Below are 72,089 nucleotides of genomic sequence, written 5' to 3' on the forward strand. Positions count from 1 at the left end.
GGCCATCTCCTTGTCTTTGCTTCTTACCTGTCAAAGTCTGATAGAAGCAAGATAGAAGCAGAGACTGGGCAGGCAGCAGGAGCAGCTAGGGGATGCAACTGGGTGGATGGACAGCCGTTGTCACAAGCAGAAAACTAACTACTTTTAATGACAGCTCTTTTCAACATAAACATTTGAAGTACGCTCCTTGTACTTACATATAGCATCCCTTACCAGCAGACATCGCTATGTTTGCACACTTAGGTAATACAAGAAGGGAACACTACCACATTCCAGATGATGAGGATGATAAATGCAAAACATACCGGCATTTGCAAAGTATATTTCTAAGTAATGATAATAAAACTGGGTATTTCTGAATGGTTGACTTTTTCCCCCTGAGATACCAATTAATTTCTTCAGATATATAAGCTCTATGAATCAATGTCCTAATCTGAAAGAAATGGGTATAGCATGTATAACACTTGGAAATTGTGTGTGTGTGTGTATTCAAAAAAGGTTGTTTTCTGAGAATTATTTATTTATAAACTTGGATAAAGAAGGATTGGTTGATTACATCAATTTATTGAGTCTTTCCTCAAGGGCAGAGTTTGCCTGAGGGCTGCTGTAGGAGGGCACCAGTCAGTTTTTGGGAGAAAGGGTAAGATAACCACTATACCATTTCACTGGGCTCTGTCAATATTAGTTAGGTTTTCCAGAACTACAGTACTGATTATTAACAGCTCGGTTGCACAAAATGTTAATTAACATTTTCTACAGGAGTACTGTGCTGGCGTCCATAACCCACTTTTAATATGAAAGATAAGTTCATAAAAGAAGAACATTCATTTGCCTATTTTAGGAATTTGGAAACTACAGTGAATTATTTTATTTACTCAATAACTAGACCCATACAAGCAAATGGCCTTTAGGACTTGACAGGATCAAAGAGCTTCCTCTTCACTCCCTAACCTTACCCCTTATTCCTTCTTACCTACAAACTCTGGTCCCTTGGGGCACCTGAGTGGCTCAGGTCATGATCCCGGGTTCCTGGGAGCCAGCCCAAGACAAGTGATAGAAAGATGGAGCCTTTGCCAAGGGCAGAAGATTGGGCTCCCCCTCAGTCCCACTGAGTCAGAACTTGCATTGTAACAAACCCTCAAGGAATTCCTGCACAGGTTTAAAGCTCAGGAAGTACTGCCCTAGGACACAGGGCGGTATCTTCAAAGAAGAAACCCTGGTCTTTGTGCATGTGCTTGGAGCCCTGACTTCGAGGTGTTGTAAATCCTGGAAGTGAGAGAAAGGTCAGGTGAATGGGACAGGCAAGCCCAAGTGACAGAAGTTACCAAGAGGGTAACAGTGCCGATGATGGTGATTGCTAGCTTTAATTACACTCTGACAGTGGCATGCACTACGGTAAGCCTTCTCATGCATTGTTTCTCATCTTCATAATAACCCCGCAATGGAAGATAGCATGAGACAGGAGTTCAGGGAGTTTAGGTAACTAACCTCAGCTTCTATAGCCAGCAATTGATGAAATCTGGATCGACTCCTGAGCTTTGGAATTAGAATTCAAATCCTCTGTCTCATACTAGATGCATAAATTTGTCAGGGAAGTTCCTTTTCTGTGCTTCTTTTCCTCCTCTGGAAACCCAGACCCCACACCCAGAGATTCTGGATCTAAGTCCAAAACCTACTCAGATGGGTGCCAGCGCCTTACTGTTGTCAGTGCGGCTTTGTTTCCAGAACCCCAGGTGATGCCAGTGCTGGCACAGAGCACACTGTGAGACACTCTGCTTGAAGGTCTCTTCCAATTTAGCCGCCCACCATCCAGTATCCTGCGTGTCCTGTCCTCAGGACCTGGGAGCCTGGGCTCAGCCACCTGCTGGTACTCTTGTCACAAAAAGCTCACGAATATCTATGGGGATTTCTTTTGTTACTTATTTCCTTTCAGAAGACTGTGAGGATTAATAAACCAGCATGGGCACAGCATTTAGTAGCTCTTGAAAATAATGTACTGTTAGTATGGTAGATCTTTCTGGAAGGCTTTTAGATTGTATATGGTTGAGCTCTAACTTACTATGTTACTTACTTAAGACTTCTGAGTGGTAAATTGGTATATGCATTGTTACAATGTACTATTTTCTCAGGTAATGTTATGAAAGGGTTTTTGTTTGTTTGTTTGTTTGTTTGTTTCTTAACATCTAATGCAGCTAAGCATTTACAATTTTCTGAGAGCTAAAATCATAAACTATCTTGAGTGTGTTTGCCTTTCATCTTTGGTTATATTTTTAAATTGGTGCTTTTAATATAGCTATTCAGGTCATTTAAGTGTGTATTAACAACATAAAACATCAGTATTAGCCCCAGATAAGCTTATATTTGTGCCCTAGTACAACAAGTTTATTCATGTCTTTCTTTGTTTCTGTAAGAAACTAACAATGACTTTCAGGAGAGTTACACAAGTAGAAACAAGACTTAAATTGACAAAGAGATTAAGGAAACTCAGGTTTTGTACACCAAGAACTGGTTTTTTTTTTTAATGATCAAAGAAAAGAGTAGAAAATTAATATCCCCCTCTGTTAGCAGACATACACACACACACACACACACACAATCGGTACTCTAATTAGCAGAAAAATAAGCTGATGGTGATAACTTGACTGATGGTTAAAAGTTACTAAAGCTTATTATTTTTCAAAGTGGAATTTGGGCTTTCTTTTATAGTCTGATTAGCACTTTATTTTATGGCTAAAACACCAGAGTACTTGGAAAGCCAAAATAATAGAAAAGTAAACAAGCTCTTCATCTCCTGGGGAAGACAAAATTTTCTTAGTGTAAGGTACATAGGAAATAAACAGATAATCTAGGTTAGAATCTGTGTTATTTGACCATCTTCCATCCTCTATGATGGATGATTTCAACCAACTTCTTGATGCCTTCGAGTAACCACTCCCATGCCCCAGATCTCAGGGGTATCTGGATCTGAACATCACAAAACTCCAGCAGTGAACACATAAATTCCTTCAAAAAGAGCTCTCACTTCACCAGAATGCCTCTATCTCAAAACGTTCCTTCCGAATAAAACCAATCTTCCATTTATCTGGAATTCTCCTTCTCACCTGCCTCACACTGACCTTATCCTCTTATACCTCTATGTGCATAGGATCTGTGGGTAAAAGAAAGAAAGCTTTTATAACCCATCTTCCCTTTTTCTCCTTATTGAAAAAGAGTCCTTGAGTCAGCTGAGAGAATTGTCCTTTGGTTCAAAAACATTCAACAATTTATCTAAGAGCTTCCTTCTATCTTTTAAAGTAAATTTTGCATCCAAATACAACAAAGACAAAAAAGGGTACCTGTTAACCACACCATACCAAGAAATAGAACATAACCACCATGCTAGAATCATCCCTTGTGTCCACTTTAGTCACTAACAGAAAGAAAACCACTCTCATCACTTCTAACAATATATATTAGCTTTGCTTCTTTTTGAAATTTATATAAATGATTTCCTGTACTGTGTTCTCTTCTTTGTCTTCTTAAATTCAACATTATGTTTGTGAGATTCATTTATGTTGCTTGTGTGGCAATAGTTTGTTCATCTGCATAGTTCAGTTGGCATATTTCATGACATTTTATAAATGCACCACAATATATTTATCCAGTCTACTCCTGATGAGCATTTTGGCTTATTTCTAACTTGGAATTATTATGAATTGTGAACAATGAACAATCTTGTACATAGCTTTTGGTGAACACGCATAAACCAGGAGTGAAATTGCTACACCAGATTTAGTAGATACTGCCAAGTGACTTTCCACAATAGTTGCACCAAGTTACACTGTTACCACCAGTTACTCCAAAATTCAATTTGAATGTATAGTATATATCATTATGGTTTTAATTTGTGTTTCCCTGAAGTTCAATAAAGTTGAGCACCTTTCCGTGTATTTATGGCAATTCAAGTATTGGCCTTTAAGAAGTGCCTGTACAAGTCTTTTGTCCATTTTCTATCAGGCTACCTGCATTTTTCTTAAGAAGTTTTACATTCTGGGTATTAATTCTACTTGGTATTGTTGAACTACCATTTGCATATTACTAGATTTGGCTCTATTTTGTTTAGGACTTTTGCTTCTAAATCTATGAAAGAGATTGGCTTATGATTTTTCTATTCATGTAAACTATGTCTATTCATACAAACTATTTCTATTCATATAAACAAGTTTATAGTGGCTTCATGAAACAAGTTGGGATATGTTCCTTTTTTCCTGCATTCTGAGAAAATTTATATAAAGTTGGTATTATTTCTTCTGAAATGTTTACAATAATTCATCAATGACATATCCTTAGTTTGCTTTGTGGAAAGCTTTTAATAACAGGTTTGATCTTTCAATAAAATTAAAAGATCCTCAATAACAGAAATAAGTTTTTAAATTTAAAATTAATTTTATTTTATTAAATATAATTAAATAAATTTAAATATTTAAGAATTTGTTGATTTCCTCTAAATCATCAAATTTATTGACTTAAAGCGGTATGTAAAGCTATCCTAGCTTTATCCTACTTATATTAATAAAAACTAGCCTTGTTTTATAAGTTAGTGTCTGCATGATCTGTAGTGATGCCTGCTTTTCATTCCTAATATTTGCAATTTGTATCTTCTCTTTTTCATGAAGAGTCTTGCAAGGATTTATCAATGTTATCAATCTTTTCAAATAACAAAACTTTAGCTTCGTTGAAATTGTTTTCTACTGTAAGTTTGTTTTCTATTCCATTGATCATTTGTTTTATCTTTCTTATTTTCTTTCTTCCATTTTGTTTGTGATTTCTGTTCTTTTTCTAGTTTCTTGGAATAAGAGCTTAGGTCATGCCTTTTCTGCCTTGTATCCAAATGTGTGTCTTCAAATACCTTTGGTATATCACACAGGTTTTGATAAATTGTTTTGATCTCCTTATCATTCAGTATACAATATTTTCTAATTTCTATGTATGACAATGTAGAAATGCAATATTTAATTTTTTTAAAGGTAGGAGTTTTCTAGTTAATTGATTTCTAGCTTAATTTTACCATGGGCAAAGAACATATTCTAAATGACTGAATCTTTAAAATTTATTAAGCCTTGTTTTATGTTGCAGCACATAAAAAATTTGACAAGTATTCCATTTGCACTTGAAAAAAATTGTTCTATAAATATGAATTAGCTCATGTTCATTAACTTTATTGTTAGGAACTTCTGTAACCTTACTATTTTATCTATCCAATTGCCTATTAAGAAAGGTGAGTGAAATTTCACTACTATGATTGTGGATTTGTCTGTTTCTTCATTTACTTATATCAGTTTTTGCTTTATACTCAGTGGCTACAAATTTAGAATTGTGATATTCTCCTCATGCATTTACCCCATTTTCATTATAAAGTATCTCTTTCAACATGTTTTAACACTTATTACCCTCAACTTAGTTTTTCTGAATTTGTACCTTTCTTTTGGTTAGTATTATGTGGCATATCTCTTTCCATCCTTTTAGTTATAACCTTTCTGTGTCCTTATAGTTAAGGTATGCTTTTTAGTTAGAATACTGTTGAATTGTGCTTTTACATCAAGTCTGAAATTCTCAAATATTTTGTGATAGTATTTAATCCATTTTTATTTAGTGTAATTATAATAAATTTGGGTTTATGGTTATCATTTTTATTTGTTTTCTTTTTATCCAAACTATTTTATCTTTCTTTTTCTCTCCTTTATTTTTTTCTCTCTTTTTTTTTTAATATTTTATTTATTTATTTGAGAGGGAAAGAGAGAACATATTGGGAGGAGGGGGAAAAGGAGAGGGAGAAGTAGATGCCCTGCTGAGCAGGGAGCCCAATACAGAGTCCAATCCTATGACCCCAAGATCAGGACCCAAGCTGAAGGCAGACACCATATTGTCTTCCTTTTAATTAAACAAATCTATTAGTTGCTCCTTCAATTTTCTCTATGGCATCTTGTATTTATACATTTATAGTCTCTCAGTGGTTATCCTAAAGATTATATCATGCATCACTGACTTACCACAATGAAATCAAATATTTTCTCTTATGACTTCCTTGAAAAATGCTTGACCTTAGAAAAATTTAACTCCATATAGTTCTCCCACCTTTTGAATTGTTGTTGTCATGCATTTTGTTTCTCTATATATTATAAACCCAGCAAATATTAATGGTTTTCCAGTCAAGATTTATTTATATTTTTATTTTCTGATATTCTTCATTTTTCCTTGTATTTCTGATTTTTAATCTATACTGATTTTTCTTCTGAATAAAGTTTAGTTAAAATTTCACTTATAAAATCTCCCTTTGATTTCTTTCTTTCTTTCTTTTTTTCTTTTTTAAGTGGAGATCTGCTACCAAAAATTTCTCTTCATTTTTGTTTCTTGAAAAATATGGTCATGATAACTTAGTTTTGAGGAATATTTTTTATGAGCATAGACTCTTAGGTTGAGAGATATATTTTTTCATTACTTTAAAGATATCATTCTGTTTTCTTCTGGCCTCCATCACTTCTGTGAAAAGTCAGGAGAAATTCTTTTTTGTTATTTCTTTAAATAAAATGGACCTATTTTTGGTATTTTAAATTTTTTCTTATCATCTTTGGTTTTCAGCATTTTTATTGTGACCTACTTTGTTTGTTTGTTTATTTGTTTGTTTCTCTTATTTATTCTGTTTGAGTTTTAGGCATTTCTTAAATCTATAGGTTTATCAGTTTAGGAAAATTTTTGACCAATTTATCTTCAAATATTGCTAATGCTCTCATCTTTCTTTATGTATTCAATTGACATATATGATAAATTTTTTTTTTACTCTCTTCCATGTGTTCCTTATGCTCTTTTTTTGTACTTTCCATTTTTATTTCCCTCTGTGCTGCAATTTAGATAGTTTCCTGTTGACATATCTTGCATATCTTGCAGTGCATTAATCATGTCTTCTGCTGAATCTATTCTGCTATGAAAACCATATCAAGTTCATTACTTCTCAATTCTGGAATTTCCATGTACCTCTCTTTGAAAAATAGATTCAAACTCTTTGGTAAAATTTTTCATCTTGTTTTCTATTTTCTTTACCTTTTTTCTATTTTCTTCAGCATCCTAATCATAGTTAAGATCCTTGTTTGCTAACATCAATATCTGCCTCATCTTTAGGTCTGTTTCTCTTATCTTTTTTTTTTTCCTCTTATCTATGGTCATATGATTCCATCTCTAGCACACCCAGTATTTTTTTTTTTACGGAATACAAGAATAGATAGATAGATGATACAGTAGTAGAAGCTCCATATAATGCTCACTACATCCAGAGAGTTCTACTTTACTCTGCTAAGTAGATAGGGTGAGAATTCATCAACTTAAGTCAATCAAGGTGTGATCTGACTCAGGTTGGTAGTAGTTTTGCTATGGCTCAGTCGACCCCTGGTTTATTTCATTTTTTAAAAGATAGCGCTTTTCTGGATGAATCCTGAACTCTAATCCTTATGTCTCAGCAAGGCAGGACTGCTAAGAACATTTCTCCACTCTTTGAAGACTTTCTGCTTAGTTTCTTAGTTTTCTGAGTCACAACTTTATATTTTTAGCAAATGTATTGAGGAGATATTCGGCCTTAATCTCGGTTTTCCACCCCATTCTTTTCTTAGCCATTCCACCCTCCTCTTGAAAAAGATCCCTGCTGGCTTTTCTATCCCCCAACAGCACCCTTCCCTATAGGAGACAAATTCCAAATTCTCATCTGATTCTCATCCTCTTGACCCATGCCCATAACCAACAAATGCCCTCAGGTAAGAAACTGATGCAGACTATTGATTGAAATCTCTGAGATTTCCCCCTTTTTGGAGTATTTCCCTCCCTCCCCAGCCCTGGTTGTTTTAACAGCTCTCCTATGCCTTGAAACTAATGGTTTTGTTTTCTTTTATCCTGTACTTCTAGTTGATTTTGACTAGAGAATGACCAGTTGTAAACCACTTCATCATAACCAGAAGCTAAGATCCATATCATTTTTTAAATGGGCTCTGAGATGCCCTTGGTATGGCATAAAGGAAGAACTACTGGAAGATATCTCCCTTGGGGGTTCCCATGGTGGTGTTTTACCTCACTATAGCCAAGAGTCAGAATAACTGTCTATAACTGCAGCTTTTCAAGAGCTGGCTGAATAAATGCAGGACAGCCTTTCAGCTTTCCCCACTTAATAAATGAGAACATTATCTGATATTCCTCCTTAATATAGTTGTCATGAGAAAGGTATTTAACTGTTTAAGAGGTAAATATTATGCACATTATCAGTATGGTCAATTAGTTCTCCATGATCAAATATTTTTTTTGGTTTCTCTAGCTGTTCTTTGGATTAATATTTTCCTCCCCCAACTAGACTATAGACACTCTAAGGACAAAGTCTCTCTCTCTCTTCTACTTCCATTTCTTTCCCTGAAATGTCAAGTTTTGTGTAATTCGTAAAATAGGCATTCTTTAAATGTGTTACTGAAACAAATGTCAATTACCCCGTGTCGATCCATGTTAAAGTACTCTGAAGTGAAAGCTATAAGCTTCATTTTTATTTTTATCAATTTTTTTTATATACCTCAGCTTAGAGATTCATAATGTTATATTCTGACAAATTTGGGGAACAATTTTTGATAATTAGCTTTTCCTGGTGCCTCCTTTCAGTTAATAAAATCTTAGGGTAAGGAACTTTCAGTTGTGTAGAAAAGCAGATGATTCCACTTGCTGATAATCATTAGACCCAACTCTTTTTACAGTAATTACTAGTTTGTGTAGAAATGGATCACCTCTCACAAAGATGGGGCACTTAAAATAAAATGCAATCTATCCATCCATTTCCTACCCCATTGACCCTTCCTTTCATCTAAAAGCAAAGGGAATTGCTTATTTCAAGGTGGTCTTGAAAATCATCTAGGCATAATTAAAGTTTGCAATATCCTGTAAGTAAGCATTATATTCTAATATTTTCTGCCAAGAATTGAATTTGCTAGGCATGACACATTTATTGCTGGCAGTAGATGTACCAAAATGTACCAACACCAGGGAATTAATAAATACCACAGCCCTCCTATGGAGCAAGTTGCATGAATATTTAATAGGAAATGCATGATGAATTTCTTGCATGATTATGCAGAAAAACATTTGGGAATGGTTGCAGCTGTTACATGAACTAGCTGAGTCTCTTTTCCCCCATCTCTTTTGATCTTTATCAATCTCAATATTGTAGTTTAACTTTAGCAGTAAGTATATCCAATGATGAATATTGCAGACACCTGTCAACATTTTAGGAAATGTGTGACTCTTTACATATGTTATCTGTGTATGTGTGTACCTTACAACATTCAGTAGTGCATTTTGAGGGAACAACTGAAAGGCTGTTGGAGGATAGACAGACCATCAGGGAAATTGAGACAAAGAGGTGAAAAGCTAAAAGAGTAACAGCTGCCACTCTTAGGCATTTGTCAAATTTTCTCTGACAACACCTTTACATTTCTACCTAAGCCCCATGAAAATATATTCCAGTCTAAATTTAGGGGAGCTTTTTGGGATTCATTCTTGATGTTCTAGTATTCCTAAGATTTTCTCCTTCCTTTCACAAGTATTAGATATGTTTTAACTCCCCCCCAAAAGTATGATTTCCTTCAGCAGGAGAAATATTCCCTTATTCTGAAGTTTCTGGTATTTTCATAAGGTTGAAAGATCATAACACAAAAGAATTTTTTTTTAATCAAGAGTCATAAAACAGGAAATTTCTCATTGAAATTGTGTAATCAATGATGTCAAATCAGCATGTATTGAAAGCCAGTTGATTTTGGTCCTCTGGAGTGTTAAAGGGCATCTCTCTAAAACAAAAGTCACTCTGGTTCCATTCAAACATCCCAATTTATAGTAGATCTTTAGCATCATGCTCCCAGGAAGTGGGGATTCCAAAAAAAACTCAGACTTGGGAATCTTCATAGACAGAACACAATGTTATCAAATTACAGCAGGGAACTCAAACATGCTGTTTTTGACAATGGCCTGTGACCTTTTAATGAATTGCAGGTGACACAATATCTCTGTCCCCTAAAGCAATTCAGTGCTTACTAGATGCCATTAAAGAGTTGGCACCCCATAAATTATCAAGTGATAATTATATTCTTGGCTACAGAACAAGAAGAAAATCCAGCTTAACAATGTATTTGTTCCCCAAGTGTGGTAGTGAGATGAGTTTCACCTCCTAAAATGGTGACTTTATTTACTGCTTTCACATTTTAGGAATCTATCCTTGGTAAGAACCTAGATAGAGATTCTTCAATCACAAAAATAAATCTCTACTGAATCAAGTATTCCTGTCTAGATAAAGTTTAGACAAAAGAGAGGATATAGTTAAAATTTCAAAGCTCTAGGTTGTGCACCCCAGGTTTAAAAAAAAAAAAAAAATCATGAACTAGGAAGCTACTTTCTTTTCCAAAAGTTTACATGTCATAATGAAGCAAGACAATTTATGTCCTGTTTTCCCTGAGCATTTCCCACCAGAATCCAAAGGTCTAATACGTAGGTATTCTTTGACTAGCCCCGCAAAAGTCATCAGGTGTCTCTTATATTCTTGTGGCTGCTCAATGCTTCACACCAAGGTCCTCACAAACATATAATACCCAGAATGGCCCTGAGCCACACAAAAGATATTCCCATGTTAGGAGATGAATGTTTATCCTTACTCATCACAGAACCTCCACCAACAACACAAATCCTTGGTGAAACAACTCAAGGTAAGCAGACTCATATCACCTGCCCTTCCATTTTGCCCAAGTCTAAAATCCAATCAGTTCTTGTGCAAAAAATTAAAAAAGAACTGCTCAAAGGTTGAATTAACCTGAGTGCTCCCTTTATGTGGCTCCATCTTTGGCACTACTAGGGTATTTATATGCAGGCAAAAGTGTGTATATTCAAGGAGAAGAAAACTAAAGGGTTTTTGCTGTTCTACAAAGAGATAACTGAAATACATTTCAGTCTGAGCATCTGAGCATATTATTTATATTGTATGAAAACTTCAGTTTCATAGAAGCAAAGAGTACAATGGTGGTTGCCAGGGATGGGGGGTTGGTAGCAGTGTGGAGGGGAAGTGAGGAGGTATTGGTCAAAGGGAACAAAGTTTCTGTTACACAAGATGAGTACCTTCTGCGGATCTAATGTACATCATGGTGACTGTAGTTAACAACACGGAATTTACACTTGAAATTTGCTAAGAAGGTAAATCTTAAGTGTTCTCACCACAAAAAAAAACAAAAAAAACAAAAAAAAAAACACACATTTTAGTTTGTGGTGATGACTGAGTATAAACCTCAATTAGAACATGACTGTGAGGCAAGAAAAGAATTCTGGTTCTAGTGTTCCCAAAAGACCTTTTTCTTAATCCAGTATTATCAGTTATAGTCAATTAAAATAGCCAAAACATTTATACTAACTCACAAAAGAAAAAAAAATCGTGAGGAAAGGGGCTTTCCTTTTCGTATCTTACAGGTTAGTACAAAGGAACTTCTCACAGGAATGAAAATGAAATGAATTTCCTTTTAAGTGAAAAACATGTTTTGGAAGTAATCTTCGTACTTTAAATTTTATGTTTAGAAAGTGAATTGCCCTAACTCAGACTTGCTCTAGGAGTCCGGTTCAAGCCACCCATTGGGAAAGCACCAAAGCACAGCCACCAGCTTCCAGTTGCCTGGATCTTTTATTACCTTGGCTCATTAAAACTCCTTGTTTGTATTTGCATTTTACTCTTGGGCAACTTTACAACACAGAATAGTGATAAGCTTGCAGACTGATCCTCCTCATATGTTTAATCATAACTGCAATAAGGGAGATCATCATATCATGCCTGTATCTTAAATACACTGTTGTGATTTTAACATAGAATTGGTACCCTACAATAGCCTTGGTACCTGCTCTCCCTGTTTCTCCTTTTTTCAAGATGAGCTCTTGAAACATAAAATAAAAAGCATGCAATAAACTTGGAGAGGTCCCCATTTCTCATTAGAATGCATGATTAGAACTAGGAAAAAAGCCCTGCTTGAAAGCAAATATGCAGAGAGAAAGAGAGTGAGAGAGAAAGAGAAAGAATGGATGAATACCATTAAAAGGTTAGCTGATCTTCTGTGGCTGGGCCACACGTCCCTGCTCTAAAACATCCATCGTAGTGTGGGCCAAAAGGACCCCCATGTTGTTTCGGGTTGGTCTCCTGCATATTAAGGTTTATATTATAGTTTAACAGAGCCAAGACTTCAGTTTCTGGCATAAGTTACTAATTTTCTTATGCTAATGAAAAACACACATCAGCTCCTTGAAATTCCCCAAAGCAGCATCAGTTTTGCCACTAACTGCAGCACTGTTGAGGCAGGGGAGGGAGAAGGAGAGTGATTACAATAGCAACAGTTGGGACAGGGGCTCTTTGCCTCCCTGAGTGGTCCTCTAACTGAAAACATTTGAGACTGGCCCCTCCTGGCCTTGAGTTCTCATGAATTTTTAGAAATTGGAAGCTCCCAGGAGCATCAGAGTGTGTTGAAATAATGGAACTCTGGCCTAGGAGATAGAAGGAAGAAAGTCTGGCTCAAACTTCAAACCCCAGCAGAAGGGAATTTGAGACGTAACCATTTGATCTTCTGTCTCAACCTGACAAGATATTCCTTCTCTGGGCCAAATGCACTCCTCCTGGCCCCTCCAACAACTGATACCTTATGCATGAGAATATTCTAACGACTCTAACCAGCACAAATGTCATAAATTGCTTTTCCATGAAACTTCATTTCTCAAATAACCAGAGGACTTTGGAGTGCTGAAAATTCTCCCCAAACCTAGGGAAAATCACTAAGGGGTTTTTTCTCTCCAGCAACCCACCTCGGGGCTTTCCAATCCTGGTCACCAATGCATAAAAAATCAGCTTTGCTCAATAGAATTTGTTCTATGGGTAAAAAACAGAATTGTCGCAAAAGGGTTGAAGACCCCATTACACACAATACCTCGACTTGCGCATATTCAAAACACACATGCTCTGCAGATATTTTACTAGAATTATTTGCTGCAAAGCATGAGCCAGGCAGGAAGCCGATGCACAATGAATTGATTTCCAAGTCTTATTTGTGGCTGATTTGAGGTTAGAGAGCATTTCTGTGCAGGGTGGAGTGGTAAAATGAATGTTTATTGTTTAGGATTTAAAAGGCCCATTATCATGCAGACTCAGTAAGGTTCTGCCACACAAAATGGAGTGCCAGGCCAGCAGGCAACTGATTCAAGTGACAAGAGGTGAGCGGCAACAGCCCTTCCATGTTAATAAAACATGTCCCAGCACTTGGAGGAACCCTAGCACAGTATGAGAGCAGATAGAACTTATTAATCAGAACTACTGTTAACTCTAATTACAGGCTTCCCCCAAGTTACAAAATAAATGGATGGCTTGGCAATAGAGCAATGTTTTGTGTATTAAATCCTCCATTTCCCCGAATCCTCTTATAATTGAAAGTGAGTTTTGATAGAAAAAAAGGTCTAATCCCATTAATAGGGACCGTGAGCTAATTCCCTCTACAGTTTTCTACCTTTAACCTTGTAACCTTCAGATCTGGCTTAACTGTCCATCCAGGTTGGGAACAGTGATGCCTAACTCTTGTTCGTGCAGTCATTAGGTGTCACTCCTTAAGTATGTCAGCTTTCTCACCCAAGGAAGGGTTGGACTAGACTAGTTTAAGGGATAGATAGGGAATCATAGACCCCTATGAATATCTATGAGAGCTATGAAAGCTATGGACCCTCTCCTCCGAAAAATACATGTAGACACATACAGAGGCAGGAATACACATAAAACGGCAGGAATACATCCACTGAAGCCTATTCAAGAATCCCAGTTTAAAGCCCTTGAACCAGACATCTAAGGTAACTGGAGTTTCAAAACCTATCATTTTTGGTTTCTTGAGCAGCTTCCACATGGAGAGAATAGATTACAGGCATTTGATTTATGCATATTAAATACACCAAATGCCAAGTTGTACCACAATGAAATAAGGGACAGCTAATATGTGAATAGGCTGGAACTCCAAACAACGTGTAAGTGCAGGCAGGCTCCACTCAACAAAGGCCTACGGAGGGATGTCCTACAGGCTCTCGATGGGGCAGCCGCCATTACACTGCACCAACTCTCATCTCCACATAGTGTCTGAGAGGTCGATGCTGCAGAGTTCATGCTACCACTATTTTGAAACTTAAAAACAAAACATTTGACATTACCCGTAAGAATAATTAACTCCCAGCATTTAAGATTTTCACATTATCTACTTTAACATCCTCATGCCCTTCCTTGACACTCCCTTCATCCTTAATACTATAATCCTGACCTTCAACCTACCCTTGGGAAAAGGGAACCACCACCTATCATAGGTGAGGCTAGAGGGAGATCAAGATAAAGGGAGCATCAGGATGAAGACGAGGCTCTGGTGGAAGGAGGGTCAGGGATAGCTTGGTGATTGTAGTTGAGATCTTTTTATTTTGAGGTCACTGAATCCAAACACTTTTATTCCTTTCACCAAAATTTGAATCCCAAGAAGTGATTTTTCCTCTCTATAAAGTCCATATAAAACTGAAGAGATCTTTACCCAAAAAAAGAAAAATGGGGAGGGATGAGGAAATCAACCCACATTTACTCTGGGAAGTTTAATTCCCTTGTAGTAAATGACACCAAAAAAAGATAAAGTGTAAATTCTGAGCCAGCCTATGTCTGCCCAACATTGGAGCTCCAAAATTAGTTCCTGTATTGTTGTCACCAACCAACGGATCAAGCAATGTTGCTGCAGTGAGAAAATAGACTTATAATACATAAAACCAAACCTATCCAATGTTTACAAAGAATTCTACAAGTCAATACTAAAAACACGGCCAATCCATAGAAAAATGGGGAAGAGACTTGATATACTTCAAAAAGAAGATATCTAATAGCTTTTAAATATTTTTTGAAAAAAGTACTAATCTCATTAGTCATCAGGAAAATGAAAATTCAGACCTAATTAAAAACAACTCTCCCATAGAAGACAAAAATGGGAAAAGGCTGATAATACCAATGTAGTAAAGAAGAGAAGCCATGGAGCTTTCATACTGCTGGTAGGAAAGATGAGATGGATATAGAAATTTCACTCTTAGGTAGGTACTCGAACAAATTGCATGCACATGTACACCAAACTTATGTGCAAAATGTTCAGAGTTGTATGAGTCATAATAGCTCCAAACGACAAACAACCCAAATGTTCAGCAATAGCACTATGAATACACATATTATAGTATATTCACACCAACCGCATTTAACATGCAATCAGACCGGTGAATCTTGTAAACATTATGTTGAACAAAAGAGCCTGACACAAAAGAATATAACTAGGAAATTATTTATATGAATTTCAAAAATAGGCAAAACTAAACTGTGATTTTAGAATTTAGGATGTGGTTTACCTTTGGGGAAGGTGGAAGCGAGAGTGATTAACAGGTGATGCAAGGGAGGGGCACTTCTGGGATTTTTCTCTTTCTTTTTTTTTTTTTTTTAATGAAAAAACAAAAACTTCTTAAAGTTTATTAACAAAATTCATATAACGATAATTGCACATTTCCTTTTCTGCCAACGCTACTCATTTAGTCACTGTCATCCTTTATAAACAGGGGAAAGTGGACATACTTTAAAATCTTTCTGATAAATATATCGCCATGCTGCATCCGGCCTGCATGAGGCTCTTCAAGACCGTGTATGCTGGAGCCAGTTGTGCATCATGTTCAAGGCCTATGTCATGGTGCTCCAGCTCTTCATCCCGAAATTTCTTTATCACCTGAAGAAGTTCCGTGTATTTTTCAGGTTCCTTCTCCATCAGCGTCCTGATCTGGTTGTTATAGTGATGTGCTATGGACTCTTCCACAGCCACAGTGCAGGCCATTGCTCCCTCCTTCCCAAGCAGGGCGGTTCCCGCACCCAGTGCAAACCCCGCCACGTTCCAAAAGGGCATCAGAATCGTCGGCCGCACCCTGAATGCAACCAACAACTCGTTGAACTTTTTCAAGTGATCCTTTTCTTGATCCCACATTTTCTGAATGACTGGCCCGACACTGGTCCGGCCCAGGACGGCCATCTGTCCTGCATAGATTCGGTTCGCTCCATATTCACCTGCGTGATCCACCCGGATTATTCGATCCACAGCTGCCCGACTGATACTGTCTAAGGTCATTCCTGAACTGGAAAACCTGACACTGATTCTTCTTCCAAAAGCTGAGTACGGCCGCAGAGCGCCCGTGCGCAGCTGCCACAGGGAGCGACCCGCCGCCTCCGCGGCGCAGCCCATTGCTGTGACAAGATACCCACTCCCCGGCGCGAGGCGGGATAAAAGTGCTTTCAGCGCAGACTGATGACCGATTTTTCTCTTTCTTGACAAGAGGTAGAGTTTCCCACGTGGAATCATTTTCTGATCATTTATTGTGCTATACGTATGTCATCTGTGTACTTTTCTAAACATATCAGACTTTAAAAAATTTGAAAGAGAGAAAAGGAACATAGGTCTAGGAGCATAGACTGACTTTCAAGGGTTGAAGGGTTTATTTCTCATTTATAAATTGTGTGACATTGGGTAATTTATGTCATTTCAATCTAAATTTTTCATCTTTTTATTATTATTATTATTATTATTTTTTTTTTTTTTTTTGACAGACAGAGAGGGAGCACAAGCAGGGGGAGCAGGAAAGGGAGAAGCAGTTTCCCTGCATGGAAGCCTGATGTGTGACTCAATCTCAGGACCCAGAGATCATGACCTGAGCCAAAGGCCAATGCCCAACCAACTGAACCACCCAGGTGCCCCTCAATTTTTCATCTTTAAAATAAAGAGAACTTCTCGGCGGAAAGCCTGCTTCTCCCCCTGCTCCTCAACCCACTGTGTTCTTTCTCTGTCTCTCAAATAAATAAAATCTTAAAATAAAACAATACTTACTGGCATTATATTGCTAAAAAGGAAAATTCATTAAAAAAATTATTTAGCATAATAAATGTGTGCTTATGTAGTCCATCCCCTCAGTTTACAGCTAGACAAGAGACTGAGAAGTGATGGGTCTTGCTCAGGGGCCCGCAGCTAGCCTCTTGTCAGGGCTGGAAGTTTGGTTTGTAGGGGAGGGCACACTGAGGCAAGGGCAGCTCCTGTGTTGTGAACTGAAAGTAAATGGAAGATGCCTCCTGGGCTTTTCTATTTACCTTCTCCATGTGTATCAAGAGCACAAGACAATACAGAATTTCTTCTTTGCTCTGATCCTGGCCAGAACCACAACTTGGCTCGTCTCTGCAAAGCAGCTCTGGAGAAAAAATAACAAAAGGAATCAAGTAAATAATCAATTCAATTAAACATTTACTGAGCATATACACTATATGCCAGTCCCCATTCGATACCCTTAGAATCCACCGATACACAAAAGGAACCAAATGTCTGTCCTCCAATGCATTCTAGTGGAAGAGGGCAGAAGGGGAAGAAGTTATTGAAAATTAATGCAATTAAATCACATATTATTTTTTAAGTTAATAGGTACTTGTCCTAAAATGGAAGTTTTATTCCTATTCAGCTCTGATGAGGCCAACAGATCAGATGAAGGCGGTCATTAAAAAGACAGTTGTTGGGGCACCTGGATGGTTTTATTGGTTAAGGGTCCAACTCTTGATTTTGGCTTAGGTCATGATCTCAGAGTTGTCAGATAGAGCCCTACATCGGGTTCCACTCTCAGTGCAGAGTCTGCTTGAAATTCTCTCTCCTTCTCCCTCTGCCCTGCCCCCCGCCACTTGCCCATTCTATCTCTCTCTAAAATAAACCAGAGAAAGACAATTATAATATGATCTCTGATATGAGGAATTTGAAGGCAAGGGTTGGGGGTTGTGGGCATTAGGGAGGGAAAAAATGAAACAAGATGCGATGGGGAGGGAGACAACTCATAAGAGACTCTTAATCTCATAAAACAAACAAACTGGTTGCTGGGGGGCTGGTGGGGAGGGATAAGGTGACTGGGTTATGGACATTGGGGAGGGTATGTGCTATGCTGAGTGCTATGAATTGTGTAAGACTGATGATTCACAGACCTATACCCCTAAAGCTAATAATACATTATATGTCAATAAAAAATAAATAAAATAAATTAATTAAATTAAATAAATAAAATCTTTAAAAAAGATCGTTGTTATACTCACAGTTCCTGCCATACCACAGGCACCACACAGGGAAGCACGAGGCCCATCAGGAGGCAGAGGAAGCGAGGGGAAAATGTGGACGAGAGTCTTTACTATTGTTTCTGTAGAAAGTAACATGTGAGGCAGGTTAAAGTGGGTTTAGGATTGGCTAGTTTGAATAATTTCAGCAGGTTCTGGGGTTTCTGTACTTGGCCCTGGGATGACTGGGGTATGATGGGAATACTGTGCCAGGTGGGAAGTGGGGCCTGTGGGCTCTGGACTTATCAGTCTGTGCATGAAAGGCACACTTACAGGCCAGCTGTTTACTGTAGGTTGGAAGGGGCGAGCCCCGGAGGCATGGTCTCTCCAGGCTCAGCAAGGCACCAGATGTCAAAACATCAGAAACCCATGTCTAACACAGTGCTCTGAAAAACAAAGCGGGCAGAGATGAGAAATAATGTGGAGGAGCCAACAATCATCTCCAAATCTAGAATGTTCATCAAATAAATCATCAAACGGACATGTGAATTTTTCTTAGACCAGGTTTATGTTTCCTTGGACTTTTTTATTGAGTCCTCAGCGCAGAACTGATTGACACACAGGTGAGAACGTCTGGCACGTGAAAATTAAATCACATTTTATGGCTAAGCACAAGATTACAAAATAAAATAAGAAAGGGCGGTTTGTGTCACCTACGTACCTGGGGTGCACAAAAGCCACACAGACAGAACTATGCTTTAAGTCCTCCTTCTGCTTACTTAATGCCGAACATTCTCTGCACTCAAATATTAATCTCAGCATCCCCATCTCGAGCCCCACATGTAACTGTAGTTCTATGAACGTATGGCATTGGAAATGACAGAATGACTTGTCCTCGTATAGGGTTTACTACTATCCATGCTCCCTGATAATGAACATGAAAGCCAGACGATTCCGGCGCTAATCTCTGGTCTCTTCTCACCGTGAAATAATTATCTTTAATCAGTGGCGTTCTGAGGATATTTCTGATCTAGGCCTATGCTTAATTCTCTTCCCTGTCAATCACTGAGTAATAGTCACTGGTGGGTGGCGGTGGAGAGCAGGCCTGGGTGAGGACCAGGAAGCCTAATGGAAGACAATTAGAAGTTGGCTAAGTCAAAGTGAGAGTTATAAGTGAACAACCCAAGCAATACATGGTAAGAAGAAGGAAACCGCTTTTGCAAACATTTCAAAAACACTGCAATGTTACCCATAATCAAGGCAATCACAACCTGTTCTAAGCACATAACACTTCTGGAGAGATGACAGGAGAGACTGGGGAGTTTTAAGAGGCCCCAGAGTGGCTAATGGGGGAATTAGCACAATTCAGAAAAGACATTAATTAGGTCAATCTGCAGTTTTGAAAAATTTTAGCACCTCTCCAATGCTATTAGTGAATTAATGACTCCAGTTACTGAACAATAGACAAAGATTAACACAAAAATTTGGGCTGTTTAAAGCCACCTTTGAGAGGGAAGCCCCCAAGAAAGAGCCAACGAAGTTGGAAAACTCCAGTAAGAATTAACAGAAGCGTGTTTGTCGATTATAAAAATAGGCATATATGAAATAATTTTTTGTTCATAAAGAACTCCGCAGTACAAATCCTGCAACGGATGGGAAGAGAATGCCCAGCAATACTGAGCCTTAAAAAGAGATATTGTGTAACTTCTCTAAACAAGAAATTTTTGTCTTTTGTAAAGAGTTTGAATTTACCCAATAATACTTGGGAGCAAGAAGCATTTAAAAAATGTATTGATCTGGGGGTGCCTGGGTGGCTCAGTGGGTTAAAGCCTCTGCCTTCGGCTCGGGATGTGATCCTAGGGTCTTGGGATCGAGCCCCGCATTGGGCTCTCTGCTCGGCAGGAAGTCTACTTCCTCCTCTCTCTCTCTCTGCCTGCCTCTCTGCCTGCTTGTGATCTCTCTCTGTCAAATAAATAAAATCTTTAAAAAAAAAAATGTATTGATCTTAGAGTTAAAGTAATTCTACCACCGAGTTCCCCTCACCTGAATGTGGTATCATATTTTAGAAACCTCTCCTTTGAGCATCACAGAATCCAAGCTGCTTATGTAACACCTCAGAACAGGGCAAGGTCCTGTCCCTTAATTTCACAATGCTTCTATCGCCACTGCTCCTGCTACGACTCACGGTCCTAGATCCTGGTCCTTCACTATCTGTCAAGCAACGTGGCTCCATAACGAGCCAGGATGTCCTTCCCAGGAGTCCCGGCCAAGGAATACTGAAACCCTTGTAGGAATCCTACATTCCCACTCTGCAGGACCTCATGAAGTAAGTGCAGAAATTTTCCCAGATAGTTTTACCATCTGCATACCGAAAATAACACTCTTATTATGCATAGGCCTGGGACGACATAATTCAAAATGCTACTTGTTTCAAACCACAGGATACCATGATCACATTCTTTCAAATCTGAATAATCGTTCAGCTTCCTCTTAGGCAACAATCGATAATCAATCAAATGTCAAGAGCTCATGCTCATGTTTTTGTGGAAAACCCAAGGCCTTCGGCATATTGCCAATTGATTTAACATGTGTCACGTGCATTCTTCCTTACAATAAATGATATAAAAACCAGAATTCACTGTCAAGAGCTCAAGTTTCTGCCTCCACACAAATAATTCCTGAACGTGTTGTGAGTATTGTGACTTAAAAAAGAAAAAAAAGTAATAATTATTTTCCAGAATAACTCTCAAGTTACCATAAAAGGGATCGTCCATGAATGACGAGTCCTGGTGACTGACTGAAATTCCCCAGGATGGTGTTCTGCCTCCTCCACATCTATTTTAAGATTTGCTACGTGGGATTCCACACAGTTCATCGCAGAGTTTGATCTGCGTGAGCGCACGGATCAGGGAAGTCTGCGAACACTAAGATTTCCAGTGGGGGCGGCATAGCAAGATCAGGAATCCGCAGAGAGAAAGGCCTGAGGGTGAAGACATTTGACGGTCCGGATTTACAGACAAGTTTGCAGTCATAAAGATCAGTAAATAGATTAGTAATAAACTTCTTTAGAGGGACATAATTAAAGGGTTGGGTTCCCTTCTGGAAGAGAAGCTCACGGAGAATTACAATGGGCACAAATTGTAGAGGCCTCTTTAGTGGTAACTGTGTGGTATTTGGTAAGAGCAAGGGCTCTGCAGTCAATTTCTCTGCAGTCGAGCTTTATGGGCGACCCTGTTCTTAAGTTTTAGGCAGTTCGTGCCTCCACTTTCTTGCACTTGCACCTGACTACGCCCAGCCCCAACATCGTGAGAAGAAGTGCCAAAAACAAGAAAGTGGTGCTTATTGATCATCTTAACATACTAGTCATATACTCGTGTAGAGATAAGTCCCTCATATCCATCAGTTTGTACGTGTCTTGCCTGGTTTTGTTCCCTCAATCCAAACATTGAATTACAAGGTCAGAGACATACAACAAACAATTAGGGTTTTAAATCTTATCTTGGGGTGGAAAAAACCGAAGGACTTACTGCAAATGACTAAACCACATTCAGTAATGAGAATCCCATGTCATTTACTTCACATGCTTGTATAACCTACCCTATACGAAAAAAGCAGTGATTCTGGAATCAGTTTCCAGTTCTGCCTCACTATGGAACTTAATGATAATCTTAACCAGAGTGATTAAGAGAATGGTTCTGGTCCAGCTGGCATCCTCATTAAGGCTCTGCCTTGCCCTCACCCTACATTTTCTGTTATGTACTATTCTGATGGTCTAGTCAGTTCTTGAGAATGATAAGGTAATGCTACAGCTCTTTGTCACCCTGAGAGCCCTGTGCCTGGGGCAAGGAGCATAAAAAGGGCTCTCACTTAATAGAAATTTATCAAAATGTAGGTGAAACAGAAAGAGGGAGAGAGAAGAAGTTGGCTCTTCATTGAACACCAAGGAGTTCATAGGCCTGCAGCTTACTGACCTTGAACTTGGTTCTCTTATTCCACTCATCTCTGCTCTAAGGGCAATAGAGAGATTCCCACGTGACAAGAAAGGGGGCTTACATTTTTGCATTATCTATCAAATTCGCTATTTTGTTCTTGTTAAACATTGCTGTGAATCAGTGTTCTCTGTGCAAAAAGAACATTCTTCTTCAAGATGTAGCAATAGGAATATTCAAACCTTTTGGTTTTTTTTTTTTTTAAAGAGACATCATGATACTTTCTATCTAATACCATTAATCATCCCCCCATAATAATAGGGGCCCCAGGAATTACCAGTGGATCACTTCTCACTGCAAACTGTGAGGGTTACAATACCACAGATTCAAAAGCTTATGGATTTTTTTTTTTTTTTACACCCGGATAGTATACTCATGCTTAGAAATCAAAATTATTGGATTGCTTTTAATCTGCAAAATTGAGTATACCTGGGAGGACTACATTCTTACTTTATTTGGAGCCTGGGCCTACCATAGGTTCCTTCCCAAATACAGGGACTGCATAGACTGGTGCTAAATATTAGACCCAGAAAATTCTGTCAGGCTAAGGCTGGTGACACAACAAGGCCAAGTGAAAGTGGAAACTAGCAGAAACAGAGGTTACAAAGAAAAGCAGAGAGAAGAGGAGTCATGGATGGCCTCTGCCATCATTCATCTGCCTCAGGCCCCATTCCTCCTGAGCCTGGAGTGTATTTTCATATTCTGTGACCTTCATACTGTTTCAACAATCTCTCCTTTTCCTGAGTTAGAGGTAGGTCTTAAGAAAAACAACATCTTGCACAGAGATCAGGTTTCTCTGCTCACTGTTCAAGATTTAATATCCTCCTGGCTGGCATTTATTAACCCTTTTGATTTATACTTCAATTTTGGTACTTTTATCTCACCTTCGATTAATGTTAATTATGCATGTATCTGTCTCCTCACTTTTTCTTCAGACCAAGTCCATTCATCTTTCTCTCCCTTAGCACTTAGCAGAATCTGGCCTATACTAGATGCTTAAATGTTTATTGGATTGGGTAATGCTTGGTGATGTCAATAACCGTATCATTAACTGGGCCTTGTGAAACTGTATTATTGACATGCCACAAAAGGCTTTGCCATCACTACCACCCCTACATGTGAAGTATCTGTTTCTAAAAGGTGACAAGGAAAGAAAGGGAAGCAAAAACGTTTAGATGACGCCCTGCCTTTGTGCACCCCTACTACAGTGTCGCTATTCAATGCCTTTCCAGCCAGGGGCCATATTTCCTAGACCCCTTCATACAGCTCATGTCTATTTCTTCCCCACAGAACATGATAGAAGCTTCTTCCAGACCAAAGTAGATATTAAATAGCTGTGAGGACCACACAACATGGAAGACACGTGGATCCTTGACTAAACCTGCAGAAGATTGCTGACCAGGAAACCCTTCAATGGACTGTGACAGGACCAAAGAGCAAGTTTGTTTTGGATTAAATTATTGGGATTTCAGGGTTTAACTGTTAGGGTAACTGGCATTAATTAAGCAAACAGAGAGCACTGCCCTGTCTTTTCTTTAAGATTGGAGTAGTCCACTTCTTCTAGTCTTTTGCTGTCTCTTATGATATTGATATGACTGATTGAGAGACAATATTTCTTCATCATTATTTTTTAACCTTTAGTGGACTCACCTTACAATTATTTCTACAAATTACTGAATTATTATGATGTTTACCAAAATGTCTTAAGGGGAAGAGGACAGTGAAGAAAAAGATGTGGAACCAATAATTTCTTTGAACTTGATTCAACTCCTGGGGGCCTTCACTGACAGGTGGACAATTAAGATTACCTGACTCAAGGTGATCTACAATATTAACGCAGATTCTGAATGTCAGTCTGATGGAAACAAATCTTCATATCATGAAATTTGCAACCTGCACCCCTGATTCATCAAGCAGAATGTGGATGCTGCCTTCTTGCTTTAAGTTATTAATATGTTGGTTTCAATTCAACCAAAGAGGACTCACTGAAAGGTTTCATCATGAACTACATATACAGGGCAATCCTACAATATGTCATCAAAAACAATTTACAAAATTGTGGTTTTTAAAACAGATGGTACAGCTCTTAGTATAGGTAGTAAGTAGTAGTGCCCCTATCATGGTGAAATTCTTTTTTGTGAAATTTAAACCTTTGAAGCATGATTAGGGGAACTGAAGAGAAGCATGCTTTAGATAAACTCCTTTGTTCATCAAATGCTTTACATGCATTGGCATGTGTCTGGGTCTTAAAGACCGTTAAGAACAGTGTGTACTTTAGTTCAGGGTGCTTATTTGATTTGCAGTTAGGCTGTAAAGAAAGTCCCCTAGTCTGTTAAGCTAAGGAGACTCATTCATAGACATCTCACTCTATAATATGTCTCAAGATGCCCCAAAGCCATGGTTTTTTTCTTTTTTATTTTTTGAGAGAGAAATAGTACACACAGGCATGCGTGCAAGTGAAGAGGGGGTACGGGGAGGAACAGAGGGAGAGAGAATCTTAAGCAGACTCCATTCCCAGCACAGAGCCAGATATAGGGCTTGATCTCAGACCCTAAGATCATGACCTGAGCCAAAATCAAGAGTCAGATGCTTAACCTATTAAACCATCCAGGCACCATCCCCCCAACTGAAGCCATGATTTTAAGCACTAAGGTAGCTTATTTTCTTAGACAAAGGTTATTTTCAAATGTTTACTGGTAATACTTATGCATAGTAATAATAATTAACATTTAGGTAATAGACTTTCCATTCGTTTATCTCTCTGATCCTCATGGTAACTGTATGAAGGTATCCCATTCAGGGCCCATTCAGAGTTAAGAAAAGCAAAGCCTACAGAAGTATATAACTTGCCTAAGTTCACATTATTAAATCAGTACCAGAGCCATGGATCAGAACCAAGACATTCCAAATTCAGTGCTTGCACTCTTTTTTTGAAAAAATAACATTAATACATAAGCAATATATGCATGGTTTGAAAAAAAATCCAAACAGAGAAGCACATATGAAAAAATTAAAATATTACATTCTACCACATAGAAATCACCACTATAACACCTTAGGACAAATACTTCCAGATCCCATTGTATATACATGTATTTATTTTCATCAAAATGAGAGAATACTGTCACCTAGCTCTAAAATAGGTTTTTACAGACAAGTATCTCAGTAAATTTTTTCTTGTCTAATTCTGAAAATATCTTCAAATTTCCCCAACAATGCCTTTTACAGTTGATTTACTTAAATAAATATCTAATCCAGGGGTGCCTGGGTGGCTCAGTGGGTTAAAGGCTCTGCCTCTGGTTCAAGTCATGATCCCAGGGGCCTGGGATCGAGCCCCGCATCAGGATCCCTACCCAGCGGGAAGCCTGCTTCCCCCTTTCCCTCTGCCTGCCTCTCTGCCTACTTGTGATCTCTCTCTGTCAAATAAATAAATAAAATCTTTTTAAAAAAATATCTAATCCAGGAAAACATACTGCATCTTTTTCTTTCTCTTTAGAGTCTTTCAGTGTAACACTAACCTTTTTTTTTTTTTTTTTAAATGACATCAGTTTGTTAAAGAGACTAGACTAGTTGTCCTTTATAATGTCCCATGTTTTGGATGTGCCTCATGGTACCATTTACCTTTTTGTGTATCAGTTGTAAATAAGACATCAGAGAGAGCAACAAGAGTTAGAATTCCAACCCATGACCAATTAGGACTGTATCTTTAGATAAGATATTTAACTTTTTTTGAGCTCCAATTTTCTGTTGATAAGAAATTATAAGGATTGGGGCGCCTGGGTGGCTCAGTGGTTTAAGCCGCTGCCTTCCGCTCAGGTCATGATCTCAGGGTGCTGGGATCGAGTCCCGCATCGGGCTCTCTGCTCAGTGGGGAGCCTGCTTCCCTCTGTCTCTCTCTGTCTGCCTCTCCATCTACTTGTGATTTCTCTCAGTCAAATAAATAAATAAATAAAATCTTTAAAAAAAAGAAATTATGAGGATTAAATGTGATTTAAGTGTCTTACAGAGAACTATATGTTCAGCTTATAGGCCAAACTCCACAACATTAGCTAATACTGGGAAGCTATCACACTCGGGTAGTATAGAGTAAACTGAAGTTGTTTTTAAATCAGTGACATTCAATGATTGATTGGCTATGGGCAAAAAGAGAGCCTTCCACAATATTAGCCTGTATAATAATCTGCTGGCTTAGGGCAAGTGCTTAGTTTTAAAATTAATCTCATGATTTCATTATATATAGGACCAGTTCTCAAGTTTTAAAAACATACGTCTAAAGAAAATCAGGAGTAGTTGGATCCCTGCCATACTCTCTTCTCTAGAATCTGCCTGTCCTGTTCACTGACTGGAACCCCAGCAAGCATGTCTACACTGCAAACAACTGGCCAGAGCTGATTGGCTAAAAAGCAGACTCCTAACCAATCAGATTCTCTCTCTTGAGAGTGTAGAATTAGTACTAAGGAATTCCAGGCCAATCTGGGATGGTATGATGGGTGGAGATGTTGTAACTCAGGAGCTCTGGGTCACCCATTTTCTGCTGCATTAGAGTACCAGCTAAAACTATTCTGAAGAAATGGAAGAATAAGGGACAACTCCTGAAAGAAACAAAGACTAGAGATGAAGAAAGCTTCCTAACTTTCTGATCCATTTCATTTTTTTTTGTTTCTAGTCTCTTCCTACACTTCAGGGTCTATGAGATGTCCCTGAATATCTGTATAATAATACTCCTTTTTTGTTTTATGCTTCTTGTTACATGTAACCAAATACAGCAGCAAATGTCTTGAAACCACTGGGGAGATATATATATATCCCCAGAGATAGATGATAGATAGATAGATAGATAGATAGATCCCCACTCACACATACATTTCATCCTCTAATTTGATAATGCATGCATTACAGTGCAATAATGCATTACAATGTTCTTTACAACCCTATTAAAAGATTATCACATTTTCGGGTTTGGCTAGCAAAGAGTAAGAAAATGAAGATGATATAGGCTAATATATTTATTTTAAAAGATTGTTTAAATGGACACAAATTTTCTAACAAAAAATATTATTTATTTGAGATAGAAAAAGGCCAAGATATAGAAAGCAGTTTTAAGATACAAGATACCACTCAAGGACTAAGAAAGACAAAAATGCTACTGCTTAATATGACAGAGTGATATTTACTAATAAGCCTTCTTTAAAATGGTTAGAGAATATTAATATCCAAGGAGTAGTCATTGACAAGGCAAGAAACAACAATTGTTGGAGAAGTTGTGGAGAAAGGGGAACCCTCTTACACTGTTGGTAGAAATGCAAATTGGTGCAGCCACTTTGGAAAACAGTGTGGAGGTTCCTCAAAAAATTAAAAATAGAGCTACCCTACAACCCAACAATTACACTACTGGGTATTTACCCCAAAGATACAGATGCAGTGAGAAGGGCCACATGCACCCCAATGTTCATAGCAGCAATGTCCACAATAGTCAAGCTGTGGAAAGAGCTGAGAAGTCCTTCTATAGATGAATGGATAAAGAAGATGTGGTCCATATACACAATGGAATATTACTCAGCCATCAGAAAGGATGAATACCCAACTTTTGTATTAACATGGATGGGACTGGAGGAGATCACGCTAAGTAAAATAAGTCGAGCAGAGAAAGTCAATCATCATATGGTTTCACTTATTTGTGGAACCTAAGGAATAGCATGGAGGATATTAGGAGAAGAAAGGGAGAAATGAAAAGCGGGAACTCAGAGTGGGAGATAAACTAAGAGAGTCTATGGACTCCAGAAAACAAACTGAGAGTTTTAGAAGGGAGAGAGGGTATAGGTGTGCCTGGTGATGGGTATTAAGGAGGGCACAGACTGCATGGACCACTGGATGTTATACCCAAACAATGAATCATAGAACACTACATCAAAAACTAATGATGTATGGTGACAAACATAACATTAAAAAATATATATTTTTAAAGGAGTAGCCATTGAGGCTAAGTACAAAGTTTTACTTTTCTTAAAGAAGAAAATGATAATACTTCCAGAGAGGAAAATACCAAGGATATCAAATTTATATTTTTCACTAAATTCATAATTCAGATGAAAAAACAAAACAACATCAAAAAGTTACTGACTTGAAGATTCCTGGGATGAAAATTTTTCTAACTGAGCATACATCTATACATTTTCCAAAATTTTGGAGCTAATTCACTTTATCTTATCTATCAAAGTATTATTCATAGTAGAGCACTCATTAAGGGAGCTTGTGGAAGAAAGAAATTTTTTAGGCATAATGGTTTTAATGCTTATATAATAGATGTGTTGTTGAAATACTCCAATTTAATATCAACCCCAAAAGCCTTTTGGAAATTTGAGAATTAACTTTCTGAATAGTTATCTGAAGGTCTATAAGTATAATTTTGGATAAAATGTCATGTAAGAATATAAAAAGAAATACTGCCCAAATTAAAAAAAAAAAAAAGTTGTTAGTAGATCCACCCATACAATTTCTTCTTCTCAATTAATTTACTGAAATAGTGATTCCCCCAAATGTTCATTGTATCACATGGTAGTTATACCCCCCAAGGTAATTATAAACAGAGTAACTCAATGTGTTCATCCAATGACAAAATATGTACCAAGTATCTACAATGTGCCTGGCAAGTGTTCAAGGAAATGGGATTACAGTAATGAATAAAAAACACCAAATCCCTACTTTCAGGGAGTTTATATTTAAGAGCAGGAAGAGTAGGTGTGTGTAAATATATATATAAAGTATGAAAAAAATCAATGCAAAGTAAAGCAGATAGAGAGAGAGGCAGAAGGGAAAAAATGCTATTTAGCTGTAGTGGTCAGGAAAACCCTCCATGATGAGGTAACATTTGAGCAGAGATATGAGAGGTAAGGGAGTTACGTGGCTGTCTGGAGGGGACTCTTTCAGGTGGAGTGAACAACAAATGTTCATGTCCTGAAGTAGCAACATTCCTGTCATGTTTTAGGAATAGTAAAGATAAACATGGCTGTGGTTGAGCACACAAGGAAGAGGGTAAAGAAATGAGATTAGAAAAGAATATGAGGAAGAAATCATGGTGATTTTATATCTGTCTTTAAATTCTATAATACCCCTCCCTTCAAAGGGAGAAACCTAATTCTTTTCCCCTTAAATGTGGGCCAGATTTAGGGACTTGGATCTAATATATAGAATGTGATAAAGGGATGCTGTGTGACTTCTGAGGCTAGGTCGTAAAAAAAGACAGCTTGTGCTGCTCTCTCTCTTGGGTCACTCGTTCTGGAGAAAACAACATGCCAGTTTATAAAGATACTCAAGCAACCTGCAAAGAAAAACACAGGGGAGGATCGGAGGCCTCCCACTAAAAACTAGCCTGCCATGCCTGTTAGTGTCCAATAAGGAAGGTACATTACCTGACTTAAAAAAAAAAAAATTTAAAAAAAGGACACCACTCTCAGTGTTCTATGAATATACTAGGGAAGGAATGGTAGAAGGATTTTGCAGATAAAGGAATATTTTGGCTTATGTTAGAGCAGTAACAATGCAGAAAGCAGAGAGGTATTTAAATTTCAGATAAATTTGAAGGTAGAAAGTTGACAGGATTGGTTAATACATGGGATGTGGAGTGTGAGACCCAAAAACATAAAACAAACAACAACAACAAAAGAGTCAAGTGTGACTACAAGACTTCTGGCCTGAGCATCCAGAAAAAAAAAAAAAAGAAGAAAGTTGAACTGGAGAAACTGGGTGTATAGCAAGTTTGGCAGTTTGGTTTTAGATGTGTTAAAATTTAGATGCCTATTGAACTTCAAGTGGAGATGTTACGAAGGCCGTTGGATGTGGAGTTCCAAGTTTAGAACAAGGTTGGTTTTAAGAATGTAATTTAGAAGTCTTGGTACTTAGGGAAATAAGAATCATGGACTTGAGTGAGCTGAATTAACTGCTGAGTGAAGATAGATGAGAAGAAAATCCGCGGCAAGCCCTGAGCCAATATAATATTTTTGATGTCTGGAGAAAGAAAAAGAATTATCAAAGGAAACAGAGAGTTAGTAACTAGTGATGTAGAAAGAAAGAATGAGAAGAGGTATATCAGAAACCACATTAAGGAAGATTCAAAATACAAGGAGATATTAACCAAATCTGATGTCAGTTGAGTAAAATGAAAATTTATTATAGGATTTAAAAATATGTTTCTTTTTTGAGCATTTTCAGTGGTGGAATGGGCATGCAATTCCTCTTAGAGAAGGTTAAGGAGAGAACATGAGTGTTAAGGTGTGTATCATAAACTGTAGAACAACCACTAAGAAAATAACTAAAAATATATATATATTGGAGAAATAACTGAAAGAATGAAAATGCTGCACTAGAATATTTACTTAATACAAAAGAAAGTAGAAAAGGAAGAATAAGACAAAAGATATGAGACATATAAAAATAAGAATTAAAATGGCAGATATAAGTCTACTTAGATCAATAATAATATTAAATGTGAATGGATTAAACAGTCCAATCAAAAGGTGGAGAATGTTAGCCTTGATTTTAAAAAACAAAAAGCTCCAGGTATATTCTGTCTTCAAGAGGCACACATTAGATAGCTAAACTATGGAAAAAGCCCAAGTGTCCATCGACTGATGATTGGATAAAGATGTGGTAGGGGGACCTGGGTGGCTCAGTGGGTTAAAGCCTCTGCCTTCGCCTCAGGTCATGATCCCATGGTCCTGGGATCGAGCCCTACATCTGCTCAGCAGGGAGCCTGCTTCCTCCTCTCTCTCTGCCTGCCTCTCTGCCTACTTGTGTTCTCTGTCAAATAAATAAATAAAATCTTTTTTAAAAATGTGGTATATATAATCAATGGAATATTATTCAGCTATCCAAAAGAATGAAATCTTGACATTTGCAATGACACGAATGGAGATAGAGTGTATTACGCTAAGTGAAATAAGTCAGTCCAAGATAAATGCTATGTGATTTCACTCCTATGTGGAATTTAGGAAACAAAACAGATGAACATATGGGAAGGGAAAAAAAGAGAGAGAGGGAAACAAACCATAAGACACTCTTAACAATAGAAAATAAACTGAGAGTTGATGGAGGGAGGTGGGTGGAGGATGGGCTAAGTGGGGGATGGGTATCAAGGAGGGCACTTGGTATGATGGGCACTGGTTTATAGGTAAGCGACAAATCACTAAATTCTACCCCTGAAACTAATATGATGCTATATATTGGCTAACTAGAATTTAAATAATAATTTTGGGAAAATAATAAAAATAAAATATTTTTCAAATAACAAAATAAAGTTATAAATGGGTTGAAAGTAAAAAGATGGAAATAGATGTAACATGTACACAATAATCATTAGAAAGCTGCCAATATTAGGGGCACCTCACTGGCTCAGTCAGTAGAAGAGTATGTGACTCCTAATCTTGGGGTTGTGAATTCAAACCCCATATCAGGCATAGAGTTTACAAAAAAGAAAGAAAGAGAAGGAGAGAGAGAGAAAGAAAGAAGGAAAGAAGGAACATTGTGCCTCTATTGGGCATAGAGTTTACAAGAAAAAGAGAGAAGGAAGGAAGGAAGGAAAGGAAGAAAGGAAAGGAGGAGGAAAGATCAGGAAAAATGGACTTTAAGAAACAGCATGTTATATATAAAGAGGAACATTTTATTTAAAATAAAGTCCAAATAATCTGAAACATACAGCAATTATAAACATGCACACCAAACAGAACCCTCAAAATATACGAAGCAAGAACTGACAGAACTGAAGGGAGAAATAGATAATTCAACAATAATAGCGAGAGACTTCAATTTCCCTCTTTAACTGATGGATAGAACAACTAGACACAAGATTGACAAGAAAATAGAACACTTGACTAGTTCTGTAAACCAACTAAACTTAATAGGTACCTATAATACACTACATTCACCACGGTGGTATATTCATTCTCAAGTGCATGTAGAACTTTCTATGGTAGGCTATAAAACAACATCAACATATTTAAAAGGTTTAAAATGCTTTTTTAATCTCTTTAATCCTTTTTGTTTTTTTCTCAGAGCACTATGGAGTGAAATTGAAAATTAGTTAACAGATTTGGAAAATTCACAAGTGTGTGGATATTAAACAATACACAAATCATTAAGCATCATTAAGAATGAAAAGACAGGGCGCCTGAGTGGCTCAGTGAATTAAGCTGCTGCCTTCAGCTCAGGTCATGATCTCAGGGTCCTGAGATCAGGTCCCGCATCAGGCTCTCTGCTCAGCAGGGAGCCTGCTTCCCTCTCTCTCCCTCTCTCTCTCTGCCTGCCTCTCCATCTACTTGTGATCTCTCTCTGTCAAATAAATAAATAAAATCTTTAAAAAAAAAAAAAAAAGAATGAAAAGACAGTCCACAATATGGAAGCAAATAATCGGAAATCATATATCTGACAAGGAACTTGTATTTAAGATATATAGAAAAGTCTTACAACTTGATAAAAAAAAAAAAAGACAGCCCAATTAAAAACCAGGCAAAGGATATGAATAGACATTTCCCCAAAGAAAATGTACAAATGACCAATACACACACGAATGGATACTCAAAATCATTAGCCATGAGGGAAATGGAAATCAACACCACTTCCTACTCACTAGGGGGCTATAATAAAATACAGACTGCAACCAAGTTTTGATTAAAACTGTTGAAACTGAAACCTTTGTACATTGCTAATGGGAATGTACATTGGTGCAGCCACTTTGGAAAATAGTTTGGCCCTTACTCAAAATGTCAAACATAGGTTTAGTATAGGACCCATCAATTTCATTGCTAGGTACAGAAGTAATTTATCCACACAAAACTTTGAGAACTGAAAAAGAAATTAAAACTTATGCTCACACAAACACTCACAGATGAGTGTTCATAGCAGCATTGTTCATAATAGCCACAAACCAAAAACAAAGCACATGTTCGTTAACTGGCAAACGGATAAATAAAATATGGTGTATCCATACAATATTATTTGGCCATGAGAAGAAATGAAGTACTGATACATGGTTCAGTATAGATGAGCTTTAAAAATATGCTAAGTTCAAGAAGCCAGTCACAAAAGACCACATAGTGTGTGATTCCATGTATATGAAATGTCTACAGTAGGCAAAACTATAGGGACAGGGAGTGTATTAGGGATTGCTTAGGTCCTGGAAGTGAATTGAGGAAAATGAGAGAAATGATCAATTGGGTATAGAATTTCTTCTTGAAATGATGAAAATGTTCTCAAATTGATTGTGGAGGGATAGTTGATAACTTTGTGAATATACTAGAAGTCATTGAATGTTTCAAGTGCGTGAATTTTATGGTATGAATTATATCTCAATAAAGCTGTAACTGAGAAAGGAGAGAGAAAATAAGAGGAGAATTACAGAACATTTGAGAAGACCAACTCTTTCTCAGAGTTTGCTATAAAAGGGCAGAGATATAGGACAGAAGTTGGGGAGAAATGTGGAGGCAAGGTATGGCTAGCTTCACAGTGGAAGACATTACATATTTTTATTTTATTTTTTAATTGTTAAAGACTTATTTATTTGACAGAGAGACCAAGAGAGCACAAGCAGGGGAATGGGGAACAGAAGAAGCAGGCCCCCTGCTGAGCAGGGAGTCCCACACAGGGCTGGATTCCAAGACCCTGGATTCCAGATCTGAGCCAAAAGCAGATGCTGACTGAGACACCCAGGTGTCCCTCACATTTTTATTTTAATTAATGTTCCAGTGGGTGGTGATGTAGGGGAAAGTCCACTTGCAAATAGACAGGAGGTGATGAGGTTGTCTGCAGAAGTAGAGAAGTTGGTTTGAAGTCAAAGCACAACCTCGAAGCTCTGCTCATCACTGCAATGGGGCAGGTGGGGTGTCCTTGCAGACACAGACAGGCTGGAAATTTGGGGCTGTTGATCTGGAGAAATTCTCTGTGAACAGGAAGAGAGAAAGAGAAAATAAGAGAGAAAGGAGCAGCAACAGAGATCTGAGTGATGACCCTGAGGGATCTGGGTGGAGGAAATCGTACTGAGAGAAACACAACCCAAGACCATTATTGCTCTTGATAAGCCTCTCTGCTCCCCCCATCCCTAGGGATTGTGCTTGATTTACTCAGCAGGGGAACAGATGCCAAGTTTCCCACTTCAAAGCATTCAGGCCCCATGGGTGGGGGATGGGGGGTGGGGGTTTGGGTGTGATAACAAAGGCTCGGCCACCATATATCTTCAGTCCTGTAGCACATTTTACTTGCCTTGGTTTCCCTCACCTAATCTACCCGCTCCCTGGCCGGCTCCTAACCCAGCAAGATTGATCTTAGATTCATCCATATATTTAGAAGTTCCAATCTCTACTTGACTTTGAAATCTCTCTGCTATGAACTTACTATCTCACCCCAGCTTGGCCTGCCCTTGCTTTGCTGTTCCCAGCTTGGCTCTGACAACTCCTAGTGATCTCACCCCACTGTGGAGCCTAGATAGGATTGTTGTGTTCTAAAAGGTCACCAGTCAACAGGGTGTTTGGAACTCAAAGAATTTCCCCATAGAAAAAAATTATTATAAATAGTGGTATGGTTCCCAGGCCAATCCACAAAGGCCTATTTAACCAACCATGGTGCCGGCCTAGCTGTCCTAAGCCATGGGGTCCCCTAAGACTAACGAGGCTGACCCAGAGGGGAACAGACAAGAGAATGGAACTCATGACGATTTAACAGTTCCCATGGAAACATGAGGGCGAGAAATCCCAAGGCAAAGGAGGCAAGATGTTAAACAGTATGTCAGCTGACACCCAAGCAGAAATGCAGAGCAGACAGTACCCTGGCCCAGAGAGGTTCACAGAGGGCAACTATGACAGACTGGGGAGGGTCTAGTAGCAGGGGACCAGAGCCAGCCCCCTAGATCTTTGATAAGCAGCATAACATCATGATAGGGTCTCCCTTTAACAGCAGAGTACCTGTCCTCCAGCTAACTCTGCCTCTTTGCGCCCCTGTTCCTAAGAACTTCCTGATTCTTCTCTGGCCCTTTGACCACCTACCCCATCCTACTTAATGGAGGGCTTCTGATTGCTGGCTCTTCACTTAGTGAGACTGACTCTCCCTGGTTTGCTTTTTGGTTGAAGGAGTAGTTTATTTTGGATGCCTCACGCCGACTCCATTTTACAAACTTACTTTTGCTAAATGCATCCTGAGTTCCTTTATGGGAATCTCTCCCACCGCTACAACCCAGGGGACTGTTGATCAAGGTACCACGCCCTCTGCCAGCCAAGGGATCGGCAAGAGAGATTACCATTCATACCTTCAATTTCTCTGGGTCTAGCTCACGCTTTAGGCTTTCCTTCAATGTGTAAGCGGGTTGTTTCGAGCTTGAGTTGGCCGGATTTATAAACCATGATCTCCAACGCACACATGGCATCAGAATATTCCATTCATTACCTATTTGATACTTTCTAGTAAACTCTCCCAATGCTTGCCTGTCACTTGGCCACCATCTACTCCTACACAGACTTGCAATTTCCTATGTGCCATGCTTGTCTGGTCCCCCGCCCCACCCCCCGCCGGAATCCCTGCATTTTGGGATCCACTGTGACTACTGCCATCGCTTTTCCCAGCCAGGTCTGTGCTGAAAGGAAAGCAAATATCCATAAGTTTTCCTTCTTGGTCCCTGTCATGTCTTCCCCTTCAAATTATACATCCCGGTCCTCCAGGCCCATGTATCTCAGAATCACCTGTGTGTCTGGAAAAAAAAAAAAAAAATGCAGGTCCGCAGGTCCCAAACTTAGGAATTCTATTCCAGTAGGTCTGAGCATGGAGCCCAGAAATCTGCACTTTTACAGCTGTCCCAGGAGATCATAAGGCCCGAGATCTGGGAGGTGCTGCTGTGTGACGAGGCCAGTCCTCTTGCACACCGGTCAGCCTCACCATTCGCAGGGTCTGGTGTCCTGACGGAACCCTTCTGCCATGGAATCTCAAGGTTTTTGGTAAATATTTCTTTCCATTTTCATGGCTCACGAGAGGGCCCCACTAAGAGAACTGCTAACAGAGATAATAGAGAAGAGTTCCAACCCCATGAATCAATTGGCAAATTTTAGTCAGTTTTTGCCAAGTTGAATCTTGGTAAAAAAAATTTTTTTGACTGCTGAGGCAGAGGAAATCTGCATATTGATGAAGTAGCAGATATGTTGGCCCAAAGATACGCATACTTCTATCCATTCCCTTTTCATCATGATTTGACAATCTGAAGCATAAAAACCCTCGCGCACAATGAGCTAGTAACCATCCCAACCTACCTGATTGAGAAGAATAGAGATTTAAAAAAAAAATCAGAGCTTCGGATTCATAAATGCTCAGTATATTAACACTGTCCCAGAGAAAGCTTCGTGCATCAGACTAGGAGGAAGAGCCCTATATCCAAGCGGGAGGGGAGACTGTCCCAGAGCACAAAAGGATTTTCTAGCCCTCCGTTCTGTCCTTCTGTGCCACGGAAAATAGCAGACACGTTGGCAGCAAGACAAAGCAAATGGTCTCTCAGACTTTTGAAAAGTGTTCTATTACATGCATTTCTTAATGATATCGAGCATTAATCTAAAACTAATACCCAAGACCAACTCTACAGTGTGTTTTATGATTATTAAATGACACAATATTCCCCGTGTCTGGGAGAAGACATATTTGCATGGGAGGCAGCCAGGATTGCTAGCTAAAAGGCTTATTTTCTTTGTTTCAACGTTTTCCTCTCTAACTTCCTATCACTCCCTTCCTTTACCAAAAAAAAAAAAAAAAAAAAAAAAAAAAACTATTTGTAGTAGCTGCTCTAGTTTCTGCCCTTAGAAATCTGCTCTATTTATTAACTACTCCTCCGGTGAAGAAATTCCACTGAAATTCCTTCAGGGCCTGGCTGCCTTTCAGCTTCTCTTTGCACATTCCTGCCTCTATGTATGTCACCATCTTAAATAGCTGAGCCTTCTGTGCTTTAATAAGGTCTCTCTATAATCTTTTTTTTAAGAACACAGACCTAGTTTTACTAAGTTTCTGAATACCTTAGATTGTAAAGCCCCCATAATACTCTAATTAATTTCTGTTCTACCTCGTCTGCGTTCTCGCTGGTCGGCTAATAACATAAGGACCAGAACTGACCTCATTACAATAACTTCTTCCATTTCTTACGTCGTAATCCAAATGATTCCTCCAGGCTGGTATTTGAATTACATCCCCCTACCCTGCTCCCACCCACAACCCCCTAGAGGTGCCAAGTTAAAGATTTAGAAGTGCATTCTTCATAGATTCCAATTTTCTGGGTTCCAAATTTGGGGTACTAAATATTTTAAAAGGCATATTCTTTTTCTTTGCTAAGTTCATGACATGTCCAAGCATAGCATTCCTGCATAAAAGAAAACTAAATAACACAGAGCATGGTTCTGAATTACCGTCAGCTAGAATTTACCAAGAAAAAAGGAAGGAAGGAAGGAAGGAAGGAAGGAAAGAAGGGAGGGAGCGAGGAAGGGATGAGGGAGGGAGAAAGGAAACTGCAAACATCCTATTGTCTTTTTTATGACAGAGGCTTCCTTGAAAAGAAGCTTCCAGAAGCTCTTAGAAAAAGCATCTCCCCGCCCCCCCACCACGCCCTCTTAGGGTACAAGCAGTCAGCGAATATTTCATCCTGATTTTATCCAGATGGAGGCTTTCAAGGTGTGGTCCCACGAGAAAATCCCAGAACTCTTCACAAGTTCAGATTAGTGACATAGTTCACGAATGCCTCTTCCACCTTCCCCAGTCCTACCTCATTCCCCTTCTTTAGTTACCTCCAGAGCCTGGGTTGTTAATTGTAGGAAAACCTGTATTGGAGCACAGCATTTACTGGCAGTTTCTGCTGCTTCCCATTAGAGGCAGAAAGTACCCTTGTCACTTGTTGACACCCCTTCAGTCTCCCGCTCAAGTGGCCTTCCGACATCTCCCATCAAGCTCCCGGGTGCTCTCCAGGCCATGGCGCTCTATGTCAGCTGCCTGCATCACCATCTTAACTAGTAATACATCAAATGCTAACTTGGGGCTCGACAAGGCCCTGCTCTGGCCCCTTGTTCTGGTTCTTTAAGTTTTCTCCCTCCTGGGGGTGAGATTTTCCTGTACCTGTGATTTTTAATTTGTGGGTGTGCATAGGCATGAAGCTCACTATGGCTTGGGCAGCACTGTGCTTTTCTCACCGAATCATGTTCTGCGGTTTATATCCAGGGCAAACTGTATCTTAAATCACATCACACAAATGAAAACTGAATGTTAGGGAGAATATGATTTAGACGCTTTATTGCAGATTAAGTTATATTTGAAGATCTCCCGACTTACACTGCTCAGTGGCTCGACAGGTTTTGTCACAGACCATGAGTCCGCATCCCATCAGAAACAAAGCCTCCTTCCCCGTGAGAAGCAACAACTCTCCCAGTAAACTCAGTGGCATGCTTCACTCCTACTCTGAAACCCAGGGGGAACCTCACCTGGGCTGGGCCACTTGCAAGCCTCCCCAACCAGGCCAACCAGAATCTTTCCCTCAGAGGGACACTCAGAAGCTGGATGGAGAAGACCCTCTCGATGTCATATTGGATAAAGTGGGATGGGGCAGCCCTGGAGCTGGCAACTGCCATCTTCTCTGCCAAGTGGAGATGGCCAAGCTGCAAAATGAGTCCGAGCAGAGGCAAGAGTCAAGAAGTGAGCTCATAGTGCTTGCCTCTGAGACTCTGGAACCGAAAGTTCACCGTGCTACTGTGTTTTCTATAAGCTTCTTCGGTGGGCTCACTTCTGGGATACTTCAGTACCCTTAAAATGTGTGAGAACTCTTGTATTATTTTATGGTTTAGATCATTTGGCTCAGGTTTCAGCCACTTGCAACCAAACATGCTCTAAATTCTGTTCCACTGTGAATGGTGGAAATGTTTGGGAGGCTGCACTGTCCACAAAGCTATTCCTAGAAACACAAGGGGATGTGGCTCTCATCTAATTAAGGTGAACATGGAATAGGTTGAGTCCTAGCAGAGGCCCTGAAAATGTTTGTCATGAAAGTATTCAAAGCTTACAGGGAAGGAAGTTAGCCACAAGATCAGCCACTGCACAAAACAGCTGATGCAAAAAACGACAATGAAGAGCAGGAGCTATAGTGTTGTAAAGAAAAATAGAAAAGAGCTGCTAAGCAGAAAAGATGAAGATAAAAAAACAATGGAGGGGTTCAACCTGTAATAATACTAGGAATAGCACACATACCTTACAGAATTATTGCAAAGACTCAATGAGTTACTCTGGAGAAAGAGCTTTGACCAATGCCCGATACATGGTAAATGTCATCAAAGTTCTAGCCATTACTGTTATCATCCCAGCTGGGCTGGAAATACTGGAGAGCTACTTGGCCATGAGGCAAGAGAGCAGACTGTCTCTTAACCCCAGAGAGCATCAGCTACACCTTTTCAGGGCCGCACCCCTCCTGCCTCAAGACGCATCACATAACCCTACCCTATCTCAGTACTTACTTCTGAAAATTTTTTCAATTTTCTAGCCGCAGTACTTTTGTGTTAAATGGAAATCTGAAATGTATTCCCCCCATCAGGTGAAAAATGGTAAATATTCCTTTATTCTCCTCTGCCTCTGATTTATTTCCAGGCTGTGTTTGGTTCTTCAGTTGATTCTTTTATTCCTTCATTGGTTTTATAGCCTAGAGAGAATCCAGATTACCTGAATAACTATTGCAAATGGTACTTTCATTTTTTTAAAAGTAGGTTACGTTACATTCTTGGGAAATTCTTTAAACAAACACAAATTGCAAGACAATGTTGAAATGTGCACAAAAAAATGGCATGTGGTGTATTAAGAATGTATTATTTTTATTATGAATTTCAGTTAGAATATATGTTAAATTAATTTGAGTCCAGCATTTGCAGTACCCTTAATTTACTTCTGTAACCTTGTGGAAGGTAAAACTCTAACATGGGCCCCAAGACATAATCTCTGGTATACCCACTCTATACGATCTCTTACCCTTGAGTGGGAAGGACCTGTGATTATGATAGAATAGTACTCTCATAATTAGGTTAAATTATGTGGCGAAGGTGAAAGGATTTTGTAGATGTGAACAAGGACCTTATTCGGTCAACTTCAAGCTAACCAAAGGGTTACTTTGGGTGGGCCTGACATAATCAGGCGTCTCTAAAAGAGACACAAAGCAGCAACTGCTACTCTCCACTGGCCTTGAAGAAGTTAGCTGATATGCTGTGAGAGGGTCACATAGAAGTAGCCTCTGATAGATAAAAGTGACTCCTAGCCAATAAAAAGCAGGAAAATGTGGGTCAGTCCCAAAATCTCAGAAAGACTGAATTTTAGCAAAGCAATCAAACAAACAAGCAAACAAACAAACAACAAAACAACAACAAAAACTGATCTTGAAAAGAATCCTGAGCCTCAGAAGAGATCATAGCCTTAGCCAATACTTTAATATCAGTCTTGAGAGACCCCGAGCCAAGGACCCAGCTAATCCATACTTGGATTCCTGAGCCACAGCAAACATGAGATAAAAGAATTATTCTCAACCACCAAGTTGGTACTAATGTGTTACTCAGCAGGAGAAAACAAATACAAACTGTTATGGAAAAGAGTATGTGCTAAATGTTGGAGGATGCCCACCTAGCAGTTCAGGTATTCTCAGAGACTTCCCCGAAGCCAATAGAGTATCTTCAGAAAAAAAGCCACTGGAGGCATAAAATGCTTGGCAAGGGCAGCACTGGGAGAAGGAAGCCTGAGTAATAAATAACCGTGACAGGGCACCTGGGTGGCTCAGTGGGTTAAGCCTCTGTCTTCGGCTCAGGTCAAGATCCCAGGGTCCTGGGATCGAGCCCTGCATAGTGCTCCCTGTTCACTGGGGGAGGCTGCTTCCCCCTCTCCTCCCTGCTTGTGCTTTTTCTCGCTACCTCTCTCTCCCAAATAAATAAATAAATCTTTTAAAGAAATAAAAAAATTAAAATAAATAAGTAAATAGTTGTGCCTATAGCTGAGGGAGAGATCAGTAGCTAGGAACTTTGTAGTGCTATCAACGTGCTTCTGTGAACACTTTGGTGGGGAAAGAAGGATATGAAACATGAAATAGGGCTATCAGATCATCAGATCATCAGATTATCAGATCATAAACAACATTTGTTTTGGGTCCTTTTGTTTGTTTGTTTGTTTGTTTTTGGTTTTGGTTCTTCTTATTAAAATAATATATACTCCTTGATGGAAATTTAGAAATGTACAGTGAAGAAGTATAAAAGAAAATACACATTTCGCACATAGTTGAAAGCACTCACAGTTTGTGTCTTGCTTTCTTTATTTAACCCGATCGGTCTGTGTTCTCCGGGTTCTTGTCATGGGCGTCATTTGTAAAGGTAGCATATTATTCCTCGTGCTGTGCACTGGATTTGTGCACAAATCCAATGGTTGGATTTACCCAACCATTTCCCTATGGTTGGGAGTTGAAGCTGTCTTTCACTTAAAAATATTTATTCTGAACTTGGGAAAAGTCTTCGAGCATCAGAATCTATAGGAAATAGTGTTCATTTACCGAACTTCTTGCTTTGGCATTAGACGATAGTCCCCACTTTAAAACAGTCGAAAATCAATCTCATTTGGGGCTCCTGCTATGTAAAATCCTATCTCATCCTTAGAGTTTCCTCCGTCGTCGGGTATCCTTTTTGCTCAAACATGCTCTGGCTTGATCCAGATTACTTGTTCTCATTGCAATTTCCTCCCCTGGGAAATCTGTTCCTTCCTGCCCTCTCTCCCTCTGTCTCCTTTGTAAACATTAAGGTATGATATGAGATTTGTTCTAAGTAATGTTTAGTAAAAGGCATCTTCCATTTCTGAGAAAGCCCTATTGTTGCTATCCCTAATAACTCATTCCTTGTGCGCATGCAAACTAAGCCCTTCAAGCCTCCAGGCAATCTTCCCGTTCCCCACTGTATGACTTTCATTTATCATGTTTTTCTTGCGAACTCTTAGCCTCTGTCTGTGTTGTTATATGTCTCCTCAGTGCAGAGAAGCCACAGGAACCCGTGGCTAGCAGCCTGGTCTTGAAGGCAGACCTTGGGTTCTGGCTGACCATTGATCTTTGATGGGTGATTGGTACCCCAAATGGGAGAGGGGCATTGTAAGGGAGATGCCCTGTACCGTGTCTTTGGAAGGTAGTGTAACATGGGTCTTAGAGTCCATCACACTCAAGGTGAGGTGTCTGGGGGTGAGGTCTGGGTAGCAGTACTTTCAAAAGCTCCAGTATTTTCAAAAGCTCCCAGGTGATAGTAATGAGCCGCCCATTACACCAGCTCTTCTGCTGTGGGAATTGACAAGGGATGAGGGCCTCTCTTACAAGTAGCTGCTTGTGAGATCCTCTGCTGGCTCTCACCCCTTTTCTGGCTGAACTTACCTCAAAATCCTCTGACTCCATCAGAGGGTAACCTTGTGAGCCCTTCAAAGGACTGTAAGTGCTTCCCCCTTGCCCTGCTCTGAGGACCCCCTCCTGCTGACCCTCCTTGCCCCTCCTCAGCTCTCACCACCACCATTTCACCCCCCTTCCTGTTAGGAATCCCCCAACCAGCAATAGCCCAAAGACTCCAGCCTAACTCATCCTTTTTTAACTCATCTGGGAGAAATCTGACTTCAGTAGGGTTTTCTTTTTTCTTTCTTAATTCTTTTTGTTTTTTTAATGAAAAATTTTGAGATCATTTTAGATTTACATGCAATTGTAAAAACTAATACAGAGAGATCTTATGAGCCCTTTACCTAGTTCTCCCCAATGATGACATCTTGTAAATCTATAGTAGAATCTCACACCAGGATATTGACAGTGATACTAGTAAAGATAGACATTTTCATCAGCACAAGTCGCAATGCTAATCTGTTCCCTGTATATATAATTTTATCACTTTGAGGATGTTGTATAAATGGAATCATGTAGTAGGTTACATTTGGGGTTTATCACTTGGCAGAATTCTCTGGAGAGTCACCTGGGTTGTTGCATATCTCATGTATCAAGAGCTTGTTTGCTTTGTATTGCTAAGTGGTATTCCACAGTTTAGACCTGTGTGTGCCATTTGGTTAACCATTCACCTGTTGAAATTCTAGGTTGTTTGTAGTTTTCTACTATTATGAATAAAACACCTTTGAGCATTCATGGACAGGTGTTCGCATGAACATAAGTTTTCATTTCTTTAGGATAATTGTCCAAGAGGACAATTTCTGGGCTCTACAGTAGTCACATGTTTAGTTTCATGAGAAATTGTATTGCTTCATGGTCTCTTCTGTGAATGTCAGAGATTGTTGCCTGAATTCCAGATGACAGAAAAAAGGACGAGCCGAAGGGCAAAAAGGATCCTCGCTGGTTATGGGACTTCCTTTATGCAGTCTTCCCAGGAGTTAAAGACAATCCTTGTACTGGGTCTTGCAGCAAACAGTTGTCTGACAACACCTAGCTGCAAAAGAGCCTGGAAAGCTTACCTTATCTAAGTACACTGCCACTCTAAGTAAAACGGCAGTAACAATCAAAATCTTCAAGGCTTAAAACAACAAAGGCTTGTTTTCCTCTCACATGACATAACCAACCTGGATTGTTAGGGCTCTGATCCATGGTGTTTTCACTCTGAAACCCAAAACCACTATCAGAATCATTTCCAGTCATCATACTAGAGAAAGAGAGAGAGAGAGCATGAATCTTACTCTAGTTCTTAAAATTTACATTTTATTGGCCAAAGTCACATAGTGAATCTACCTACAAAGGGACAGAAAAAGTACAATTTTATCATTTATCAAAAGAAGAGGGACACCAGGGTGGCCCTGTGGGTTAAGCGTCTAACTCTTAATTTCAGCTTGGGTCATGATCTCAGGATTGTAAGATTGAGCCATGAGTCTGGCTCCACACTAGAGCAGGCATGGAGCCTGCTTAAGATTCTCTCTCTCCTTCTCCCTCTGTTCCTCCCTTCCCCCACTAAAACAAAACAAAACAAACAAAAAAACCCCACAACAACAACAAAAACAAAAGGAGGAGAAGTGGAAATATTTCATAATTATGAACAATCACACCAGAGTTGGGAAGGAAGGGGAGCATGGATTTTGGAAGGAGTCTCTGCCACAATTTCAATCTGCTATTATTTAAAATCTGGTTTTGTAAACTGTTTATTTATAAACTGCTCTTGATCTAGCTCTTGTATATTGATGATCCCAGAGTTCTAATTATCATTAACTAAATACGCCATGCTATTTCATTACTTAGTGCATATATGAATGGAGCATGTTATCCATAGAATGTCCTTCCATCTTTTAATGTCAATGCTCTCAAAACTCCGCTCAGATTTCCTTAAGTCCCATTCCCTGTGCCACAGCACCTTACCTGCGCTTACCCATTAGGATAAGGTACAGCTGTCACAGTTCCATAGTCCCAACCTCATATGGCAGCTCTGTTCCACAAAATCCTTGGGGATCTGGGTCCTTCTACTTCGTGCTATGTTACTCTTTGCATGCCACCGCATGTCACTTTGGCTGCAGGCATTCCAACCATCATGTCTTTACTCCAACCAATAGAAAGGATGAGAGGTCAAAGAATGAGACATACAACTCCCCTCCAAAGATCTTTCTCATTAATTGCAAATGCTACTTCCCCTTAGATCCTGTTAACCAGTATTAGTCACAGACCTATAACATGCTGCATAAGAGTCTGGGGAAATGTAGTCTTCTTCTGGTCAAGAGTGTGTTTGAGTCAAGATTGAGACTCTATTACTAATGACGAAAAGATAATAGCGAGAGAGATTGAGGGATAAATAGGAGCCTGTGCCGCAAAGATGATTGCACCAGTCCATTTTTTTCATCTTCCCTTTCTGTTTTCATTCAATTGACTTAACTGTTGAGTTCCTACTATCTAGCTATAAACAAAAAAGTCATGGTTTCTACACTTCTGGAGCTCTCAAATATCAAATAAATGACCTCCCAGATGAACCAACGATTACAAATTTTGATTAGCGCAATAAAGGAAAATTTTGCTAGGAGAGAGATTAATGGGGATAGAGGCTAATTTAGATGGAAAGAGGGATCGGGGTAAGTCTTTTGAGGGCTGTGGGGAGAAATATAGCCAGGAGAAGCTGACACTAAATCAGGGGCAAGGGGACCATGCCAGAAAAAGGTGATATATCTGCAAAAGGCCCTAAGGAAAGAAGGGTCTCGGTGTCTTTGGAAACCAGTAGAAAGGCCTATGTGCTTAGAACCCAGTGACAGACAAGAGAGGTGTGAGATGCAGCTGGAAATGTCAGCAGGAGCCAGAGCCCAGGACTTTGCAGGTCATAGTAAGGATTTTGGGTTTTGTTCCAAATGCATTAGGAAAGCATTGGAAGATTTCAGGAAGAAGAATGACATGATTACCAAATACGAAGCAAGTAAGGAAGTTAAGAGAGAGTGCTTTTTTTTTTCCTTTTTCATGGGTAACATTTTCCCATACATTCTACTGCTATTTTTATCATTCTTTGTATAATCATCTTTTAAGACATTTTTCCTTCTCCTACCCAGATTCATGCAGTAGTATTTGCATTCTTCTGAATTGGCCTTGTTAAAATTCAACATTGGTTTATTTTTATTCTTTCTTAGGTCCCTGTTTTTCATTTGCCTATGATGCAGAAAAACACAGAGTGATTCATTCAAGAAAAAGAAATGGTTATTTAGTGTACCACAATTTAAGACTGATGCCCACTCTTCCTTCTTATATAGCTATTATCAGGACTATTTTGTGATGTCACAAACTGCAAATTTCTAGACTCATCATTGACCTCCCAGTCTCAAAGATAAGATGAAAAGAACAACACAGTGAGATTCTTGTGGTTCCTTTTCTAGGCTTTAGCCCTGCTGTGGTTCCTATGTCCTGATTTGGATTTTGGCCCTTGACTTGACTCCTGGCGATGACATAACTGGCCTGATCATTTCTGTGACCTCATTAGCCTTTCTCTATGGGTCTAGGCCAGAGCCCTGTTGCTGGCCTGAGGATCTCTGCTTCAAGCCTTGAGTCTTCATCTTTGTGATTTTTTTTTTTTATATTTTTAGTATCTTTATATTTCCATGTCGCCATCATGAGCCTAGACAAATCAGGAAAATTTTGCTGTAAGAGTAATTAATGGGGATAGAGGCTAATTTAGGAGGAAGGAAGGATCAGGGAAAGCCTTTGGAGGGTTGGAGGGAGAAGTGTGGCTGAGTACCCCTTCAGTGGGCTGGAGGAAATTACAGCTCACTTCCTTGTACCAGCACGGAGCTAGGTACTGGGATTCAAGAATACTTTGTCAGAGAGCATCACAGAAGGATTCACATAAAGACAGATCTTTAGCTGAGATTGAAGCATCAGCAGAGGTAACCAGGTGGAAACAACGCAGATACAAGTGTGTTGATAAATACGCATAGCCTGTGGTAGAGTTGTGACATGTGAGGGCTAGTGTAGGAGGTCAGGGTGCAAGAAGCAGAGCCTCAAGATGAGACACTGGAGAGCTGAACAGCGCCTTGACATGGAGGGCTTTGCATCCTGTAGGTGATGGAGAGCAATTAAAATACTTTAAGCAGGAAAATGAAATGAGGAAATCTGCATATCAGAATGAACTTTCTGGAAGTAATGTAGAAGAAAGATTTGAGGGTGTGAGCCTGGAAGCAGGGAGGGCAGTTTCTGATAGTTTACTTAAGGGTTGGTGAAAAACTGAACTTGAGTAATGGGGTTAAGATTCAAGTTATTGAAAAAGACACAGCCAGAAAGGCAGAATGGACACACCTTGAGGATTAATTGGATAAGGGGTGTGAGTAACAGTCAGGAGCCAAAAATGCATGCTTAGCTGGGAGTTGGTGCCATTGAATGATGCTAACCACCATATTAAGCAATAAAAGGAGAAGAGCAAGTTTGGGAGGAAAGATGATGAGTTCATTTTCAAACATATTGAGTCAACAAATATGAATGGGCAGAAAAAAGTTGACTTTAAATCTAACCATTCTTATTTCATTTTTTGTTTTGTTTTGTTTTGTTTTTTTGCTGGATATAAAGGCTAAGAGTAGAGGAGATTAGCAAAAAAGAGATCAGTAAAAGAAGAACTAAGATAAAAGAGCAAGAAATCACACTGCTCTAAAACTCATGACTGGCCATTCATTTCACGAATACTCACAGAACATGTGCAATTTACAAGATAGCATTCTATAGAAATAACATAGGTCACTAAGCTATACCTATAAAACATAAGCTTAAAATGTCATAGAAATATAATACTAACATTCAGTTAGTTATCATACAAGGTTACAAAATTGACAAAAACAAATGCAAAAGTGGTAACTGCCCTTATTATTGACTGCTTATAAGATTTAGCGGTCATTAAAAATAAAAAGATCTAATAGTCATAATCTTACCTAAATGATTAAATATTTCACTCATGTTGTTTTCTGGTATGACACAATATGAAATAAATAACATCTAAAAAGCACTCCTGCCAAAAAATTTTGATTTGAATTTAGTCAAGCTTTTATACCTAACTTCCAGATTATGAAATAATGTAAGAAGTTTAGGAATAAGTCCAGCAGCACCAAGAGGAAAAAAATCAGAAAAAAATCTAAAATGTGGAAAATGCTAGAGGACAACTTTGGGCCCTCAAAAAGTCAATGTCATAGAGGAAAATAAAATCCTGGAATTGTTCCAGATTAAGAGAAGCTTAAAAAAAGAAAAGAAAAGACATAATAATCAAAAAATGATTTAACATTGATTGCATTACTTTGAAGAAATCACTATAAAAAGCATTTTGGAGACAAGTGAGGAAACATTAATAGGAACTGGAGTATTAGATGATATTAGGAAGGTATTATTACTTCCCCTAAGTGATAATGGTGTTGAGGTTGATAGAGAATACTTACTTTTAGAAGAAAGATGTCAATGAAATTTAAAGGCTGTTATTCAGAATCAAGGAAACAGAGCTCACCACCCCAGAGACTGCGTCCTTCCTGCAAACAAAGGCCCCTAGCTCTCATGGGTCTGCACTACCACCACTTCACCATGGATGAAGATATGTTGCACTCAGGGTCAACAACAGCTCCCACACATGCAAGGCTGACATTGCCGATCACAACACCCGCTAGGCAGCCTTCCCCTCTATTATGGGGCAAACCTGGCCCCAGGACGTTATGGTAGGCATGGGCCAGAAGGACTCCCACATGGGCAATGAGACCCAGAGCAAGAGGGGCATCCTGACCCTGAAGTACCCCATCAAACATGACATGGAAAAGATCTGACACCACACCTCCTACAACAAGCTGCGCGCGGCCTCTGAGGAACCCTGCATGCTGTTGAGTGTCCACAGGTTCACCACCATCCCTGCTGAGCAGGAAATCATGTGTGACATCAAGAAGAAGCTGTGTTATGTCACCCAGGACTTTGAGCAGGAGATGGCCACCCAGCCTCCAGCTCCTCCCTGGAGAAGCTGTGAGCTGATAGATGGGCAGGCCATCACCATTAGCATCACCATCGGTTCTGCTGCCCTGAGGTCCTCTTCCAGTCTTCCTTCCTGGACAGGAATCCTGTGGCATCCTCAAAATACCTTCAACTCCAACATGAAGTGTGACGTTGACAACCACAAGGACCTCAAAATCAACATTGGACTATCAGGGTGCACCACCGTATCCTCCAGCATTGCTGATGAGATGCAAGAGACCACCGCCCTGTCGCCCAACACCATGAAGATCAAGATCATTGCACAGCCTGAGTACAAGTACCCTGTGTGGATTGGCAGCTCCATCCCGGCCTCGCTGTCCACCTTCCAGCAGATGCGGCTCAGGAAGCAAACAGGAGGACGACGAGTCCCACCCCTCCATCATCCACTGCAGGTACTTCTAGGTGGACTCATTGCCTTCCACCCTTTTTGGACAAAACTTAACTTGTGCAAAAAACGAGATGAGATTGGCATGGCTTTCTTTGTTCGTTTGCTTATTTTAATTTGTTTTGTTTTGGTTTTGATTTTGGATTGGGGGACGTGTTTGTTTTGTTTTTTGGCATTTGACTCAGGATTTAAAAGCTGGAACAGTAAAGGTGACAGCAGTTGGTTGGAGCAAGTATCCCTAAAGTTCTACAATGTGGCAGAGGACCAATTGTACATTGCTTTTTTTAATAGTCTTTCCAAATATCATGCGATGCATTGTTACAGGAAGTCCCTTGCCTTCCCAAAAGCATCCCCATTTCTCCGTGAAGAGAAGGGCCAGTCCTCCCCAGAGTCTACACAGGAGAGGGTGATGGCATTGCTTTTGTATAAATTATGTAGTCCAAATTTTTTAATCTTCTCCTTAACACTTGTTCTTTTTGTTTTATTTTGAATGGTCTGCCATCATGGTCCTCTCTATCTCCCCAACTTGAGGTGTATGATGAAGGCTTTTGGTCTCCCTGGGAGGGAAGTTGAGGCATGGGCTTACCTGTGCACTGACTTAAATCCAGTTCAATAAAGTGCACACCTTAAAGGAAAGAAAAGAAAGAGGAAAGAAAGGAAGAAAAGAGAGAAAGAAAGAAAGGAAGAAAGAAAGAAAGAAAGAAAGAAAGAAAGAAAGAAAGAAAGAAAGAAAGAAAGAAAGAACTCACAAGAAAGAGTTCAAAAAAAGGAATTCAATAAGGGGGACTAGTTAAATAGGTGTAGGCAGAGTTGAAAGGGCAAAAAGGTAAAAAAGAGGGAATCCAAGTAGCAACAAAAGCAGAAAGCCACTGCTACCTTTTGAGTTGGAGGAACAATGGGAGGAGGTGGTTTTATCGGAGCCCAGGGGCCAGGACTGTCCAGTGGGAATTGACAGGACTTGGCAATGGAAGCTTGGACCATGGAGAAAGGGACTGTTTGACAAACAGTGCCAAAGGCCCTTCCCAAAACACAGCAAGAGCAGTAGAAATATCCTGTCTTCTTTTCTTTCCTTACCATCTTATCTCCAGCCAATACTTCCCATTAGCCAAAACCTAAGAAGAACCCAGTCATCAGAGAGTATGGGAAACCTATTTTGCAGGCACTGAGTCTCTAAGATACAGAACAATTCAGAGGAAGAGCATTAATGGATAAAGCAAGCAGATGACTGATCCCAGGAGGAAATTGTCATGGTGCTTGCGACTTATTTGCAAGTAGTTAAGAGAAAAAAAGATATACATATATATATATACAGATGAAACTAGTAAGATGAAATGTTAAATCTGGGTTGGTATGTGGATGTTCATTATAACTATTTTTCTATGTGTTTGAAAACTTTCAGAATAAAAAGTTGAAAAATCCATTCTAATACTCTTTGAAGGAGGGTATAAGAACCTGATACAAGGTCATGGCCACAGGAATGGAGAGAGGAAATTCTCAAAATGAATTTGACAAAGTTTCTCATTAAATCCTTGTAACCAAGATGGGAAAATGTGGACCAGAGCAACATTTATCATCTTATTTTCCACCACTATACATTTGAGAGTTGAGTTTTCTATTTGTCACTCTCCCAAGGACATATCCTCTCTTATTCTCATGCCAGCTATAACCCCTACCTTATTTATCATACTCAAGAAAGTTTGTCAAAATGGCAGTGAATGAGAGTGGCTTTAATTTGGTAGTAATCTTTAATCTACTCTATTTTTAAAGAAACAAATGAGTTATGAAACACCTCACAGTTGATTACAACAATTCAGTGTGTTATGACATTAGAGTTGAGAAAACTTCAGCTAGAAAAATAGTATAATTATAAGACCACATACATGGTTGAACACTTCTATCCAAAGTTGTTGATTAATGGGTAGGTGTCAACCTAGACATGGCTCTGCATGATGCATGAGAGGGTCTGTCTTAGTTTGGCCCTGGCCAGTATTACATTTTTAAAAGTATCTTGGATAAGATTTAGAAAACAAGCTAATGTTGATGACTTGAACCCTAGGGTGAGAATGAATGCATCAGATGCCAGCTCAGAGTCCACAGAAATCTGGATCAACCAAAGTGATAAGCCAATAAAAATTTATATAATGGACATATGTGACTAGCCTTTTCCTTGAGTCCAGAAAATCCAACTAATTCTGCGACGTTCTGTACAGGTAACTAAAGATCGTTGAGTTCATTCTCTAGTTCTGCCATCGATTACCTGATAAATTTCAGCAAGCTACTTCAACTCTTTAACTCCCTCACTTCCTGCATCAATAAAAGGGAATAATACTAACAGCTAATTCATAGTAGCTTACATGAGTTCATATATGTAAAGCAGTTGAATATCCCTGGCAGAGAGTAACAGAAACAATATGAGTTATGAGTGTTGGGTGTGGGGGAGTACCAGTAGTAGTGTTACCTAGTAAATAGTTATGAGAAAGATTTAGTAGTTGACACAATTAATAGAGTTCAGTTGTAGAACAGACTTACCAAAGGAGTACATGTCATTTAGGGCTTTATTTAATTAGAATCCCTCTGCCTGAAATGAGGTTGATGAAAGTCCTGACCGGCTCTGTTCTGCTCATGCTGCAACTGAAGCGTGGGTTTGAGACTGGGTGCCATAAACAAATCGGAGTCTGTTCAACAGACCTAGGACACAGGAACTGTTGATCCAATCGGAAGTGTCAGTCTGTCTTTAGAAGTTTAGTGATCTGTCAAATGAAATTTAGAACTTATTCTGTGTGACTCCCTCATCGATCTCTCCAGAACCAATCAGTAAAAAATGACCACGACATAGATTCTGAGTTCACATAATGAAAATCTTCCTTGTGATCAGAATGAAGGAGATGTACTTCGGAGTGTGTTAAGTTACCTGTCCCCAAATGATAAGGGATTGTACATCAGGGTGACCACCTGGCATAGATATAATGGGATTCAAATCCAAAATGGGTGATTGGATTAGATGTCTTGTGACATTGACCCTCAGAAACCCTGCAAGATTATCCAATGCAATCTAAGGATTCTAGAGTTGTTTTTAATTACATTCTTAACTGCTTCCCAAACTGCTGCCTCTTGAGCTCTTATTGGGTTTTTTAAAGCTTAGGGCCAAAGGTCTTTATTTGCTTTCCCTACTGCCAAATAAGTTAAATACTCAGTGTGTTCATTTTTTAAGGAAATGAACTTGAAATGATTAAACAGGAAATATGCACTTAGCTCCTAATATCAGCTGCCTCAAAACAAAATCAATTCTGTTTCAAATGGAATGCTATTGGAGAGTTGTTCAGAAATCTGTTGATACTAAAGAAATATTGAAGGTGAACGCATCAGGGAGAGGAAATGAGAAACTTAAAGATATCTTTAATGCTAAAAGGCATTCAGTCCTCCTGTTGTCAAAACCTTGACAATATCTTTAAAATGCCTCTGTGCATTTGAGGTGTAAATATGTTGGGCTAAAAGCAGTGACATGCGGATTAAAAAAAAAAAAAAACTTTTCTCTGCTAAATCCTCGATCGAAATATAGAAATTTGAATTTTGAAGACATCCAATTACTGACCAGTACTCACACCATGAATACATAGTGGGAGAAGAAACACCAAACCCAGAACAGAAAAATCCTGATAGTTCTGATACCTTTATGTGAACACACTGGTCACTCATCTCCCACATGGCCTCAGTTTTTAATCACTAAGCATACTTTTTAAGACTGAGAAATAGCATGTTAGCACATTCTATGGAGTAACACCTTGTTTCCTTCTCTAACTAGCTCTGCTGCTAAGGGAACCATTTTCCAACTCGGTCAGTGCAATCAGGTGATTTATACCAAACAATCTGAGTTTTTCAAGTTGATATCATAGAACTTCACCTAGGTTTGTGGGTCTTATTAAATAACCAAAAAATATGTTCAAATCACTACCTTCTAGTGAAAGATGAAGATAGCAGCATGAAATCTAAATGACGTGTATTCTAGCTTTACTCTGTATTAGGTTTTCATGTTTTGCCCACAGGAAAAAATGCAAAGTCATATATTTTTTTTAAAGGGTTATCTTGAGGGGAGGGGATTTTTTTTTTTTAAGATTTTATTTATTTATTTCACAGACAGAGATCACAAGTAAGCAGAGAAGCAGGCAGAGAGAGAGGAGGAAGCAGGCTCCCTGGTGAGCTTAGAGCCAATGCGGCAGGGCTCCATCCCAGGACTCTGGGATCATGATCTGAGCCGAAGGCAGAGGCTTTAACCCACTGAACCACCCAGGCACTGGGGAGGATATATATATATATATATATATATATATTTTTTTTTTTTTAAAGGTTTTATTTATTTATTTGACAGAGATCACAAGTAGGCAGAGAGGCAGGCAGAGAGGAGGGAGGAAGAAGCAGGCTCCGTGCTGAGCAGAGAGCCCGATACGGGACTCGATCCCAGCACCCTGGGATCATGACCTGAGCTGAAGGCAGAGGCTTTAACCCGCTGAGCCACCCAGGCGCCCCAGGGGAGGATATATTTTTAAACCTGAAGTTTAATTTGACTGTTGTTTCCAAATTTTAAAACATGGACAGATTTAAAATAGCTTCCCGAAAACAGTAATAAGTAAAATTGACAACCAGCAAACCTTTATCTTGTAGTAGTTTAAACTATGATCTTCTTCCATGAGAACTAGATTCCTTGTTTTCCAGAGCTCACAATTTTCATTTCTAGAGCCAAAACTTTGTAGTTCACCACATCCTGGACCAAATGCTCCAGCTTCCTGCTTAGAAAGCTTCTATGCCTTCAGGTCCAGGTACCTTCATGAGGAACTGAGAAATGCTTCCTCTCCTATCTTATTAAGGATATGGGATGTTCTGTTTTGTTTGGTTTTGTTTGGTTTGGTTTGGTTTGGTTTGGTTTTACTTGGAATTCCATCAGAAATGAGGTGCAAACAGTCAAAAATAAGAATGCACAGTATTAATAGAAATAAGATAGCTTACATCATCAAGTCAATCTACTTTTTAGAATTTTTGTCTTTCTGAATACTATTGTACACAATCCTAAGAAGTAAGTATTGGCCAACATCTATTATAGTGAATAATTTCTCTATGGCATTATTTTAATAGAGAAAATTTTGAAAACAGATAAGTGAACAATAATAAAGACACTCATCTAAATTATTTTTACCAAGTGTATTTAATAACATTGGAAATTTTAGAAGCCAACTTGAAAACTCTTATCTCTTTGAGAGTCAGCTCAAACTTAAAGGCAATACAACTGAGAGAAAAATGTTTTATGATTCTAAAACAGGTGGTTAACAACTTCAGCTTTCTCTTTACCTATTAGTGCATTAGCAGATTTCTTTGACAGCAAATTACAAATGTGTGCAAAGTAGACAAAGTACAAGGCAGAATGAAGAAAAAGCTCCCCCCAAAAGACATTTTCCTATCCCCAGAACACTTTGTCATGAAGTGCTGGTAAAAATTTTCCCTGCTTTTTATCCTAGGCTTCCCTGTCAATATCACCCAAAAAACGTTTTTAAAAAATATATTTAATGAGGTGCACCTGGGTGGCTCATTCTTTTAAGTATCTGACTTGATTTTGGCTCAGGTCATGATCTCAGAGTCTTGAGATTGAGCTCTGTTTTGGGTTCTGTGCTGGGTGTGGAACCTGCTTAAGATTCTCTCTTTCTCTCCTCCCTTCCTCACCTCTCTCTCTCCCCCCCATATATATAATTTTATTTATAATATATATAATATATAATATATTTATTTATTTATATAAATATATATATTTATATTTAATGAAGAACGACTTAAAATTCCCACAGGACTTAAAATTCCCATAGGTGACCATCCATAAAGTTAAAGTAACCTACTTTTCCTGAGATAATAAGGATCTTTTATTTATCACAGTCTTATGTGGTTTCCAATAGAGTGGATACTCAATAATATGTTTATGGCATAAATCAATGAAAAAAAACCCAAAAGAATGAAACGATAGATGGGAGAGAAGTAGAAATGCTGCATTATGAGAGGCTTAAAAAAACTGAATTTTCCAAAATGAGGGATCTTATAGATGACTGCACTGATTAATAAAATCAAAAAGCCAACCTAATATCACATCATTTTATTTGATAGTTTTCTGATTTGTCTTTCAGTATATGCCTAACAAGCAAATACTCCCTTCTGTATAGTTATTATGCAAAATCCACACTTAAAAGTTGCATGACCTCAGACAAGAAACCAACACTCACCAAACCTCTTGCTCTTCATCTGCACAGTGGGAATCAGTAGTGTGGCAAAGTTAAATGATTTGTGGAACTGGTGGAACTGAGCCTGGGACATGTTAAACATACAATAATTATTCATTAAAACGATGATTATCACTTTCCTCCTCTTCAGCAGATTCATTAAATGCAGAGAAAACAATAAATTATTTGTAGAAAGATTTTCAAAATGAGGGGCACCTGGGTGGCTCACTTGGTTAAGTGTCTGATTCTCAATTTCAGCTCAAGTCATGATCTCAGGGTCCTGGGCTGCAGCGCTGTGCTGGACTCTGTAGTCAGCACACAGTCTGCTTGAGATTCTCTCTCTTCCTCTGCACTCCCCACCCCCGGGTTCACTCACAGACTCTCCCTTTCTCTCACATAAATAAAAATTTTAAAGGCTTTTAAATTCAGATCCTTTGGAGGAGCCTGGGTGACTCAGTGGGTTAAAGCCTCTGCCCTCATCTGAGGTCATGATCCTGGGATCATGCCCCACATCGGGCTCTCTGCTTGGCAGGGAGCCTGCTTCTCTGCCTACTTGTGATCTGTCTGTCAAATAAATAAATTTTTTTAAAAATCTTTTAAATCAGATCTTTTTATAAAAATGGTTTTAATTTGTGTTAAACTCAACTATACAATAATAGGATGCAAAATTTTCCTCTCCTTAAGAGCAGAGTCTCTGCAGCTTTTAGCTTTCACCTCCCACTGCATCTGCATTAACTAACTCTCTTCCAGCCACAAGTCGATGGCAGTCAAGATTTGTGAAATGTTATGTAAGAACCAATGCACAGCAGCACAAATTCTTCCCCTGCCTGGTGTTGACCTCACTGAAATTTTGTTTGTGTGGATTTACTTTTATACACCTTTTTCAACAAAGTCAAGAATTTCAGTTGCATAGAGGAGACTGCTGAGTCAGGTTTCTGAGCAGTCATGAGAAAAGGGGAACCTGAGAGCTGGAAATAGAAGAGGAAGGTAAAGTACATGGCAGAACTGGAGTAGAGTGTCTTGCAGGGAAGATCTTTTGCAATGAAGAAAAGAATTTTGAGAGAAAGACCTGATGCTTGGAGCTATACATGCATGTCTACAGAGGCAAGCAAATGGGATACTAGTAAATGTGATGGCGGACGTCCTGAGCTTCAGCATAAATCTGGGCTTCTGCCAACACTCACTGAGCCTTTCCCATGCACCACAGAGCTCAGATCACATGATCCATCTTCCTGCAATGCCACTGGAGTGGCACCATTAGCCTCATTCTGGAGATGAAGATGCTGAGTCATAGAAAGGTTGAAAATGGGCTGAGGTCACACCTAGCAAATGGCAAAGACAGAATTTGAACCCAGGCAGTCTGACACCAGGGACTGTGGGCTTAAATAGTACAACACTGTCCTTATGATTAAATATATATGCTTCTCTGTACAGAGACAGGGTGTGAGATATACCTCACCAGTTTTGCCAAATAGGTTAAATCAAAGCTAAGTAAAAGTTTTTGCAAGCTAAGATTTCTGGTTATTCTTTATCTCTGGGTCCAGGATGAGGAGAAAAATTAAAACTGAGTCAAAAATTAGACAGGCAGGGGTGCCTGGGTGGCTCAGTTGGTTAAGTGGCTGCCTTCGGCTCAGGTCATGTCCCAGAGTCTTGGGATTGAGCCCTGTATCGGGCTCTCTGCTCAAAGGAGAGCCTGGCACTCTGCCTGCTTGTGCTCTTTCTCTCTCCCTCTTTCAAATAAATACAGAAAATCTTTTTTTTTTTTTTTAATTAGAAAGGCATTGGTCATTTGAAAAAAAAAGTCAAAAAACAGGAAAGGAAGGAAGGAAATAAAAAAAGGAAAGGAAGAAAGGAAGGAAGAAAGAGAGAAAAGGAAGGAAGAGGGAGAAGGAAGGAAGGAAGAGGGAGGAAGGAGAAACATCTTTGTATAAAGACTATCCATAGCAAAGGCTAACAAACTTAACAAACATCTTATTGAAAGTTTAAAGAAGATTCTGAAGATTTTCTCAAAATTGCTTAAGACAGTCAATGGAAACCAATTGTACACTATTCAGTTTACACACTATTGCTGTGGTTCACATCTGCCCATGATAGATATTTCTTTTTTGAAAAGAGCTCCCTGATGTTTACCCTCCCCCACCATCTCAGGGCAAACCACTTGCATCCTAGACCCATGACCCAGACAGATCTGGCCATTAAAAGTTCTGCATCCCTCTGATCAATGTGTGGGAAGTCTACCAACCATAAGATTTTTATTGGGATTACTGAGAAAAAGAAGGATTCTTCCCAGAAATTGCCAAGCCAAATTGCCAAGCCAGTGTTCCAAGCCTGGCCTTGGTGGTTACCATCTTTTTGCACTACTGGGCAAGTCTTGTTCAAATAATGATAATGTCCAAGACATAGGGGAGGGACACAGATTCCTGAAGTCCTCTTGTGTGCACCTGGATCCAACTGAGCCTACCAACTTGACTTTGCAATTATATGGGCCAACTGAAAAAAGTGTTTTAAGGCAGCTTGATTGGCTATCTGCCTCTTACAGCAGAGAGAACCCAGACTGAACTATTAATACGAGACATGTAAAACGCCCAATGATAGTCTCTTTACTTAGTCATATATATTTATTATTTTAATTTGTGTTCACAGACAGAATGAATAAAAGAGTAGTTTCACAGAGGATTTTAATCATCCAACCTCTGTATTTCTTTAAGTTCTAAAATTTCTTTCCTGCAAATTCTCCTTCCATGTTTTTTTTTTAGGAGCCCACACTTCACAAATCTGGTGGACCATTATCTGGCATATTAGCTATTTCCACAAACAGCTGTTTTATTAAGTGTCATAAATTAGCACAAGAGGTCAAAGACTTTGTTAAGAACTTAATATTACAAAATTCCCTAAGCGTTGCACTAGATTATTTGGGAGATTTCTTTTAAAAAATTAACATACCCAATGGAAATCTGAAATTAATGGGTGTAGGTAAAATAGTGGCCCCGAAATTTTACTGTCCATAAGAATTGTGTAGGAAAATTGATGAGTTGAATATTCCAGGCTCCCATCCTCAAAAATACCCTAGGGAAATCAGAGCCTGGAATCTGAAAGTCTACATCTTCACTAAGCTCTTGAAGTGATTCTGATGTAAGTAGTTTCAGACCACCAGCCTTGAGGAATTCTTGAAATTCTCACTGAGCTTCAGCGAAGATGTTAGTTTGAGCTTGTAAATTGTGGATCTGTATCTCCAAGAAAGTCGAGGATCATTAAGGATAAACTTGAAATTTTGCCGAATTTTACTTCCTTGTAGTCTGGTCAGCATTGAATGACATAATGCATATAAAGGATTTCATCGTTCATATCATTAGCATGTGCTGAGAGCAATCATTTTTAACATGCTTATTATAATGGAATTAAAAGACAACAGACTTCTTCATCTTGGCATATTCAGAGTCCAGCTTTTTGAAATGTTCTTCTCTCACTAAAAATGTCAAGGTTCAAGAAGGCTAAATACTGCGCTGATTTTTTAAGCTTTTGTCTCTTGGTATTAAACCTGCGAATGTTGAGTTAGAGGAAAATATACACCACATTTGTATGTGCATCTCTGACCCATTTACCAAATAATCTCTAAGCCTGCAAATTTTGAGTGGGCTCAGAGTAAGAAAAATCAAGTAAGTACAGTCTACAGTGCAAGCTGCTCTGTCTCTTGAACTTTAGAAGAAAATACTCGTAGAAATAGAATCATTTCACCCAAGACCATCAGACCAAGATCCTCCAGCTGCCTCTGGTTGCTTCTTACTCCTTTACATATTTTTAGTCTTTAAGTCTTGGGTTATTTTCTTCCCTCTTAGTTGGTTTAAGGTCCTAAACAGTTTGTAGGCATCCCTGGCCTTCAATCATGATACTCTTAAGGTCCTCAACCATGTCAGTTAAATTGGTACAGGACTGTTTATTCAAACATTGGCAAAGCTGAGTAATCCATAACCAAGCAAAGGGGAAATATCACTTGATTACAAATTATTATGAGACATATCTTCATGGCTCAAATGTGGAAGTCTAGTATTTTGTTTTTGAAGTATCATGTGAGCCTTAATAATAATCTTTTTCTTACTATTTGTATTGCAGAAACCAAATACATGATCTCCAGGGTCTTAATTGTTGCCGTACAGTTGCTGCCATGGAACGTAAGCCAACCAGTGATCCTCCAACAAGGAGAACAAGAAGACCTGACAATGAAAGAGATGAAAAACAACTACCATTCTAAACTCAATACACATTAGTGACATCTCAAAGAACTGTGAGGATCTGGATCAGTCACATCCTCAGAAGATAACAGTCCATCAGTTCATCTTTTTGAAAGGGCGTCTGATGAAGTTTAAAAAAAAAAGCCCAGATGGTAGCTGTGAGGGGATATCTGAAAATTGAAGCAGAGAATGCAATTTGCAAAACTGTATCAAGGCTCACAAAAAAGATAAACTATCCTAAACCATAACATGCAAGACAAGTAATTTAAACTCATGCCATTTTAACATATCTCATTTAGATCCCTGGGTTCCAAGATAAGACCAGGGGACCAATGGATTCCTGTGTTAAAGATAAGACCACTGACTGTCCCAGCAATTTAACTAGTTTACAAATTCTTACTAATCCTTGACAAGACCACTCAATGGCTAACTCCCCTTCAAATCTTATAAAACCTCCTCGATTCACCCATTTGTAACACTCCCCCATGGCTCCCCAGTGTGTGTTCTCCCTTGCAGGAACAAGCTAATAAACTTAACCTTTGTGTTGCTGTTGATCTGTGGCTAAGAGGATACAACCAAGCACCCTGTCACTTACAAATGACTGGTCTGATAGAACAGTAGCACGACTTACTGAAAATTCAGTTAGAGGACCAGTTATGAGACCATACTCCAAAATGTTTGGTTTCTCCCTTACAGGTTATAGTACAAACTTTGAATCAGCAACAAGTAGGATGCTATTTCTCCCATAAGCAAGATAGCAGGAGTGGCTCCTTCCAGTGTTAAACCCAGATTATTTGATTATTTTATTCCTGTTCTTCCCAATTTTGTATTCTACAGATTTGGAGGTCTTAGAGGAATGCTTCACCAACGGACACAACAATGATTTCACTGAATTGGAAGTCTGAGACTACTATGTGGCTATTTTGAGTTCCTTATGCTTTTGTGTCAGCAGTGAAAGAAAGGGGACACTTACTGACTGGAGTGATTGATCCTGATTGCCAAAGAGGAGCCAGTTTGTAGCAACAAAATCGGAGTGGGGAGGATAATGCATGGGACCCAGGGATTCTGTCAAGTACTTCCCAGTATTTCTACTTCTGATAGCAAAATTATTGGAAAATTATAATAACTAAAGAAAGGCATGACCACTAAAAATTCAGCCCTTTAATAATAAAGATTTGAGTCACCCCAATAGTTAAAGGATTTAGGTGAGTTGAGGTGCTGGCTGAGGGCAAAGAAAACATGGAATGTTTAGTGGAAGAAGGAAGTTATAAATATCACTATAGCCACCTGAAACTAGAACTGTAGCAACTATTTTCTTCCTTGCTTGTTACATAAATATAAATAAATATATCATATAGTACATAATATATTATTATAATGTTACATTATTTTATTACTTTGTATATCATATATTATATAAGATAGTATGTATTATAATATATATTTGCATATATTGACCTTTTTTCCTTCCTCTTTTATCCTTATTATTTTGAAAAGATTGCTGGTAGTGATTAATGTTAAAATTTAGTCATCATATTGCAGAATATTTATATGGGACTGGGAATAACCCCAGGACTAATTAATATCACCCAGAGATGGACGCCATGATCTTCCTGTATTACGTATTATATATTAGGTTATTAATTTTATCTTGTGCCTTTATTTTCCCCTTTCTGAGGAAAAGATGAAAACAACTTCTTTTGTAGGGGAGTAGCTGCATACATTTGTCATTGTTGCTGTGCAGAATTTCAAATATGTTTAGAAGGGACACATGGACACCAAGTCACCCCAAATTTGGACTGTCCCCATTTTTCAGCTGGCCATCACCTCCAAACCCATCCTTCTATACTCTGCTTTGGAATCCTGTCAATAAAAACCTGCAAACTGTATTCCTCCTTCACCAGCTGGTTGAGAGAGGGCGTAAGTGGGAGACAGAAAGGCCAGAGGGCCAGAGGCCAGAGGAAGGAGAGGATGGGTTTCCTTCTGTTTGCCTCCCGTTCTTGCCCATGATACTCCAACAACTGCCCCTCGTCCTGGCAGCAGCTGTTGGAGCTACTCTGTTTTTTTTCTGGCACTTCCGGAACCAACTTCATAATGCCCCCTCAAACACACCAGCTCTAAACAGTTCTAGTGCCATCTCTTTAGAGGTTTGAATTCCAACCCCCAGGGTCTCTATTCATTTTTCTTTTTAATTTTTAGTAATTGCAAACTCTTCCTTCTATGCTTGCAACCCTGGAGTAGTAGCTCTTCCTACCATGGCCACCTCTATCTAAATGCAATGTCTTGGGCCCCTGGGTGGCTCAGATGGTTAGGCGTCTGCCTTTGGCTCAGGTCGTAATCCCAGGGTCCTGGGATTGAGGCCCACATCGGGCTCTCTGCTCAGCGGGGAGCCTGCCTCCTTCCCCCTCTCTCTGCCTGTCTCTCTGCCTACTGGTGCTCTCTGTCTGTCAAATAAATAAATAAAATATTTTAAAAATGTGTATCTATCTATCTATCTATATAAATGCAGAGTCTCATTTTTGCTCTTTGATTCTTTAGCTGCCATTTAACCAAGGTCCTAGATTCAATTCTCCTTGTTAAAATAACTGCTGTGGTCTCTTTTTCCTGACTAGAAACTAAAAGAAGCAAATATAAACAGCACTACTGGCCTAAGATGGCATTTAGCACACAGCGTTCGCCTATCTAATTAGGCTGAGAATTCCTGTAGTAATAACATTCCACTTTCATAACAGGGATCCACAATGTCCTCATTCAAAGTCTTCAGAGCCAGAAATGTTTCAGAGTTCAGACTTTAGGAAGTAAATAGTGTATATACATTAAATCATGTAATAGCTCCAGTGGGGTATGGGATAATACTTCATCATTAAACAGTTGAGGGAATAAATATTTCTTTGAATCAGTTCAGGTCAAGTTTTGCCAACAAATGAGTTAAACACATACACACAACTTCTGGTTTTCAGAACTTTTTAATTTTGAACTATAATAAAGTAATTTGAACTTGTATCAGGAAACACTACTAAAGGACTAATCAAAGGCCCACTATTTTTTTTAATCTAAGATTGCATTAAAGTGTTTTCAGGAAAACTCTGAGTAAATCTAAGTAGAGAAGTAATATCTGACTTAAATTTAAGCAGAAACAAGAGGAACAGCTTTGAACAGACTACTGCAGTGCAGTAGTCTTTAGAAAAATTGCCCCCATTTACCTGAGAGTTAGTGAATGAGTTCTCTGGCAGAAGGGAAAATCTAGTCTGACAGCCAATCGTAAGGAGTTTATGTTTGAGTTTATATTTATATCTGGGTTAATGAAGTTTCATGTAAAATTCAGACAGTGGAACTCCATCAGAGAAATCATGACAGCAATCTGTGGAACATGCTCTAACATACCAATTTGCTATTTGGGTTTTTTATGTATTATGACATTAACTGGAAAAAAAACCCACCCGTATATAACTACATTCTTGATAATTTAAACATATCAAGCTAACTGCCAGAAAAAAATTTAAAAAAGAAACAGGTAAAAATGATTGCTCTTGAGAAGTGGGACTGAGGGAATTGGAAATGGGGAAGGGGTAGAGGAATTTTTGTTTAGATTTCTCTGCCTTATTCGATTTATAACTAGGTGAATTGTTCATTTAATAAAGGACTTTTAATTACTGCCCTAAAATGGACAAACGTAAAATGGAACATGTCCTTTTGAGTTGTTAGTTAATAGAGCTTAATTTATAAAACACAACTATATAGGTTTTTCAGTTTCCGAATAAAATTTAAAATTTGATTTAATAAAAGTGACTTAAGTAAAGCTGACTCAACCTCTAGCTCTAGATGACCTAGTAAAAACATTACTATTGCTGTTCTCCTCCCTGAAACCAATCTAAACAACAAAACAATGATAAAAACAGGGACGAAAACTTCATCTCCAATGAAGCTGGAAAATAATCACAACCTCAAACCACAAACTATGAAAACCAGCTGCCAAAAGACAGTAGATTCTGGACCAAAATGAAAGAAAGAGGCTGGAAGGAAAGACGTCAAGCTGACAGATCTTTTGCAGTATAGGCCAAGTTCCCCAAAAGCAGCATGAGGCCCCAAAGGGCTCAATCAGTGATCCCTAGGTTAGAACAGTCTGTTCTTGGAGTGTGCCCAGGAAAATCCCTGAAGCCTTCTCTAACCTGTGAACAGTACAAGATGTGGAGCTGAGTGAGAAACACTGAGACATGACACTTAGACAAGAAGTCTGCTTGTGTGGCCACATGGATAATACAGGATAATAAGCAAGCAGATTTCATAGCAGATAATCACAGACCTGCTTATTTGTACAAATATTTAGTTCTTACACTTTGCCAAGAACTGCTCAAGGTGGTCTCCTGGGTGGCTCAGTTGGTTAAGTAACTGCCTTCAGGTCAGGCCATGATCCCAGAGTCCTGGGATCAAGTCCCATGTCAGACTCCCAGCTCCATGGGGAGTCTGCTTCTCCATCTGACCTTCTCCCCTCTCATGCTTTCCCTTTCTCTCTCTCAAATAAAGAAAATCTTTTTTTAAAAAAAGTAAAAAGGAAAAGAAAAGGAAAAAAAAAGAACTGCTAAGCTATGTCACAAATTTTTATCCTGATGTCTCTCTTAATACTGATGCCTCTGTGAGGTAAGTCCTATTACCATCACTAACCCTCTGTTACAGGTGAGGACACTGAGGCCCTGTGAGGTGAAGTGTCTTGCCCAGGGCTGTACCTCGTGAGTGACAGAGCCTGAATTCAAATTTAAGCAGAAGGTCTCCAGAGTTCATGGTTGTAACCACCAAGTTAGAGCGCCTCTTTGAAGGGAAAAAGGAATGAATGAAAAAAATGAAGGAAACATCTTCACACACAAAAACTCCGTCATCATTAAAAAGGAAGCCAACCTGCTCACCCAAGGAGAGTACTAAGAATACTAAAAACCCAGGGAACAGACATGCCCACAGACAGAGCCTGAACAGAATGTGCTGGAAAGTGCTCTGAGACTTTCAGAGGTTTCATAAACTATGATTTCTCACATTGTTCTTACTTCAGCTTAGTCTGCTAAAGTGAAACCACCTGCTGCTTCAGCTCGCCGTCTGGGCCCCTTTCCTCCAAATTATTGAGGTCATAGTGAGTTGTGACCAGATTCCCCTCCTTCAAAGATGAGAAATAATCAGGAACGGAACTGTGAGGCCAATGAGGAGGAAAGGAACAAAACAAAGGCAATTAGTCTGCAGAAAGACATGTAGATGAGTAGCTGAAAGAAAATAAAGCCAGTACAGAAAACAAATGGGAAAAAAAGTAGACTTAGTACTTAAAGTGGCGTCAAAGATATGGAGGAAAAGGAAATCCAAATCACACACACGTACATGCACACGTATGTCCTATACCATACAGGACTTCACTGTGAGCCATGGAGAAATTACACTATACCAGAGACAATTAATGCCCATTGGCCAGTGTGTTAAGAAAGGAGCTCCAGAAAATTCTAAGAGTTCTCAAATTACTCCTACTTCAGCTTACTCGCCGGGCTCTTCTTTCCTCATATTTCTCCCCAAAATAGTTTATTCAGGAAGAATGCCCCATATTTAGAAATGACTACTTTTCAAAAACAGATCAACTTAGAATATATACAGAAATAATTCAAGTAAAAGAACTAACACAAAACAGATGAAAAACCACACATGAATTTTTGCTGTAGAATAAGCCAAAAAGTTCTCCATTAAATAAGAGAACTTAGAAGAAAACAATGGTCTTTATGCAGCAAGAGTCAAAGCAGAGAGCTAACATTTACTAAGTAACTAAGTCCTGGGCACTAAACGAACTCTTTAAATATAAATAATTACAAATGTATTTTTGTGAGGGCCAGGAAATTTCATAATAAAATCACCTAAAAGGATTAAAAACACTTTTTTCCTCCAAATTTTTATTTAAACTCCAGTTAATTAACACACAGTGTAATATTAGTCTCAGGTATAGAATTTAGTGATTCATCACTTACATACAATACCCAGTACTCAGCACAACAAATGTCCTCCTCCATATCATCACCTACTTTACCCATCCCCACCCACTCCCCCACACTTCCCCTCTAGTAAGGAAGAGTAGCTTTGGATTTCCCCAATACAGTACTCAACTCTAGAGAATACCAGAAGAATGTCTGCAAAGATCATAGGAAAAAAAGCCAAACATTCACTCAAGTATAAAAACAACAGCTACTTTCAAACATGAATGAATTTATAGTTAATCTGAATCTTCTTAAATATATTTGAAGAAGAACTTCACTAACCAAGAGACAAATAGAGAAAACGTGACAAAAATCCTGGCCATGCTCTTTAAATTAACTTGGATGTAGAAGTAAAACTGAACAATGGGGTTACAAAATAAAATGTAAATGTTATGAATCAAAGCAATGTAGAAATAACAATATTACTCAGAAAATCTACAAGTTGGTAGGTAAAGATGTGATCAGTTTTTGTGAAAAGGGGGCATGGTCAGTTACACTATTTAAAAACCAATGAACCAATATGAAAAAATAAAAAATAAAATGAGATAATAAAACCCAGTGAAGTTTACCCCTAACACTGTACTTAGTGATGAAAGATTGAATGGTTTCCCCCTAAAAGTGTGAATAAGACAAGGAATTCCACTTACACCACTCCTATGCAATATTCTGTTAAGGGTTCTAGGCAAAGCAACAAAGTAAGGGAAACAATTATAAGACATATAGATTGGAAAGGAAGAAGTGAAAATATTTTTATTCCCAGTCTCTATAACCTCCTATGATCAGCAAATAAACTCAAAACTATTACACATTGATGAGAGAAATCAAAGATAAAATAAATGGTTAGATATTCTATCTTGATGGATTGGTAAATTCAGTATCATTATGATCTCAATCCTACTGAAATTCATCTGCAGATTCAATACAACTCCCAATCAAAATGGCAGAAGACATTTTTGTAGAAACTAAGTTGATTCTAAAATTTATATGGAAAAAAACAAAGGTTTTAGAATAACCAAATGATTTTGAAAAATTAAAAGTTACAGGATTCATACATTCTGATTCTAAGGCTTATTAAAAAGTCATTACCCAAAAAGCTTTATATTGGCCAAAGGATAGACATATAGATAATAGAACAGGACAGAAAGTTCAGAAATAGAACCATGTATCTATCATTAAATTTTAGCACAGTCATTCAATGGACAAAAGATAGTCTTTTCAACAAATGATGTTAGAACACCTGGGCATCTATATGTTAAAAAAAAAAAGTTACCCTTGATTCACATCTTCAATCATTTGCAGAGATTAATTCAAAACCAATTATAGATCTAAATGGAAAACTTAAAACCATAAAACTTCTGGAAGAAAATATGAATCTCTGGAAACTTGGGATAACAAACACTTCTAGATAACATACAAAAAGGACAAACTGTAAAAGAAAAAAGTTGGTAGGCTGGATACATACCTCACACCATAAACAAAAATTAACTTGAATCTTTAACCTAAATGTAAATTAAAATTATTGACAAAGACTCTTTGCTTGACCAAACTTCAGTCAGGCACCTTTTTCTAGCCCATCTATCCACTTCTTTATAAAATCCAGTTTTAGCAAGAATCCCCCCACATCAGTCTAATCAGAACCTCCCATGCTCCATATTTGATCACTCTTGATCAAGTTCCCCATGATGTGATCATGCTGATTTGTCTTAAGCAAGAACTCTGTTAGATGAGTTTAGCCAGAATCCCCCTTACCTCTAATACTCCCTCGTAGTAATTTTCCATTCACTGAATCCCACCTTGCTCCTTCACTATAAATCCTCACTTGCCTATATATTCAGTACTGAGCCCTGCTCTATACTGAGTACTATTGCAATTGTCAGAATAAAATCTGTTTTGGGACAGCTGGGTGGCTCAGTCAGTTAAGCATCTGCCTTCAGCTCAGGTCATGATCCTGGGGTCCTGGGATGGAGTCCCACGTAGGGTTCCCTGCTCAGTGAGGGACCTGCTCTCCCTCTGCCTGCTGCTCCCCCTGCGTCTGCTCTCTTTCTCTATAAAAGAAAGAAAGAAAGAAAGAGAGAAAGAAACCTATTTTTACCACTTTACCGACCAAGCTAGGTTTTTTTCCTTTGACACTACAAAGATTTTAGGGGGAAAAAAAAAAAAAAAGACGAAGAAAGAAAAGAAAAGAAAATTTTTATGACACTGGGTTACCAAAAATATCTTAAATAAGACACAAAAAGTACAAACCATAAATAAAAAATGATAAACTAGACTAGTAGCCAGAATATATAAAGATTCCCAAAACACAGTGATAAAAAAACAAAGAAGCCAATTTTAAAAAATTGAGTACAAGATTTGAATAGGCACTTTGGCAAAGAAAAGATTCAAATGGCAAACAAATACATGAACATATGTTCAACATATTAGACATTAAGGAAATTCAAATTAAAGCCTCAGTGATATACTACCAAACACCTACTAGGATGGCTAAAATTTTCAAAGGTGACAATACCAGGAGTTGACAATGAATCAAAGCAACAGAATCTCCTGTATGTTTCTTTTGGAAATGTAAAGTGGTATGGCTACTTTGGAAAACACCTTGACAGTTTCTTATAAGGTTAAACAAACAGCAATCCACTACTAGGTATTTATGCAAGAGAAATGAAAACATATGTCCACACAAACACCTCTGCACAAATGTTTAAAGCAGCTTTATTCATAATCCCAAAATCTGGAAATGTCCCACATGTCTGTTGACCTGGGAATGGATAAACAACTTGTGACATATCCATCCTTAGATGAAAGGATGAAGAAAAAAACCACTGACACATTTAACAACATAGATGAACCTCAAAATCATACTAAGTGAAAGAAGGCAAACGCTAATGATTACATAATGAATTACTCAATTTACATGACATTTCTGAAGAGCAAAACTGTAGAAATCAAAATCAGTGGTTGCCAGAGGTCAGGAGTGGGGTAAGAGGTTGATTACAAAGGCCTACAGGGAGGCTTTATGGTGTGAAAGGAATATTCTACTGTATGTTAATGATGGTGACGTTTATACTGCTGTATATATGTGTCAAAACTCAAAGAACTATACACTTTACAAGGGTGAATTTTGCTATATATCCAAAAGAGTAAATTATACTTCCATAAATTTGATGTTCAAAAAGACACTAATTTATAAATCATGTAAATTATAGTTATAAAGAAGAATTGAAGGAATCGTAGTTAATTAAAATTGGAACTTGGCAAACAGGTGTATGGAAATAGACACTAATTAGGTTTTTATTTATTTTTTTATTTATAATAAGGAAGCAATAAGTAGTGTCAAAAGTAAAAAAATTTAAAAATACAAGCTTAGGTAATCACCAAAGAGCTTAAAAACACATTATAAATCTTCTGAACTAGCAGAAGGAAAACACACATACACATTTGATTTTAAAAGTTTAAATAATTTAGCAAAATAAAAATAAAGCAGTTAACAGTAGAAATCATAAAAGATGAAAGAGAACTAACACCTAACCACGTCTGCATAACAATATATGTAAATGGAATAAAGCCACATATTAAAAGAAAAATATTTTCGGGTAGGTTTAGAAAATCAAACTCAACTATTTGTTGCATGCAAGAGATACATTCAAAGCAAGGTTAAATAATGGGCATATATATGAGGTAATTAATTTTAAAGGGCTAATAGATTGATTACATTATTAATATCAAACAAAATTGAACTCACAGCAAAAAGTATGAAATAAGACAACTAACTTCACTTTGTAATGATGAGTCAATCATAATGAAGGTCTGTTATGGATCATTAATACCAAAATCCTAGCATGAAAATTCCCAAGCAAGTACTGTGTAATAAACAAAGAGAAATACAGAAAAATACAGAAGTAAGGGGGAAAGTTCACATAGTCTCTTGACCCACGACAGATCAAAAAACAGTAAAAAAGTAAAGATACAGGATCAAATTCTACAATTCATTCAGTCTCTCTAAAATTTTAATCTCTCTAAAATATATCACACCCTTCATCCTGCAAACAAATAATACTCCATCTTTAAATACGCAAAAAATATTCACAAAAATTTTGGCTTATGTAGGACTACAAAATACTCCCAATATATACAATGAACAAAAATAGTACAGAGCTTATTGTCAAATTTTAATACAAAGTAGAATTGATTTTTTAATGGAAAACAAAAATTCCCAACTGCCTAAAAATTAAGACTATTTAAAAAGTTGACTTAAAGGCAATAGAAACTGAAATTGAAAGATTATTTTTAGAATAATATTAATGACAATGCTACACAACAAAATCCATGTGTTATGGATAAAAGAATGCTTTGAAGAACAATCCAGAGTCTTATGCAAATTAACAAACAACAACAAAAAAAATAAATGAGTTCATATTTAAAACAAGAGGTAAAAAAAAGAATAAGAAAATAAATCAAAGGGAAGCAAAAAAACAAATTAAAGAAAAAATGATAATGATTTTGAAACAAAAAATAAAAGTGAAAGAAACATAACTGATTACTTGAAACCAATCAACCAAATGAACAAAATGGTACCTTCTCTCATTTTTTGAAGGATGTGTAAGAGAATCATAACACAAAATTGGCATTTAGATGGGTTAAAAGGAAACCAAAATAATCATAAGAAAATGCTTTGCATGAAATTATGGAAATACACTTGAAAATTTAGATAAAATAAACCAGGTTCCTAGGAAATACAGATTGCCAAAACTGACCCTAGGAAAGATTTCACCACAAACAAACCAATTGCCAGTAAGGAAATTGAGAAGGTATCAAAGATAAACCCTTTACAAAAGCACTAGGCACCTGGGTGGCTCAGTGGGTTAGGCCGCTGCCTTTGGCTCGGGTCATGATCTCAGGTCCTAGAATGGAGTCCTGCATCGGGCTCTCTGCTCGGCGGGGAGCCTGCTTCCTCCTCTCTCTGCCTGCCTCTCTGCCCTCTTGTGATCTCTCTCTGTCAAATAAATAAATAAATAAAATATTTAAAAAAAAAAAAAAGCACTAGGCTCTATCAGTCTCACAAATGACTTCATTCAAAACATCTAGGAACACAGTATTTCAATCCTAAGTGGTTCCTAAGCTTGGAGACGGAAAAAAAATGAATCTGACATTGAATCTGACAATAAAGCACAAGAGGGGCAACTACATACCAATATATAATTAATAACAATACAGGAATGCCATAAAATATAAGTAAATAAACAGATTAATACTTGATGATCAAACAGGGTTCAGTTTGGGGGTTCAAGAGATAGTTCAAAATTAGAATACCTGCTAACTTACTATTATCACACTAAGTTAAAGGAGAAATACTATTTAATCATTTCAATAAATGATAAACTGTATTTTGCAAAATTGAATGTCCTTCCCCGATTTAAAAATCACAGATATATTCACATAAATGTATATATGAGTTCATACATATGTACGTATATATTTGTATTGTACATGAGTACATATACATATATTACACACATATATACATGACCCAAATCTGGCATCATACACAAGGAAGAATCGTTAGAATTATTTCCATTACCATAAGAAACAAGATGGATAATGACAGCTTGCGTGAAAAGTATTAGAGTGAGCTCTCAAGGGAAGCCCAGTGGCAGCTGGTAATAATATGAAGATAGTTGGACTAGGAAGGAAGACGTCGCAGTGCCAGCCAGTACCTGTGTCCCACACAAGGGCAGTGTCATAATGGGTGGCAGAAACAGCTTGGCAGGATCGGGAAATTAGCTACATACAGGTGACAAGACAAATCAGTAAATATTCTAAGAATAATGGGAGACAGGGCTCTCACTGATGGAAGAGGGAATACAAATATGAGGGGGAAAAAAGGAAGTAGAGTATATCTTGCCTTACAGAATTGGAATCGAAGCTCTGTGAACTCAGTGAGATAGAGGTGTACAAAGACTTGTCTGTATGTCTCCTGCTGCTCTGAGTGAGGAGTTTGGGTGACAGTAACACCCCACTCACCAAAAGCGCAGTTCTCACCCAAATCTTAGTTTCCGAAGTGCACTCTCCACTGAAAGGAAAAAAGACTTCTTGGGAAAATCGCTGATTTCAGGAGTGGGCAGGCAAGGTGCAAGATGCCAGAAAGTAAAAGAATGCTCAAAGAGTAAGAAGACAGAAAACCGCTTAAGGGAGCTTCTAATTATCCAAATATGGAACAACCAGAGCGTTAACATATAGTGGTGAATTACAAGCAATTGAATAAAATAGGAAGCCCTGAATCCACACTGGCATAAGTAAGTAAATAAATAAGGAGGAGAGAAAGAGCTTTCTGTTTCTCACAGAAAGCCAGAAAGTAAATGCAGAAGAAATGATGGAATTAGAAAATCACTTGGCAATCATCAGTACTAATTCACATAAGAAATATGAATGGGTGCTAAAACTAGTGGGTGAAAGTAGAATAAGAAATGGAATATTTATGTACTCTCAAAAGTGTCTGCTCAGGGGGCGTCTGGGAGGTTCATCAGTTAAGTGGCTGCCTTCCACTCAGGTATCCCACGTCAGGCTCTACACTCAGCTGGGAGACTGCTTCTC

At 38.5% G+C, this 72,089-nt stretch overlaps 2 pseudogenes across 2 annotated transcripts; one reads left to right on the forward strand and one right to left on the reverse strand.

Annotated features, from left to right (window-relative positions):
• Positions 1 to 15,527: 15,527 nt before the first annotated feature.
• LOC309844320 (5-demethoxyubiquinone hydroxylase, mitochondrial pseudogene) lies at positions 15,528 to 16,403 on the reverse strand (annotated as a pseudogene). The gene has a single exon. The product of its transcript is annotated as a 5-demethoxyubiquinone hydroxylase, mitochondrial pseudogene (transcript).
• Positions 16,404 to 48,486: 32,083 nt separating this feature from the next.
• On the forward strand, positions 48,487 to 59,642 carry LOC309843450 (actin, cytoplasmic 1 pseudogene; annotated as a pseudogene). The gene is made up of 2 exons (XR_014316537.1): positions 48,487 to 49,029; positions 59,387 to 59,642. The product of XR_014316537.1 is annotated as an actin, cytoplasmic 1 pseudogene (transcript).
• The last annotated feature ends 12,447 nt before the right edge of the window (positions 59,643 to 72,089 follow it).

The sequence above is a fragment of the Mustela nivalis genome, assembly GCF_964662115.1.
Source record: "Mustela nivalis genome assembly, chromosome: 11".
In the NCBI taxonomy this organism is placed as follows: Eukaryota; Metazoa; Chordata; class Mammalia; order Carnivora; family Mustelidae; genus Mustela; species Mustela nivalis.